The 72,089-nt window shown below is 32.1% G+C and overlaps 3 protein-coding genes and 1 long non-coding RNA gene across 4 annotated transcripts; 1 reads left to right on the plus strand and 3 right to left on the minus strand.

The window, feature by feature from the left end:
- Nucleotides 1–3,187: 3,187 nt before the first annotated feature.
- On the minus strand, nt 3,188–4,345 carry LOC107617242 (uncharacterized). The gene is made up of 4 exons (XM_021111589.2): nt 4,124–4,345; nt 3,907–4,041; nt 3,507–3,631; nt 3,188–3,296 (listed from the first exon to the last, which is right to left on the minus strand). Exons 1-4 carry the CDS (start codon nt 4,343–4,345, stop codon nt 3,188–3,190), a joined length of 591 nt encoding a protein of 196 aa, XP_020967248.1.
- An 11,417-nt stretch (nt 4,346–15,762) lies between these two features.
- Nucleotides 15,763–18,002, plus strand: LOC107615161 (uncharacterized). Its single transcript, XM_088500650.1, has 4 exons — nt 15,763–15,957; nt 16,701–16,853; nt 16,941–17,168; nt 17,604–18,002. Exons 1-4 carry the CDS (start codon nt 15,763–15,765, stop codon nt 18,000–18,002), a joined length of 975 nt encoding a protein of 324 aa, XP_088356776.1.
- Nucleotides 18,003–28,760: 10,758 nt separating this feature from the next.
- On the minus strand, nt 28,761–29,595 carry LOC107616787 (ethylene-responsive transcription factor 13). Its single transcript, XM_016318707.3, has one exon. The coding sequence runs from the start codon at nt 29,545–29,547 to the stop codon at nt 28,783–28,785; it is 765 nt and encodes a 254-aa protein (XP_016174193.1). The 5' UTR covers nt 29,548–29,595; the 3' UTR covers nt 28,761–28,782.
- A 19,091-nt stretch (nt 29,596–48,686) lies between these two features.
- On the minus strand, nt 48,687–71,444 carry LOC148543987 (uncharacterized). Its single transcript, XR_015900195.1, has 3 exons — nt 71,276–71,444; nt 49,695–50,170; nt 48,687–48,977 (listed from the first exon to the last, which is right to left on the minus strand). It is a non-coding gene; the product is annotated as an uncharacterized LOC148543987 (long non-coding RNA).
- Nucleotides 71,445–72,089: the final 645 nt, after the last annotated feature.

The raw sequence follows: 72,089 nt of genomic DNA on the forward strand, positions 1-72,089 counted from the left end.
AATTTAACTTGCCCGTTAATGAGAATATATATGGACTTACCCAAATATAAACAGTAACCAATTTATACAATGTGTACGCTACGAGTATGTATCAAGTAACAGACATCTTATAGGGGTGAGGATACTTCTTGCTTCAGGAGGGTTGGTAACCTCGTCACTTGATTAGATAGTGTGAGGAGATACAGGAACACTAAAGTCACTTCGTGTACAAGATGTATCTTTGATGCCAAAGCACAACAATTGCCTTATTTTAGTGTAGGTGAACTCTAATAGTCCTTATAATTTGGTGTTTAATTTTTATTTAATTTATTTTTTATGTTAAATTTTAAATATTTAATAATAATTTATTTTTATATTTTTAAAATTAAATAATAATTTTTAATAAATTAGACAAATATTTTTAGATACCATAATAACTACTTTTGATATATAAGTACTGTTGCTTTATTTATAATATAGAGATAGATGGTTGGGGCATTATAGTCTTTTCTTTCATATTTGTTTTGGTCCCGCGTGTATCAATTGGGTTATCTATTGCTCCTTATAAGTAAGATTTATTTATTTTTATTAAATAAATCATGACACATGAAGTAACTGTTTCGAGGTATTACTTAAAATCGGATCGGATTTAAGCCTAAACGCGAGGTACAAGTACTTTAGATTGAGGATTCTGACTTGTTCGTTAGAACGGTGGTTGTTCTGACATTCACGTCTAGTCATTCCTTGAGGATGATTTTAAATAATCATGATTAGGGGTTGAGGATACTTTTTGCTTTATGAGGGTTGGTAATCTCGTCACTTGATTAGATAGGGTGAAGGGATACAGGAACACTAAAATTACTTCGTGTACAAGATGTATCTTTGATGCCAAAGCACAACAATTGCCTTATTTTGGTGTAGGTAAGCTCTAATGGTGCTCTTAATTTGGTATTTAATTTTTATTTAATTTATTTTTATGTTAAATTTTAAATATTTAATAATTATTTATTTTCATATTTTTAAAATTAAATAATATTTTTTAATAATTTTTAGTAAATTAGACAAATACTTTTAGACACTATAATAATTATCTTTGGTGTATAGGTATTATTACTTTATTTACAACATAGAGATAGTTGTGGCATTATAGTCTTTTACTTTCATATTTGTTTTGGTCCCGCGTGTATCAATTGGGTTATCAAAAGATGAGATGTATTATATTGCTCCTTATGAGTAAGATTTATTTATTTTTAGGAAAAGTATAGGTTATCAATATAATATTTGCCAATTTATTACCAATAATAATTAATTATTATATTTTAATTACAATTAGCATTTAATTGACTTAAATTAAATAAAAATTTGAATAATAAGGATTCGTAACCGCCTAAAGGAGATTTGCGACGTGAATTAGGGAATGTATCACACAGCCCTTCGTTTCTCTCATTTTTGGTGCCCTTCATCTCACCCAACTCCAGTAAGGTCTCCTTCCTTGATTTTCTCCCGTCACTGGAGATTCACATTCACCGTTCGACGCTGACCGCCCCTCTCCCTCAAGCCGATTTCGTGCCACCGCAATTTTCGTAAAAGAGAAAGGCACCGTTATCGCAACCCACCCTATCATAGGTGTCATCATTGTCGTAGATGTACACTGAGCCATAGCGCTCCACCTCCGTTCAGCCATAGCCTTCCAACTCCATAGGAGCAAGGTGAACAGCCCTCACATACCACCGGCAACGTGAACAACCACTCTCATTGACAAATAGCATTTGAAATCCGTAGGAGAAAGATGTATGTGTCTCCGTTGAAGGCGAGTGGACCACATTACGTCGATGGATCCATCAATTTGTGAAGAAGTATCGTACGACACTTCATATGATGTAAGTGATCATTCTAATTCCACTGACGTCAATGTCCTGTCTCTGAGTGAAGATGACACTCAACGTGTGGATAAGGTAAATTGTGTGTTAGTGGTATATCTGGTTATGTTTATTTTCAACTTGTTTCTTATTTTATTGTTGAGTTATTAACAGTGATACTTTTTGTTGGTAGGATTGTAATTTTGTTTGTTTAATTAGAATTGGTGTTGATATTACTTCTTTCTTTTATGCTAGAATGATGCTAAATTTTCTACATTTGATGTGTTTTTTTATTCTTTTTCTTCACCATGTTGACTTGATATTTGCAACTTTGATTAAATTTTGTTTTGTAGATATGAACATGGATGGTGTTGTTTTATACCAGTTTAGTTTTGGTTGTTTTCGTCCCCGAAGTAACGGATGAATGGGTCGGGTGGGGGACGGTGTGGGAGTTTTGAAGAGCTGCATCATCCCAAGTGAGAATGAGGGACGCTGTGGACTGGGTATGCGGTAGGAAGAACCTTTTGGAATAATTGTTCGGATCAGATCGATGCTAATGGGGCTCGAGCCGTAATGCCGTTCGATATCTGCCCATAGATTTTCGCTATCCAGATCCTGCTGAGATAAGATGTCAAGATGCCTGTTTCAAAAATAACTATGGGAGATGGTCAAACTTTATAAATTTTAAGGAGGCGATAACAAAAACCTTGCATATTATTACCGAAAATAAAGTTATTTGGTATTCACTTGCCTGTCAAAAAATTCAGTAGAATATTCCTCAACTCCTGAATACTCAACCAATGCTGTTGATGGAGTTTTCGGTTCAGGATCATCCATCTCGGTTGGTTGATTTGTTGTTTCTGGCAGGTTGGTTGTGACGGTTTCTCCTTCTGTTCTGTGATGCTGAGGTATTTTTCTTTGTTGAGTTTTGATGTGGAGTCTATTGCCAATAGGTTGGTCATCATCGTCATCCTCTTCGGATGCTACTGAATGAGCATTTGTGCGCATTGACGCGCTACTAACTCCCCCCTCATGTCGGATCCCTGAAACTGCAACATCAAACTAGTGGTACACAAAAACTTCAAAGTGCTTTCACATCACACAATGAACGCAAGATAAACTAATACAACATATCATATAGGTTTTTTAAAACATAGTATCACCAGTAACTTGTTTAAACATAGGTTAACATTGCTCGTGTTCTAACTTGGAAACATGCAACTTACAAATTCTTAAAACGCAACATTTTACTCACTTTTGGGTTCTCTGTTTTGTTTGTCTCACCAGTCGTGCTAGTCCCCCTTCTGTCATACGAGGTTGAGGTGTCCTTGTCCAATCTTATTTTTGGCTCAGTCTCTTTGCAATGGGCTCGTCATCATTGTCGTCACCATCCGATGCAACTGCATGTGCATCCGTGTGCATTGATCCGTTTCTAACACCCTCTCTACGATCAGATACCTGAAATCACAACACCAAACTATTCATTCCCAACAATCACATAGTACCTTCAAATCACACTAACAACACAACTTAAATTATACAACATCTCTTTAAGGAATATTAAACATGGTATTAGCAGCAAAAGGTTAAACATAAACTGTACTGTTTTCTCGATCTATGTTTAAAACATGTAAATAAAAGATTCATTAAATGGTAATCTTAACTCACTTTTGTGCACCCACAGGCCTTATTGTGTGGTCCACGTCTTCTCTTTCAGGACTTGTGTCTATTGTGTCCTCTCTTGCCGCACCTTCCATGACCCTACCATCGTTCCCGCCAGGGTCGCTGCAATCCTGTTTAGGTTATTAACTGGTCAAAAGACACATACAGTTAAAGACACATCTAGCCCGAACACATCAAAATATGGCTATAACAGAAGACACACCTGTTACCGAAAATTTAGAGTAATTAACAATTCAATGCACAACCATAAATGTCAGGACTTCAAAAAAGCCACGTGCAGCTAATTACAATAGAAAACGAACTTCGAATTATAAATAGATCATAAAAACACATGAACAAGTCTTGGGAAAACAAAAAAGGTTCTGCGTGATATAAGAAACAATACTGCGTCAATGAACACCTCGGGTTGAACAGTTGCTGCCATAGCGCTAAGCTCCTCAGTTGTCCATGCAGAAAGCCGCGGCTCACGTTCTTGACAATTCTCGAGTTCACCATGCTTTAGCTTTTGGAAGTACAACACCTGGACATATTGCAGACACAACTTAGTTTTTGGGATGCAAGGGTTAGTCAGATTACATTGCATTTTGAATTCAAAAGGTTACCAGCAAGGCGAACATGCAACTCTCACAAGACTTGTTCTTTTTACGTTGGTACTTCCTAATTGGCAGTTCTAACGATTTGAAAATATGCAACGGCCAATGGTATCTCCTCGGATCAGATACATTAAGTATTGTATCGATATGCCATGGCAAGATGACGTGTTGCACGGTCAGACACAGAAACATCTTCAGCACGAGCAGGATGAAATGCTTCCTGAACTCCATCCTGTCATCTTCAGTATCTATAGCACACTGGTTGAAAAAATGCCTCAGCTGAATAGTTTTTAACCGGTGAAATCTTCTTTTTACTGAGACATGGGCAGCATTCCCGCCATCGAACAGTGGGAAGTCGTCAGCTGCAATATGGATGTGTATAAAATAGTGTAAAATGATCAGCGAAATAGGTAGAATAAAGAAAAATCCACGGAGACTGAAACTATTTTAACCAATTGAATGCTGTGGAACAGATAAAGGTATACTAACCACCGGGCCGGATTCCGAAAACACGCTAGAACAGCTCGGGCCCAATGCGGATGATTCCTTGATCTACACTCAGGGTGCTCGTTTCAGTGTCGTAGGCCTTGGCCAACATCACCATTATGCCTTGTTTAACAGGCCACTTTGGGACTAGCTTCAGGAAACCAAAACCCATTGCTTCTATCTCATCTAACTTTGCTTGGGCCTGGTTTATTTTCAGATCTTTGAACAAATCCGCGATGTATCATGGTGAGCACCTTCTCTCTAATAATTTCTATCAACATAAAACAAGATCTTCAAAAACAAACAAAATGCTAAATTAGAATGAAACACAAGTTTCTGAATGATGTAATACTGGCTTTCCCATGTCTTGAAGGTGATTTCTTGCAACAGTCCAAAAATTATGTCCAGGTATGAAATTGTCTTTTATTCCCCAAACTCAACTAAGTCAGCAGTACAAGAGCATGATGAAATAAAGTTAAGCACTAGATATAAAATAAAATACAATTCAGCCACAAAAAACACCATGTTTCAGCTTTTGTTATTTTCGGGATTAACTAGGTCTCAAGTACAATGATAAGAAGACATAAAGTAATTCAAAAACCACCTATATTAGTCAAAGAATTACTGTAATGCTAAAGGCAGAAGTAATATATAGGCGTGCACATTAATATTACCAGAATTAGAATTACAACCATAGAAATTATGTTATTACAGTTTAGATAAAAGAGAACTACAATACAACACTTCACTAGATAATAGCAATTATACCACAATGTAAACATAATTAATAGAAAACATATATCCTGAGGATGAAATCTCAAGCGCTTATTGAAAAATAAGGAAATGTGTTTTTAAAGGTAATTTTTTTGAATAATTATTCAGTGAATTATTATTTGATGCATGAAGCATTCATTAATCAGAAGATTACTTTTATACTTCTTTTTTTCTCTTAATTTTTACTTTTAAAAAATTAAGACATTAAAAAGAAATTTATAAACTGAATTTATTGACATGCCAAGCTGCTCAAAAAAGCAAAAAGATTTAGTACTACGTACTGCTGTTGTGTATGTTCTAATAAAATTTAGCACAAGACACAATAACCTATGCAAATTTTTCAGACTTCAAACCCGTATTTATTATATCTAGATCTAGCTTATTGAAAAGAAATGCTAAATAATGGTAGAAAGTAAACTAAACAAATAAGTAACTGAGATATGCCTTTAGTTCAAGTTAAGTTGTAATTTTAAAAAGGGTTGTGAAATGGCTCAAACTGGATCATTCATCTATGTATATCTTTTTAGCTATTTACCCATCTAACAAATCATCACACTCCATCACTCTGAAGACACATCTGAGTTAAAGTTTCCTAGCTGCGACTAAATCTAATACTTTCCCTTTTTCCTTTTCCTTTCAACTCAGCAGAACAAAACATCACCCTTAATTTACAGTGCAATAACTACCAGAAATTGTCAAAACTCAATTACACTTTGTCCACAATCACATCATTTTCAACCCAGACATATAGACACATACGAGTGATGAAATAATAATTAAATTAAATATATTACTAAATTATTCAAAAGAATATTAAAACCAAAAGATGGGAAAAGGCAATAAAAAGGTTGAGAACGACAACAATATTATATAGGAGGGGGACCACAACTATGTATCTGTATGGTTATTGGTTTCACATTGATGTATCAGTGGTGGAATCATACGAAGAAAATTTAGTGGAGATTGTGGTGTTGATGTGAAAGCCAATTTATTTAACTTCTAAACCAAATCAAATTTCAGAGGCTTGCTCCAAACTACATAACACAGTCAAAATGTAGCAAAAAGACACCATCTCAACATAAGAGCTCTTAAATAATTCATAACAGCATAAGAATCATGATAACAACATTTTTGTCAAATAATTGATAACAACATAAGAAACCATCTTAGTGCAGGGAATCATGTCAACAAAAAAGCTCTTAATTCAGCATTTCTCATTTACTAAAACATATAACAGACTCAAAACCATGTTGAATCAATCTCAACCCCAATGTAATGCTCACAAATGAAACCCAGGACCAGCAATTAGTATAAATCTTGAAGACCCACTTACCTCTTACTGCTGTGTCGGTGCCGGATGGAAGACACGCTGCGAGGCGGGCTCGTACGCGAGATAGGTAGTGGCGCTGGGTGGGGGATGCAGAGGCCAAACAGTTGCGGGGTTGATAGTGACTCCATGAGGCCGGAAGAGTTCAGCCGCGGCGTGTTCAGGCGGAGCTAGGATGCTGCGTCGGGTTGAAGGCCGGACGACTGGATGTGTCTTCAAAGCACTTCCGACGGCGACATGTAGCAGCGACGGCGACGCTTCGGCGACTGTGGGAATGTACTTGTGAGTGGCGCTGTCTGGTGTTCCGGCGGTGTTGACTCCCGTTAATGGCGGCGACCGGCGAAGACAGCAAGGCGGATGGTTATGCGGCGCTGAAAGTGGAGATGGGGGTGGGGGAGTGTTTCAACGGTAAGAACATGTGGGTAAAGGATAAATTAGGGTTAGAGTAGTAAACTAGTGACATTAGAGGGGATGTGACTTTTTGAATTAAATAGACTTTGGGATCTAGCCCAATAAAAGTTGACAGAATTTGACAGAATTTCTGTTAGTAAAGTAGCGGAATTGTTTTTTTTTATTAAATTGATGATGACACATGACAATTATTTTAAGACATGTCGTCAATTAATTAAAAAAAAATCAAAATTTTATTCATTTTTATATTTTTAATGACTAATTTAATATTTTTTATTTTTTGAGAATCAAATTGATAAATATATAAACTTTTAAAATTATTTATACCATTAATTAAGTTTATTTTAATAGTAAATAAACTATCGTAAAAAAAACTCAAAATATATCACATGTTATTATTTAACTGGAATTAAACCATTTTTTATGCTCAAATATATGAAGACCTCACCCGAAACACCGATTTAGCTAATGGCCTTTTATTTAACTTGTATTTGAAAATGATAAATTATGAATATATATATTTTAATAATCAATTATTTGTATAATCATCCCTTTTAACATAAAAATGCTCTTTTTGATATTAACATGTGATATTTCACAGGTATAATTACTAGGTTTTTTTTAACTTTGTGAAGATATTTTATAGTGTATTTACTCTTATTGTCTTGCATCAATTTTATCGAAGTTAAAGTTAATGATTAATTACACTAGTCTAGCTAGAGAATAGAGATTATCCTTTTCAATTGATGTGTGGTTCTAAACCCTTAACAAAGTTTCTCTATAAGCGGAATTAAATATTTGAGAGAGAAGACTACTAGTTGGCGGAAATTGATGAGGGGGAAAGAGACTCGTGTTACATTATTGAAGAGGCAAAACCTACAAAGGTTGGTAACTTTGATCTTCATCATGTGCTTCAAATTGTTGCTTTTACACTTTAACCTTATATGAGTGGATATCGTGATGCTTACAAGTTATAATCACAACGCTTCCAAGGATAATCGTAACCAGAAGCTTAAGATATTTATTAGCCACTTGACAAGACTTAAATTAAATTTCCTTTACTTTATTATTCATTATTGTTCTTAAAATAATTATAATTAAAACTTGTATGTGTCATTCGTTAGTCTTTTACCCTTTGTATCCTTATATGTTAAGATAGACGACTGACTTTATGTGTATTTAATTAACTCTAAATTGTATACGATGCTAATCCCACATATATATATATTTTAATTTTACGTAGTATCTTTCTGTTGACAAACTAAAAGTTAATCCATCCTAAATTTAAGCTATATTTTAAAATTTGTTATTAATTAATAAATGGTTGCATATACAAGACAGAATTTAAACTCTCAATATTTACCTAAACGAACTAAAAAACTAATCATTAAATCAGTCCAACTTAATTAATGCTAACCCTATATATATACCAAGTATTTCCCTCAACCATAATTTTGTATATGAAATAAAGGTAATTACGATTTGCAAGTGAATATTCATATGAAAAAAGCTCTCATGCTATTATTTAATTTAGAAATTGGTTACAATTACATACCTTTTCAATTAGGAAAAATCTTCAACTTTTTTCCTTAATGGTTCTTAAACTAACATATTTGAACGGGTATATATTACTTAAGACTATAGCCACCCATGATTAGTATATATTAACTTTTATTGATATAAATTATTGCTTTCATTTTAAATTAATTATTCGAAAATTAAAAAAATCAGAAAAATTAATAAATAAATCTTGATAATACTTAAAATTGTATGAGTAGGCAAGATTATCTTTAATAAAGGAGTATATGTAATTAATGATTATTTAACTATCACAATTATTATTCTAAAATTATATTAAAAAAGTGAAATTTTTTTTTTGTCAAGTGAATTGAATAATCTCTAATATTAGACATTATACATATACATTACACACTTACACACACTATATAGGTACATACTATAAATTTTTAAATAACATCCACCTTTAATTGAAACTTGAACGCGAATACAGCTTGCAAAAGGCATATAAATATACCATCTGTGCTAGACCTACATTGCAAGTGAAAGGCTTAACACTAGAGTCGCTAGAGAATATTTTGAAATTTCGGGCACCTAATTTGATGGGTATCCTGGTAAATTTATTTTCGAACACCCCCAACTACAACAACGTAATAAGGCTTATGATTATGATCCATTTTTGAATATTTAACCACTATAAAGTCTCCCTGTCCAAGAAAAAAAAAAAACACGCTAGAGCCTCGATCCAAAAAACATATATGGGTTTTTTATTTTTTATTTTTTTATATTAGAATCACAACTTATTTATGCTACAAAAGTCATAACTCATTTATTTATTGTTAAAAGTAATTTTTCTTTTAAAATTGGTTTGATTCTCTCAAGTTTGAATTTTACTTTAAAGAGTAAAGTGTGATCTTCTATCATTGAATAGTTTCTCTTTTATATTTATTATTAGTTCCACCTATAAAATTAATGGTGAGAGGTCACACTTTATTCTATAAAGTGAAATTCAAACTTTAAAGGATCAAAATCCTTCAAAATTACCTATCTTTAATTCTTTCGATTAATTGTTTTTTATTTATTTTCACCAAACCACACTCAAATCAATTAGTTTTTCATGCATGTGTGTGACATAAGAGAAATGGCTCTTAAAATGTTTACAGGTAAATCCAAAAATGTTTCTCACCATCACTAATATAATTTTTACAAAAGAAGATTTTAAGCCTATACTAATAGATGAAAACTCACATGCAATTATTTTCATACGAATTTAATATTTAAAAATTGTTATATAATTTAATAAGTTTGACTAAATCATTATTTAATTTTTTTTTTTCACAAAGGATCTCGGTTCAGCCGGCTGAAGACCATGTAAGGTTCTTTGCTCGGCAGCCCACGCAGCCTCGTGGGCTTCTCTACCAAACTTATTTTTGTTGGTGAATGCAGTCTGAAAATGTTCATCAATAATAAATCATGTTAGCACTTGAAAAACCATTCTAACGAACGAATCTTCTAAATTATAATTAAAAAAACAACCATCATATGTGTATATAAGAAATCAGTCACCAAATCAACTACTCATATGGAACAAAACAGGTATGACGAGTTGATTTGGTGGAATATGAATGAGTTTATATGAATTTGTGTTGGAATACTCACATGTTGGTCGACCACCAGATTCCATGCTCTTCCGCTTAATGCGTAACGAACAACAAACTTTAAAGGATCAAGAAATCTGTAAGTGACAGTGGCAGATATAATAGATGCAATCTGTTGAGTAGAGTATAGTGAAAATTAAATGAAATGTTGCCTTAGAAGTTTCAATGCTTTTAGAACTAGAAGGTTTGAATAAATAATCCATGAAGGGTGAAAAAAAAAAAGAGAAATGCTTTTCTATATCTCTAACACGTCTTCTTTAAAGTATGGGTGATTTTTTTATAAGATTTTTTTTTTCTTTTTATTTGCCTTATACTTACTTTTTACTGAAATTCTTTTTAAGAATTGAGTTCTAAACATTTCAGTTATAAAAATGTAAGCTTAAACTGATAGAAAAAAATATATAAATTGTTATAGTATCATTTTCTTGAGAGGAGGACAGAGTAATGACAAAGCGGAAGGACGATCATTGTAGACTAAAATATTAAAAAATAAAGTTTAAAATTTCAACTATACTACTCTACAAAATAACTATCAAATCAATTATTTATATAAAATATATGTTAAAAATATTAAATACAAAAAAATACTAAATATGATAAATTCTAGTTATTCTTTTGTCTTGCTAGTATTTGAGTAGAGAAGCATGGTGCCTATTAGAGCAGAACATTTGTTTTGATCATAACTCTTGTCGTTCATTACGAAGATTCTGAATCTTGCACATAACAAATCAGACATTAGACAGAAAATTCATGCAATTATTGACAAGTTTGCAGAACGTGGACTTGGCTCTTTGGCTGTTGCTCGCCAGGTTTTTCACCTTTCCATGAACCTGTTACCAATGATATATGAATTGACCAGTAATCCAACCATTACAGAAATATATGAATTGTTCTGAACTTAATGTGACAAAAATTCAGCACTTATATATATATGCTTCCTTTTCCTTTGCAGATATATGCTGTTTCGATCACCTATTCGTCTTGTTGTATATGTCTTCAGCTTAAACTCTAATATTTTGCGATGAATGAGATCATCAAGCTTCTTCTCATTTTTTAATTTCAGCTTGGTTTCATGTTACTACTGGCTTGCATATGGGAATTCGACTTCCCTCCGTTCATGGTTCTTGTCATCGCCATTCTCAATGGTAATGTTAACTACTTTCTCCGTCCACAATTATAAGTTGAAAAATTTTACTTTTTATCACTATTAGTCAATACTTTGAGTCAACACTCTATTTTTATACTATTAAGATTTAGAAATCAGAATTTTAACCATATTACATATATATAGAAAATATATATTAAAATACAAAATACACATTAAAAATAACTTAAACAAGGTGTATATTCTTACACAAATACATGATAGTTATTTTGACTACTAATTTTTTTATGTGTATGTAGTACTTTTGTTGGAATTTAGTATAAAAATATTTTTGTTGACCGAGACAAGACATGATAAATTTTGTTAATCATCTAGTATTGTTGGTATAAATTTACTTTTAAAAAAATAGGCAGAAATTAAGAAAATCATTAACTTAAAGAATAATTTTTAGTGATTAAACAAATTTGATCTTAAACCTATAAATTCTTAGTAAGTGTGCTATAATTAATGAATAAGGGATAAGTGGAAAAGAAAGAATAAAACATCCTTAATCTAATCAAATGATTTATATTGTTATACAAAGTTTTAGATAAAACATCCTTAGTTTTATGATCATTACAAGAAAAATATTTTCTTCCTTGTTCCGTAATATGTGAGGATCCTTATAGGTACCATCATGACAATATCCAAAGACAGGGTTAAGCCTTCTCCAAACCCAGATAGTTGAAAGCTTAGTGAAATTTTCGCTATCGGAATTGTTTTTGGTAGCTACTAAACTATAATGACTGTCGTCTTCGTGTTGGCTTAAGAAACAAGCTTTTTTCCAGTAAGGTACATAATTATAATTAAAAAATAGCGAAAACTTCAATTTAGTGAAGCAAAAATGTTTAGTAACAAAAAAAAAAAAATAAAAAAAAAATCGAATATAGACTCTTAAATATAATTATAAAAATCGAATCGAACTGGTCGAAAGACCAAAAAACCAGTGAATTGAATTCTAAGCCAATTTGGTTTACTCCTTATACCATTCAAGAATGATCAACCGTCAATGGCGCTTCAAGTGTCCATTTGTGACTAGGGTGTGTTATAGCCAAGGTTGAAACAAGGAACCTTATGGTTGCAACACCTCTCAATTGCCAGTTAGCTTCTTATTATTATACATGACAAAATTTAATTATATGGTAAACATTCAATTAAATAATTTTATATATATCTAATTTAATTTAATTTTGTATTCTTTATTTTTTAAATTAATTATATTTTAATTATATATCATTATTAATATAAATATAAATTTTATTAAATTTATTAATCTGCTTGATCTATTTCAATTTTAGTATTGTGATTAAAGATATCTATTTTGATGCTAATGTTAAAATTTACTAATATTATAGTTAGATGATAAGCTTTGTGAATTAATTAGGTAATATACTAATATAATTGTTATTCTTATCGAGTCAAATTAAGATATTATTATAGTAGTACTGGCAAATTTTATGTTTAATTTGAGACTTGATTCTTCATAAAATATTAATGAAAATATGTATTTTAAATTTTAATTTTAAATTTTTGACTATTTTATATTTTTTATTTACACGACCGATTCTACTAGTTCAAAAATAATTTATCGATTGAACTAATAGACTAATAAATCAGTAGTTTAACCAGTTCGATTACTGGTTTGGTTTTGACACATATGCTCTTAAAGTGAGATTAAAAAAAAACATGTAAAAAAAATATTTTATGGTAAAAAATACTTGAAAATATTAATTAAAAGAGTAAACTTAATATGCACTTTACACTTCGATGTCACACGAGTCATATATAGACCACAAATTGAACTAACAAAAAACTAAAAAAAATTTCTAGATGGCCAACACGTTTTCCTTATGTTTGCCTTAGAATTGAACCGATACTAGTCAATTCTCCCTCCTTTTTTTTTTTTTTACACAAAGGGTGTGTGTGGTTGGAGGGAATACAAGTGTATTCCCAGGAATGTTGAGATGGGAATATCTTATTCCCATGTTTGGTTCAAGAGTTAAAAAATTATTCCTGGGTATATTTTATTCCCTGGAATCAAAATCCCACCCATTTCATTCCCATATCCTCCCTAGGTATCTCTAATTCCAATGGGAATGGAATGTTAATAATAAAGTAAAAAGACCAAAAACACCCTTGTTAATTTCACTCCAACCCTTCTCTTCAGATTTTTTTCAATTCATTTCAAACAAAACGAAACCCTAGCAGAGACCCCTCCTCCATGAAAACCAATCCCTAGCGAGGCTTTTCTTCAAATTCACGGAGGTTCCACCGGCGTCGGCGCCGCCTCGCCGCCGATTTCGATTTGCACAACCACTGCGCTCCTTATTCTAGAAGAAAATCGTTCGCGTTCGTGTCATCATCACAGCTCACGGTTCCTATTCGTGCTTCCTGTCCGTGTTCATCGTCTCGAGTGGTGCTTCCTGTTCGTGTCGTCTCCTTCATTTCTCTCCCTCCTCGCGGCTCAGCAATAGCCATCAAAGAGAGTTTAATTTGTCTTCTGCAACCTTGTTCATCTTTTTCAAGCACAAAATCTTCTTCTTCAGGTAAGGATCTTTTATTTGTTATTTATTTATTTTTCCTGAACTATGTTTGTGCTATAATTTATTGGCATGAAGGTTTGTGCTAGGTTTAAAATATTTTGTCAAATAGTTGATTCATTGCTGTTAATTTTATTGCTGATTGGTTTGTGATACTGAATAAAATATATGGTTCTTTGAAATGCAATGTCATTAAGGAAGCATAACAAGAGGTTCTTTGATGATTACTACAACACTCAAAGCCCTTTGAAAAATGAAAGCAATTCTTTTTTGAAATTGGAAAAGGCTTTTTTTAACCTTTTGATCAATGTATATATAAGACAAAGACTATGGTGGATTGAATCAAAGGTTGAATGCTGAGGTTATAAAATAGAGTTGTGTTTATTTTTTTCTCTGTTGATTCTGTTTTCAGTCATATGCTGTAACTTAGAATTGTTATTATTTTTTGGTCTGCATTATGAAATTTTGAGTTTGATTCTTGTGGCATAAGGATTCATAAAGACTGTGGAGTAAACACGCTAGTCCCTTTGCTTTGTATTCTCATAGCTTGTTCATAGAATAGAGTAGGATGTGGAAGAGCATGAATTGCTCCAGAGAAAGACTGAAAAAGTAGTAGTTACAAGCTAACATGTTAGAAACAAATAATAATTATATAACCTCTTATCAAGGACTAGTAATCATTCAAGTGTAACTGTGAGAGTAAATAATAATAATAATAATAATGATAATAATAATAATAATAATAATAATAATACCATCCAAAGAAAGGATTGTGTCTTGGCCCCTCCCAGTTTCGTAATCTTAATTAATTATAATATTACATAAGTGTGATCATGACTTTGTACCCTGTAGCTTTCTCCTTTCATATCCAACAATTCTTATTTTTGGTTTGGTTTTATTTTCAACTCCTCACTAGTTACTAGATTTGTTCCTTTAGAATTTTCAATAAAGGCATATACATAGATAGATAGATAGATAGATAGATAGAAGGGTGAAAGTGAAAGCAGGTAGAGAGGCTAATTAACAAGATAGATATATGGCTGATGCATTTGATGAGGAGTGTGATTATCTATTCAAAGCTGTTCTGATTGGAGACTCAGGGGTTGGGAAATCAAATCTGCTATCAAGGTTTTTGAGTCTGTATTATAAAATTTTGGGTTTGATTCTTGTGGTATAAGGATTCATAAGGACTGTGGAGTAAACACGCTAGTCCCTTTACTTTGTATTCTCATAGCTTGTTCATAGAACAGAGCAGGATGTGGAGGAGCTTTCTTTGCTTTAAACTCTTGTGTTAAATTTTTATGCTGTTTGACTAATATTGTGATTCATTCTTCATCTATTTAGAAGAGAAAAAGAGAAAGCAGGAACAAATAAAAGAAGGGCAGGAGTAGAAACTTTATCTTTATACAACTAGCTCTAGTCCACTTCCAATTAAACTCATTTATATATCACCAACACACACCCATAGGGCCAGAATGAATAAGCTACTAGAAGTGATTGAGTAACTTTGGGAGTAAAAAAGTTTGATTTGAATTGAGGAAGTAAAATGACTATGCAACAATGCAGCAACAGCAAGTGAAGTACGTATGATAATGAACCAAAAAAAGCAAATAAGCATGCATTCATTCAATTTTTCTTTCCATGTATTTTCAATACTATCTAACTTTCTATATTGACTCCTAACATTCTTCATAATATATATTATATATGATTTCTTGCTTGTGTGATTTCTTGCGTCAAGATGATGAAAAATTGTCTTGTGTTATTTTCTGCTTATTAGTCTATAGAAAATGGAAGAGAATACTCGACCTAATTCAAAGCAAACTAAGCGTCAATGGACGCCACACGAAGATGCAAAATTAGTTGAGTGTTTGGTGGAGCTTGCAACTACTTCTTGGAAGTGTGACAATGGCACGTTTAAATCCGGTTATGGAAAACATTTGGAAAAAATGCTGCATGAAAAAATCCCTGGATGTGATCTTAAGGTACAATTTTTTTACATAATACTTGTTTTATTTGTTTACAATTCTATATTTGTGTTATAATTGTATAGCTTACAAAATATTTATGCTTCTATATTGGGATGTTTTACTACTGTGCTCTCATTGATCTGTTCTCTGGGTTGGGTTGTAGTCCAGCCCAAAACCGTGACAAAAAAAATGGCATTTTCAATTGGAACTATTGAACTAAGTCCTTCAACATAAAATTTGTTCATAGACAAGGCTTGAATTTAAAACTATTTAATGAAAATTAATTACATTTCATTTGAGCTAATCATGTTAGTGCTTCAGTATTTTATATTTTTTACTTGGAACAGATTAAAATAGATAAAATAAATAAAATAAAAATTTCCTTGTTATTTAATTAAAAGTATATTTCCAGTTCTCTTGTTAATTTTTTTCTTCTTGAAAATCTGAATGGTGAACCAAGCAACCAGGCCAGACTGTATTCTCTACCTCGTTATCAGTAAGTGGTTAGAACAGTTTGATTAAACTGTCAAAAAAAAAAAAAAAACCAAAGGAAAGAGAAAAGTTTAAGACTTTAAGTCATGGTAGACTATTTTATGATTATTTCAGATCCTGTATGCGAAAACTAAATGATTATTACTGCTCCATACATTCACTATATTTAGTTATGCTTGGATGAATTGTGGTGTCATTGTATTAAAATTCAGTTTATTGAATTTAATCTGAGTAGTAATAATTTTAAATTGTTTTGCTATGTTTAGGCTAATCCACACATTGAATCAAGGGTGAAATTGCTAAAAAGACAATATTTTGCAATAGTTGAGATGATGGGCACAGCTGGGAGTGGATTTGGTTGGAATGACAAAGATAAAATGATTGTGGTGGAGCGACAAATTTTCAATGAATGGAAGAGTGTAAATTCTAAATAACTTTCTTAATACAAGTTTATTTATCTTAAGTTTTTTAATATTAATTGCTTATTTATTTTCTTTTAATTTCAGTCACATCCTAATGCTAATGGCCTCTATAATAAACCATTTCCACATTTTGAGAAGTTGGGAATAGCATTTGGTAGAGATAGGGCTCAAGGAGGCAATGCAGAAAATGTAACTCAAGCAGTTGCTACAATGGAGGCTGAGCGCGAAGCAACCTTGAGTGATCGGCAAGTGAATGAAAACACCCAAGTAAATTTGGAAGAAACCGAAATGGAATATGAAGCTGATTCTCAAGTACGTAAGCAATTGACTCTAATTCATGTACATAAATTCACTTATTGTTGATCCTACTGCTGTGTATTTTCTTGGATTTTGGAGTGATTCTTCATTAGTTCATTTACTTTAATCTGTGTCTGTGACTAGCCTTAACTATTCCCATCATGTTGAGCAGTTAGATAGAAATACTGATCTTCATTTCTGTGGAGTATAATAACAAAGAAAAAAAGGATATGAATGTAATTATGCAAACAGAATGAGAATCAGGGTAGTTAATATTCTATTAGGTTCTGTTTAGTTAGTTAATGTTGTTAGTCTTGCTGGCCAAGGCAGAGATAATGCTTGTATATACAAGTGTAGAGCATGTATAATCAGTTAGGCTACTTGTTCTTCATTTCTATCAATATTGAATAATCTTCTGATGTTCCTGCTGGTGTTGCTTTCAATTTTTAGGAGCCTCCAACTCCTGGTGTTCCTGTTGCTCCCGGTGCTTCTGCTGCTCCTAGTTCTTCTGCTGCTCCTAGTGCTTCATATATAGAAAGGAATAAAAGAAAAAGAGGGAGCAAAAGTGAGGAAGTGATTGACATAGTAGTAGAATCAATGAGAGATATGAAAGGTGCTTATCAAGAACACACAGCCGTTTTAGTTGATATGGTTTCTTGTTTTAAGCATGAGAAAGAAGGAGCTGAGCGCAGAATGAAGCTAATGGAACTGTTGAGAGATGTTCCTGGTTTGAGCGGTGATGATAGAATGAAGGCTGGCCTTAGCATTCTAAGGGACAATAGTCTGATCGACATGGTGTTCCAACTTCAACCGGGGGAACTTTTGCCATTTTTGAAGAAATTGCTTTAAATATTGCTATTTTTGAATTTTTATTGAATATTATAGTGACTTGATAGGAAGACATTTGTGCCAATTGTTGCTGTTGTTTTGTGAGGAATATAAGTAGCTAAAACCCTAGTTCCTGATGCCATTATATCAGGTTTTAAGATCCATGAAAAATTAGTTAAAGTTCCTCTTGAACTAGAATGTGTAGCAACTGGTGATGGCTTGATTCCAAGAAATGTTTGTTGACAATTGATGGTGGATTTTGGAATTTTGTTGCTTTGTATATAATTGATCATAGATTTTGCATCTTTGGAAGTAATTACAATGCTAGGAGAATAGAGATGCCGCCATTCAGTTAGTTGAGGATCATCTGAGATGAACACTGCTCCTTTTACATTGTCATAGTCACTAATTTAATTATGATAATATTGATTTTAATTAAACATTTGTTATTAAGGGTATTATAGTAAATTTATTAGTAGAGATAAAATTTAGAGTCGATAATAATTTAACTAAAGATATTTGTTATTAGGAATATTTTAGTAAATTTAAAAAAATTTAGAATCAATAATAATTTAACTAAAGATATTTGATATAAGATATTTGATATTAGGGGTATTTTAGTAAATTTAAAAAAATTTAGAGTCAATAATAATTTTAACTAAACATATTTGTTATTAGGGGTATTTTAGTAAAAAATTTAGAGTCAATAATAATTTAATTAAACATATTTGTTATTAGGGGTATTTTAGTAAATTTAAAAAAATTAAAATCAATAATAATTTTAACTAAACATATTTGTTATTAGGGGTATTTTAATAAATTTAAAAAAATTTAGAATTAATAATAATTTTAACTAAGATATTTTTTATTAGGGGTATTTTAGTAAATTTAAAAAATATTTAATTTTTAGTCATTAATATTTTAATTTGAATGATTAAGGGTAATTTTGACATATTACATAATATGACCAAGATATTTAAACTCAACCAAACAAAAATTTAGTCATTCCTAGGATTATTACATAATATTCCAATGTATTAAATTTTACAACCAAATATGGGAATCATATATTCCAAGTAATCACATTCCTAGGAATATAATGCCTAGGAATAAGATTACTTGGTAATAAAATTTAATCTTTGAACCACACACATCCAAAGTGTCGCTTTTCTAACATTTTCTATTTTGCAATGGGACAATGTGACTAACACATGTAATTGTTGCAAATGATTTGGCTGCAAGAGTTGTTTAAATAGCAAAATTAGATTAAAAAATAATTTAATAAAGGTCTAACCTGCTCTGGAGCACCTTTGCTACCCCTTGCATCATGCCAGCTTTATCAATGTATGTAAGTGCTGTTCTTTTATCAGTTGGATTGAATGGAAGGAAATGAACTTCCTTTATTCCAGCCCTTGCCTTCAAAAATAAACCATTAGTATGTCAATATGGAACACTAATTAAGCTAAGTTAATTGGTAATCATCGCTCTATACTAAAACCAATCTCATTTCATCAACCATTTCAAATGAAAAATGAAATTTAGAAACTCTAAAAGCACTCTACCAAAATTGCTCTCAACAACAAATTGAGCTGCTAACAAAACTATATAGTATAAACACCGGCTAGCTATTAAGCAAAGCTTAATAAAACTGATCTTATAAGTATATATATAGAAACCTGCTGAGACAAGCGATGTGAACCAATGGCCATTGTAACAGAAAGCACAGTTGGCATTGCAATAGGGATCCCACCAATAAGCAGAACAAGGAGATTATCAATACCAACTCGGTATTTCCTTTTCTGGATCCCATATATCACATTTATCTCAATAAGCATCCCAATCGCAATGGAACAGATGCACAAGTTCCCAATAGAAGTTAGAACCTGTCAAATAGTAATGCAACGCCGCTAAGCAGTATGATCTTGAGACGAGTTAATACTAAAATTTGTCTTTAGAGTTATATTCACGCCTTAATCTGGTCTCCAAAATTTAGATTCACTCAATTTCGTGACTAATGTTGGTCCCTATTCTCTAACTTTATTTTTGTCATAGAATTTTTAAAGGCGTGTTAAAATGAATCGATTACTACCGTAATAAACTCTCTTATAGTTATTTGATGTGACAATTAAAACTTTTTTTTTTATCTAATTTTCTTCTTGCAAAGTCTTTAAAACCTATGTCTTAATTTCACTTAAGGTTTTTAAAAATTTAAAGAGCAAATTGAGTTAAAAATTCCAATTATTATATCAGATAGCTGTTAAAGAATTTAGCGTAACAACCGTCAGTATATTTTAACATGTTAGTTCTATGACAAAAATAAAATCAAAGACTTTGTTAGGTAAATAATGATTTTTATGAACAATGTAAACAATGGATCTAAATTAACCCAATAAAGTAAAAATACACTACACCTTTAAATTATCTACTTAAATTTTAATATTAGGATAACCATCCGCATACTTAATAAATTAAACATTCGATATATTCATTATTCACGTTGATTAGTATTTTCATTGTTTACCTATATTTTTCCTAAAATCAAACACTAATGTGGTGGGTCATAGATACCATGTAGGAAGGTCAAATTGATGAATACTAAACAATGAAAATTGAATAGTATCACCAAACCATGAAAAGTATAGGAATGTTTAGTATCAAAACATTTTATGGTCATAGTATCAAATAATGGTCTACCTATACATAATGGTTTAGTATAGAATGGTCTACCTATACATATTGAATGGTTTAGTATCAAAACATTATGGTCTACCTATACATTATGGTCATAGATACCATTCTATTATTCTATATATTAATCACCAAACCATTCTATACATTTATGATCATAGATATCATGTAGGAAGGTCAAATTGAATAAATCAAAATTTTGGAAATCACAATGAAACATGAGTGAAACTTTGGAGATCAATGAGTATTAACATATAATGTATAGAATGGTTTGGTGATTATTTAAAAAAAAATAACAAATAGATCTTTAATATTTTAATTCAAATATAAATAAGTTATTAACTAATTAAAAATACAAAAATGTCTCTCATCTTTTAAAATGCATAACATTTAAGTACTTCTATTTAAAATATACCAGGACAAATAAATTTTTCGAAAAAATTTAGATATCTTATATTTTAGACTTGTATTTTAGAAGGTGGATAACGTTTTTATATTTTCAATTAGTGTTGAACTTATTTGTAGTTAAAAAAAATTAGGAAGCTATTTATGGTTTTATGTTGTTTCAGTATATGAATGGAACCTTCTGGAAATGGGCAACATGTGTGGTGCTTTGAACAAGATGAGTCACAGGAAGTGATTCTCCAGTTAGAGCAGACTAAACAAACAAAGACTCAGAAGAAACTAGAAATCTGAATGAATGTAAAACAAACAAGTAAAAGAAAAGAAAACCTTTGCTTTTGGGGCCGGTCTTGCCATAAGTGCTGCAGCTGCATTACCAGCATTGTTTTCTTCTTTGAAACTGATGCTGGAGTTTATAATTAGCAAAATAATTATGCCAACTAAGTATTGGTAATCTCCACTTTTACCCTGCAGAGTGCAATGCTTATGAATTCAATTCAACAAAATTTCATGTTCCGTGCTGAAATATTTTGAACTTGAACTTGCTGCAATAACTAAACTGTTGCAACGAGGCTGAATTTTTAAGAAATGAAGTAACATCGTGTGTAATAATACACTACGATATGATGACAATTTTGTGTGTTTTCTTTAAATATAGATGTTAGTTTTTTTTTTTTTTTTTTTTAATTTTAGTTAATAAATGTGAACCCTCATATTTGATTAGTAAAATTGTTAAAGAAATTTGATCCACCAATTTTATGATGACAAAAATTTTGAATTTTAGTGGAATATAAATAAAACTCTTTGATTTACAGAAATTTAATTTTAAGGGTTAGAGGATCTTCAATAGGGTATTTTTAGAGTATTACTTTTAATATTTTTAAGAAGTGAATTGATTTATATTAGAATTAAAATTCGCATTGAAATTGATTGATGAAATGATTAGTGATACAATATCACCTTAATAGAAAATCAATAAAATTTTGTCATTTGTATAATTATATTAATAAAATAATTAAAAAACATAAAAGTCTAATTAAATTGAAACAAAACATTGGAGGGACAAATTTCACTTTTAATTTTAAATTACTATTTATGATAAATGATTCCACAAATGTCCAAAATAAAATTAAAATTAAAACTAACATTAAAGATGCTCTTAGATTTGTATACGATCGTACCTCAAAATTTGACAGTTTAATTTATTGATATCCGATTCCATATTATAGTGTTTACATTAAATCCCAATGGTACTAAAAAATATCATTGTTGTCCCAATATTAAAATTAAAAAGTGCTTTTCTGAATTTTTGTTGTGCAAAAAGCGAATTTAAAAAAAAAAACTTGTTATTACATGATCTTTTTTAATAGAAAAATTAAAAATAAAAATTTATATACAATTGTCTGGTGTGAAATTGATAATTGAAGAAGATTATTAGATAATAATTTAAAATGAAAAATATTAGAAAGTCATCAAAATTTATTATTTTTGACCATCATTTTTAGTCATTAATCCAATTCTTTTAGTCTAATAATTCAACAATATATTTACTCTACACTTTTAAATATTAATGACTAACTAGTAACCAAAAATAATAAATTCGGATAACATTCTAACATTTTTTTTAAAATATGATTCGTGTTTATTAATTATTATAATAATAAAATGATAAATCTTAAATAAATATGTAAAAAATAGTCATTTTATCATTTCTCTTTATAACAAGATATTATCCTTTGTCGTACCCAAAATAAAATGTCTTACTCTTGCATTGAACCAAAAAATTAAAAGAAAACTAATTTTATATTAAAACTAAAAAGATCCATGAAAAGGAAAAATATTAAAACTAATCTTAGAAAATAATGTAAGATTTACCCCTCCATGTGCCACAGCAATGGCCATGACGATAGCAGCAGCTTCCATAACCCATGATAAAAGATTCCACATAAAACTCAAAAACTTGAGTATTTTACTTTTCTAGATGGTCATTAAAAAATTGTTATCACTGAAAATCTTTAGCAACAACCTAACATTGAGACAAGGAAAGAATAACAATGAGTTTAGCCCTAAACCTTCTTCTCTTCAAGTTTATTGTATCCAAACAATTCTAGTCTGTCTTCTCTTGTACATGCTTGGATTTTAGCCCTTTTATTGTGCACTTGAGATTATCAAAAACCTCCTCAAGAGGAATGTTCTCTTACATAACAAAAATTGCAAGTTTAATAGACAGAGCATTAAAATTAAATTGCTCATTCATTTGAGATTATTCTGTTTAAATTGGATTTTAGCCCTTCTATTGTGTATTTGAAATTACTCTATTTTAAAATTATGATCATAAATTATTCTGTTTTTTGAGATTTATTTTCTTAAAGCATAATTACATCCTAAAATTATGATAATCACCAAATAAGTCTAAAAATAAGAATTTCAAGAAATCTAAATCATAAAATTGACATTATAAGCTAGATATGTTTTTAGTCCAACCAACACAAATCAAAATAGGGTTGCGATTCAAGTGAAACAAATGGCAATGAGCCCTTAGAAGGAAATTGAAATGTAGAATCCGATAATTAAGTTCATCACGTGAATGAAAATAAATCTACAATAATGGTACCTAAAATGTTATAGGAAGATCTTGGCAATTGTTTTGTGGATTTTGCAAGGTTTTTACTTTAGCTAATTTAGTTTTCATGTCTTATTTGGTGTGGGAGTTTAGGAAGATCCAAATAAGAGGCCATTACCAGATTATGTGCAGAAAGTGCAGAGGCATGTGAATGCAAACATAAGCGTTGTTCTTGTGGATTGGTTAGTAGAGGATGCCAAGGAATACAAGCTTGTTTCTAACACTCTTTACTTCTCAGTTTCGTACATTGACAGATAATTGTCTTTGACTGCCTTATCAAGTCAAAAGCTGCTACAGTTGCTTGGTGTTTTGGCAATGCTTATTGCGTCGTGAGTTTTCTTCACCATTGAGTTTTTGATTGTTTATTTTTGGGTTGGTGAATTGCAGGTTTGTAATGAATTGAGCCAGACCTAGTTGGAGTCAGGTAAGCATTCTTATCTTAAAGGTTTGCTTGTATAGGCGTATGATCATTACACTTTTCATGTGAAAACTCAAATGGAGTTTCTGGTCATATTCTACTACTCATTCCTGGTGAAACTGCATGTTTTTCATGTACACCTCCTTTGGTATGTCTATTCTTTATTTCAAGTTTAATTAATCTCATAATATGCAAAGTTCCAGGAGCTAACTTTTTTGGTCTATTATACCACTATTTTCTTAAATTAGTGTGGACTATGCAACTAAATTGTTGTCACATACAACTACATGTGCTTACTTCAAATGTGAAAATTTTATGAAATTTGTATCAAAAACATGAAAGCATACAATTATGTTTTTTCCTCTTAGGTTGTTGCATCTGAGGTAGATGAACGTACACTCAAGCATGAAGGGATTTGTGCTGCATCTTTACCAACAACTATGGTATAATATAATCCTCTATCTCTCATGTTTGCTTTTGTTGTGTGTAGTTAAAGATTAACAAGTTTTTATGGAAATTCATCTTATTATAATTAAATTCATCTTTCACCATGGTGCCTTTATCGTGCGTGAAAAGACTGAGCTGTTCTAAGTAAACACTTATATGGCATTTTCTACTAACCTTGTTGATAGATTTCTCACCTTTCTACCTAAGACTATTTTCAACTTTTTATTTGGCTTCTTTATCATAGTTCATATTAGGATTGCGTACTAATTCCTTTGTAATTTATATTTATTTCAGTCAGTTCAAGATGGACTCTGACTATGATATTATATTAATGACTTTGCTGCTCCTGCTATGATCCGTGAAAGCCGTCACTTTGTTCGGCAGCTAGCTTTCGATAATAGCTAGAAACACTCATTAAACCTCCATTTATTTACTTCAAGATCAAAGCAACCAGGATGCTGACATAAATTAATCACGGATGTATTTTTGGTGCTTTCATTGATTTGTCAAAATATTATTTTGGTGAACTAATGATAAGAACTCAATTGATCTTTATAATTTATGTATGATAGACAAGTAGTAGACTGAGAAATGTGATGAAAGTTGATGTATGTTGGATTGATTGATTTAAAAAATAAAATATATATATATTATATATATATATATATTAACACTAAGTATTTCTAGGAGTTAAAGACTAGTTAAGATTAGTTGTAACTAACTCTAAACTAACTTCAGAGTTGTGATGTCAATTTATTCTTTGCCTTGACATATTTGTTTTTTTTTATCCTCAGTCTTGATAACAATAACTTCTAATAATCAGATAATTACTTAGCAACACTTGGAAACAACAAACTTACACAAAAATTCAAACTACAAGCAACAAATATAAATTAGAAAATTCAACATCTAAAATCAGAAAATTCAACAACAGAAAAACTAAATAAAGAATCCAAACTAAATTGAATATACAGCAAAAAAATCAACAAATAAATTAAACAATTCAACAAAATCAATAAATAAATTATTTTATCTTCAACAGAATTATTCAATTCAACTATTAACAAAATTAGCAAGGCTTAATAAGACAGTATTAACAAAATTCCTAAACCTAACAAAGCAGCAACTCAGAAATAAATTGAACAAGCATAATTGTTCCATCTTCAATAGAATCATTCAATTCAACTATTAACAAAATTTCTAAACCCAGCAACGCAACAACTCAAAAATAAATTGAACAAGTAGAATTGTTCCATCTTTAATAGAATCATTTAATTCAACTATTAACGAAATCCTTAAACTCAACAAGACAGCAACTCAGAAATAAATTGAACAAGCAGAATTATTCCATATTCAACAGAATCATTCAATTCAACTATTAATAAAATTCCTAAACCAAACAAGGCAGCAATTCAAAAATAAATGGAACAAGCAGAATTGTTCCATATTCAACAGAATCATTCAATTTAACTATTAACAAAATTCCTAAATCTAGCAATGTAGCAACTCGGAAATAAATTGAACAACCAGAAATAAATTAAACCAATAGTGCTTATCGGCTGCAAGGGAGGAAGAGAAGTCATGGCGACGGAGGAATGGTAAGAGACAACGACAGATGACGGGAAGTGGGCTCGAACAGAGAGCGACAAGAGGGACGTTATGCTCGGACAAACACACAGAGAGAGAGAGAGAGAGAGAGAGAGAGAGAGAGAGAGAGAGAGAGAGAGAGAGAGACCTTACACAGACAACGACAGCACCCACGGTCTATCCCCCGGCAGTGATAACTCCCTCTAATGGAGGTTTGACACAAGACAAGCACGTATGCGTGACCATACTCTTTTTAGTCCACCCCAAAAATTGTGACCATAAACTCTTTTTAGGTCACTCTTTTTTGAAAAATCGTGACCATAAACCTTTTTAGGTCACCTCTAAAACTGTGACCATAAGTGGCTTTTGGTCACTCTCCAAAACCATGATTATAGATCCTTTTAGGTTACCCTTTCGTAAAATTGTGACTATAGACCCTTTTAAGTTGCCCTCCAAAACTATAACCGTAGATACCTTTAGGTCATTCCCTAAAACAGTGACTATAGACCCTTTAGGTCACCCACCAAAACTGTGACTATAAACCCTTTTAGGTCACCCTTTTTTGAAAAACACACGACGAGCTCAAAGAGACCATCCACAGGCGAGCTCAAAGAGACCTTCCACAGGCGACGATGGCACCCACGGTCTATCCCCCAGCAGTGATAACTCCCTCTAATGGAGATTTGACACAGGACATGCATGTATGTGTGACCATAGACTCTTTTTAGGGCACTCCTTAAAAACTGTGACTATAAACTCTCTTTAGGTCACCTTTTATGGAAAAACCGTGACCATAAACATTTTTAGGTCACCTCCAAAACTGTGACCATAGGTGCCTTTAGGTCACTCTTCAAAATCGTTATCATAGACCCCTTTTAGGTTACCTTTTCGTAAAATCGTGACTATAGACCCTTTTAGGTCACCCTCCAAAACTATGACCGTAGATACCTTTAGGCCATTTCCTAAAACAGTGACCATAGACCCTTTAGGTCACCTACCAAAACTGTGATTATAAATTAATTTAGGTTACCCTTTTTTAAAAAATCGTAACTATAAACTCTTTTAGGTCATTCTCCAAAATTGTGACCATAGACTTCTTTAGGTCACATCTCAAAACCGTGACTATAGACCTTTTTAGGTCACTTTTTTTTTGAAAAACAATGACCATATACCTTTTTAGGTCACCCTCTAAAACCATGACCATATATTCCTTTAAGTTACTCTAAAACCGTAACCATAAATTTTTTTAGGCCACCATTTTTTTAAAAATTGTGACTAGATTTTTTTTGTTATGGTAAAAAACTGTGATCATAGATTCTTTATGGTCACAATTTTTTACCGTGATAAAAAAAAAAACTATAACCATAGGAGTGGCAATGGAGCAGGTAGGGGCGGGTTTTTGCTCTACCGTACCTGACCCCGCCCCGCCTTACAATAACCCGCATAAAACCCGCCCCGCTCCTACCCGCGGGTAGTAAATGGTTGAACTCTAACCCGCCCCGCGAATACCCGCCCCTCCCCTATCCGCCCCAATAATTATTAAAATCTAATAAATAAAATTAAATTTCAAAATTTATATAACAATCATCACATACATAACATAAATTAAAGTAAAATTTTAAATATGATACAATATTATCAATCATTTTACTAATTATTTTATATATTATATATTATATATTAAAATTATATATTATATATATATATACGTAAACCCGGCCCCGCCCCATCCTGCCCAAGAACTTGTCATGCTAAAAATCCGCTCCGGTGCGGGACGAATAATTAGCTGCTCCGAACGGATAGGAAAAGGGTGAATATCCGCGAATTCGAGTAGTGTTGTCTTCCCTATATAACTATAGACCCAAAATATTATAGTACAAGTAAGTATTTTTAACAATAAATTCGACTTTTTGGATAGGAAGTTGGAGTAGTAGCTGAGAGCCAAACAAATCAATGCAATCTCCGTTGAAGAGTTGATAAAACTTAAAGTGTTGGGTTATAATTTGCTTTATTATTTCTATATCTTGAGTCAAATTCTCCGATTGTTCGTGTAATTTTTCTTGATTTTGTATTTTGTTCTCCTAAAATAAATAAATTTGCATTCTAAGGATACAATAAAATGATTTATTGTAGCAAAACCCAAAGCATCATCATGCTAACAACAAAAACAAGAGAAACAATGAGAAATTCATCATCCAAGTTGGGGGAAAAAAGATAAAGAAAAAAATTACATGGTGCAGTGAGATTTAGGTACTTATACTATCGGATAGTGGTATGTATATCTTGTGACACCAATTTTACCATTCATTTTGGTATGATTTCTGTAGAATAATATTATTATCAACCGATTATTTTCCCCAACTATAGATTGAATTCACCCAACTTTACAAACAACACATTTATTATTTCTATTCTCAGCATTCACATCCAGAAGAAGTAATGCAATCATGCAAATATATATGATAATATGATATAATATATTTGGTATAAATTTATGTGTAATTATTTTTTTATAAAGTTAATAGTTAAAAATTATTAGATAATGATTTAATTAAATTTATCAAATTATCTAATAATTCTTAAATATCAACTTTACGTAATATCATTACACATAAATTTTATCAATATATTTTTTATTATTGTTGCCACCAAGATTCACCGACGGAAAATTGCCACATACTTTTATTAGTGGGCTCTAAAGCCGTGGCCGCCACTGCACCCCGACCAACAATTTTGCTCCGCTTCTCTGCATTGTTACAATAATCAAAAGAGTAAGACGGGCATGGCAAGGGTGTCTCCGGTGAGCGCCGTTTCAGTGTAACTCTCGCCGGCTCACCAACTTCGTCCGACCCAATCAAGTGAGGAAAATTCAGCTTGGCTTTTGAGCCACGCATCTTGAACGCGGCTCGATCATAAGCCAAAGCCGCATCCTCAGCCGTCTCATAAGTCCCAAGCCACACTCTCACACCGTTCCTCTTCGGATCTCTTATCTCAGCCGCGTACTTTCCCCACGGCCGCCTCCGAACCCCTCTATACCCTCTACCTCCCTTAGCCAGCGCGTGAACCTCACGCGCTTCCACAATGCCATTGCCCTTGCCCTCATTTTCCAATTTCACCGCCGCGCTACCAACGCCGCCATTCTCTCTGGCGGGGCACCACCCGGTGGTGGCAGCCTCCTGCAATGCACCGTAGATGACCATGTCGTCCGTGTCGTCCTCCTTGAGTGGCAGCTCCGCCCAGTTCTCCGCCAAAAAAATGTTCTTAAAGCTCGGGCTCCGGGGAAGCAATGACGCTCCCACCGCATCAGGAACGCCGTGAAAGGTCGACTTTGCGGTCGTTTCAACGTGATCGTGGACATTCACATTGGTTCCCAAAGCATGCGTGGTCATCATTCCGTACATATCAGATTTGACGTTTGAGTATGCTTTAGTAGTTGTTCAAGTTTTGTTTAATTTTCCTCCTTCATACGTGGATGTTGATTTATATAAAGGAATTAAAGAGAGTGAAACAGAGAAAATAGGTCCTATTTTAGTCCAATTTGGAGCACTTTATTTTTTTTTTCCTTATAGTTCGTTCGGGGAAGATTCTTAAATCTCCATGTGAAGGGTTTGAGTCACGTGTTGAATTGATTTTTTTATTTTAAAACGTAGAAATGTAGCATAAAGTTTGTGGGTTAGTTGGTTCGTCCTTGCTTTTGTTTATTTTAATGATTTCAACGATATCGTTTTAGGTCTCAAATAGAATAGACGAAGACATTACTTTGAAGAGAATGAAGGTCTCCGAATAGGGTCCATGGGCCATAATAAGGCCAACAAAAATATTACATGTATAAAAAAATTTAATTATTATATAAATATATATTATTTAATTTATTTTTTATATATATTTTAAATTTTAATATATATTTTATATAGACTTTGTTAGGTAAACAATAATTTTTGTAAATAATATGAATAATGAGTTTTAAAATTGACCCAATAAAATAAAAACATATTATACTATAAATTATCCACCTAAATTTTAATATTAGGATAATTATCTGTACACCTAATGAATTGAATATCTGATATATTCATTGTTCACATGATTTAATATTTTTATTATTTATTTATATATTTTTATTTTATATTGATAATTATTTTAGTGACCGAGTTTTAGCGTGTAATTAACATCGATATATATATAAAGCTAGTGTTCAAAGAGGCAAATAGTGCGCTTACGTTTATAAGTTTATTTACTCGTGCGAACTTGTTAGTTGAAAGTTAGTAGTTTAATATTATGTTGATTTGTGCCTTGTTAGTTGAAAGTTATTAGTTTAATATTATGTTGATTTGTGCCTTTGTTGACGCTATGAACTTTTATTAGCAATCAGCCAATTACAGTGAAATTCGGTTTTTCTTATGACTTTTTTCTAAACATGTTATCCTTTCTCTTTCTCTTTCACATTCACATCATTTTATTGAATATAATATATATTATTAGAATGTCTTTATTATATTATATTAGTTTCTCTTATTGTTGGGAAAATCTTTGACCAACTTATTAATATTATTGTTCAACATAAAAGGAATCAAATTTATTTCATATTTTAAAAAAAAAACCATTTAAAATAGGACAATTTGATGTAAAATAATAAAATAAAAAATTAATTACTATTTGTTCTTGCGTAGTAAGCCGGGCTTGATGTATAACTCGTCTCATTTAAGGATTGAGTTTGCTTTTGTTTAAAGTAGAAGAGGTATATGTCGCCTTCAAGAAAAATGGCAGCGACGGGCACCTATAAAGGCACTCCAACGCTCAAGTTAGTAAGAGTAAAAGATGAGTATAATGTTACTCAAAGTGAGTAATATACCTTTTACATAGTTGGAGTTTGGTATTTATAAAATATTACCTCTTCAGAGAAGTTGAGATATTTACTGATCTTTCAGTCATCATTTGAGTTTGTTTTTGAGTGGGTTGTTATCAGCGAAATTCTCTTTAACTGAAGATAAGTCATGTTCAATATTGGGTTTGGATTTCGATTTATAAGTATAGTTGGACCGAATTATAACTACCGGATCACAGTTCCCAAACTTAATCTGTGGTATTTTTCAATACGACGGGTTGAACTTGAGTTTTTGTGGTGCTATAAATCGGAATGGTGATAGTAAATATAGTTTGGAATAGTAATTGTAATCATAGTTCGGAATAATAATTGTAATTCGAAATAGTAATAATAATAATAGTAGCCTTAAAGCTCAACTTATTGTATGTTGAAAAATGATAGTCATACTTAAAAATGACTTTAGGTGAATAAAAAAAAATAGAAATGATTAGGAATAATGGTTAAATAATGAGGATAAGCCCCCAAATTTGATTTGATGGCATGGGAATAAAATATTTCTTTGAGAAAGGTGTTAGTATGTAGCGGCTTGTTTTTGACTGATTTCATCATATAGATGCAAATTTGATTGGAGTTATGCCGACATATAAGTGTCAGGTTGTTTGAATTGGATCCGACTTATAATTTCCGGTTTGATTTGGATAAATGGGATGAATGAATTTGACTTCAACTGTGGGTATGAATTGTAGACAAAATTTTATTTTTGAAATTGGAACGTTGGAAAAATTGTTTAAAAAATAGAAAAGATAAGGTAAAAAAGGTAAATAAATAGATATGTATTAATTATTTGTAACTGTTACGATTACTAAGGTCATAATGACCAGTTGTAGTTTTGATGGTAGTGGGGATTGAATGGGTGGCTCATATATGATTTGGGGATGAAGAGTTGCGATCGTGGTTGTTGGTTATTTTACCCGTGGCATAGGTTGTGAAAGACGTGGGTTAGGACTTTTTTTTTTTAAAAGGTATTTGTGTGGAACTTAAAGTCATTTGGTGGTTGTGTTAGATTCGGAGATTTTCAAGATGAATAAAAAATATTAGTTTATTTTGTTTTCTTTGTCTTGTCTTATCTATAGTATGTGTTGGTTTGATCACTTTTGGGTTGAGGGATGGAAATGGTAAAAGAGAGTGAGATTGGGGAAAAAGATGATGAGGATATTGTAGTTGAAGAAAAGTTTGTATAGGATTTGAATGACCCGTTTGGTACTAAGTTTTAGTTTTTGATGACGATGATAGTGTGTTCCAGTTAGGAACAGATTGTCGGATTAGGTTGGGTGTGGATGTAAAGATTGAGTTTCGGCCATGCATGGCTTTTAAGCGTGTGTTTCATAAAGGGAAGGGGTTTGAACATTTCTTTATGTATACCTGTGTTTTGGTTGAGTTGGGTGTTAAGTTTTCTTACACCGAGTTTGAACACGGTGTGCTTATTCAGTTGAGATGTACTTCGTCCCAATTACACCCGAATGCATGGGTGTTTGTTCGAGAGTTTGAGATTTTGTTGGAGCTCTTAGAGGTGGAGTCCTCATTGGAGGTGTTCTTTGCTTTGTTTCAGTCCAAAGAGGTGAAAAGAGAAATTTGGGTAATCTTTAGTGGAAGTCCTAGCCGAGCGATTTTTTGTGCATTTAAGTCCTCTTTCAAGGGATTCAAGGAGATGTTTGTGAAGGTTGATTCGACGAAGGAATCTTATCCTTTCTATATGGACAAATTTTTGGTGGAGAAATTTTCGTTATATTGGAGTCCACAATCAAGGCAGATTTTGGAAATGGATTATATATGGATTATATGGGAAAAAAAAGGAGGAAATGATTGTGGAGTTTCTGATTGAACGAGTGTCACCTCATAGGTTGTTATCTGTGGCTGATCTATTGGAGTATGAGTGATAAACCTCTATTTTATGATTCATCTTGTGCTCAATTAAGTGTTTTTATCAATTCTTCACCCACTTATTCATATGAATTGCATGGTTTTACTATTCCTTCCTTATTTTATGATATATGTGAAAACATGTTTCCTATGCCTTAAAAATAATTATTTTAATTATCCTTTATTACCATTCGATGCCGTGATCTGTGTGTTAAGTATTTTCAGGCTTCATAGGGCAGGAATGACTTAGAGGACAGAAAGGAAACATACAAAAATGGAAGGAAATCATAAAAATGGAGTTTTGAAGAAAAAGGCAGCGACGCGCACGCGTGGACGACGCGGACGCGTGTCTAGCACGAAATGGCAGTGACGCGTATGCGTGGACGACGCGGACGCGTGCCTAGAGCAGAACACAATTGACGCGTACACGTGACAAGGAAAACTCCAAATGACGCGAACGCGTGACGTACGCCACGTGCAGAAAATTGCAGAAGTCGCCCCCAGCGATTTTTAGACCCTTTTTCGGCCCAAATCCAAGCCCAGAGATACAGAATAGAAGCCAGAGAATGGGGGAATCAAGGGAGACAATGGATACAACATTCATTATTCATAATTTTAGGTTTTAGATGTAGTTCTCTAGAGAGAGAGGCTCTCTCCTCTCTCTTAGGTTTTAAAATTAGGATTCATCTTAGTTTATGGTTATTTCTTCATTCCAGGTTTAATGTTCCTATACTTTATGTTCTCTTCTACTTTATTCATTCTATTACTTTAGTTGATTACTTGATGTTGTCAATTTGGTTTATTGATTCCTATGTTTAATTTGATTTTCTATTTAATATAAATTAAGGTATTTCAGATTTATGATTGTTTCCTTCTGTTTATGATATAAATAATTTATATTTTTCTCCTTTTGGCTTTGGTTGAGTAATTGGTGACACTTGAGTTATCAAACTCCTTTGTGATTGATAATTGGAATTTGCTGATTGGTTTGGATCCCTCTAAAGCTAGTCTTTCCTTAGGAGTTGACTAAGACTTGAGGAATCAAATTGATTAGTCCATTTGACTTTCTTTTATTTAGTAAGGGTTAACTAAGTGGGAGCAGTGAACAATTCTCATCACCAGTGATAAGGATAACTAGGACAAGATTTCCAGTTCTCAAACCTTGCCAAGAGCTTTATTAGTTATTAATTTAATTTCTTGCAATTTATTTTCCTTGTTCCTTATTTCAAAAACCCCAAAAAGATATAATCTCATAACCAATAATAAATCATACTTCCCTGCAATTCCTTGAGAAGACGACCCGATGTTTAAATACTTCGGTTATAAATTTTATTGGGTTTTGTTACTTGTGACAACCAAACTTTTGTACGAAAGGATTCTTTGCTGGTTTAGAAACTATACCTACAACGTGATTACTTTTATTAAATTCTTTATCGACAGAAAATCTAGTTCGTCAATGAGTTAGATAGAGAGGCTATATCTGATTATATAGGTAATTTTGCTTTTTGGTAAGGTTATATATGACATTTGAATTGACATTAAAGTTTTGTGTGTTGTGTTGGTTGGGAAAAAAGCACCAAAAATGAATACGAGCAGTTTGAAAGCCTATTTTAAGGTAAGAATGTAGAGAGAGAAAGATCAACTAATAACATTAAGATCGAGGGTGGTTTCTAATACCCAAAACTTTTGAAAATTTGATTAAGAGTTAATTTCAATTTAAGTTATTCGTTAAAGATTTTAATTTCAGAAATTATTTTATTAAAGATAATTAAATCAAGTTTTAATAATTAAATTAAAATTTTTATCTAATTTTATAATTATTGAGTATTTTTCTATTTACAATTTAAAGTTTTAGAAACTTGAAAATAATAAAGTTTTGACTATTTAAATTTAAATAATTAGAATTTTAGTTTAATTTTATGAATTGAAAGCAAAATAATTTATTTATCTCTAATTTTAAATTAGAGTACTCAATTGAAAAATAATCTGCAAATTGACAAATAAATAGTATTTTTTTAAAGATAAGTAAATGGTATAATATTTAGCTTTCAATTACTACCCTAATCCCAATTTTATTGAAAATACCTATACTATCCTTTTTCCCAAATATTAAAATCCTAATTTACCTTAACCTAAACCTAATTGATACACAGTCATACCTTTCCCCCTCTCCTAGCCGCCACCAGCCCCTCACCCTCACCTCACCAACGGCACTGACACACACAAACACAACCTACGCACACACACCCAGAACAGAGAAGATAGGAGGGAAGAGAGAGGCGGCGCCTACGAACTAAGGCGCCGTTGTCGCCATTGTCGCCGAGAGAAAGAGGTAGAAGACGCGCGGCAGAGGAGAGGAAGAGGGGAGGCCGTCGCGTCTCGTTCCGTCGTCGTCCTCATCGCGAACCTTTACCGTCACTGCCAGCTTCCACCACCGCCGAGCTTGCCATTGTCAAGGACTCCATCACCACCGTTGAAGCTCCCGATTATCGTGCTTGTCGTCGCCTCTACCCAGTGTCGCCGCCGTTGGAATCGCGAACTGAGGAGGAAGGAGGAGCCGATTCTGTCACCACCGCTGCACCGTGTGATGCATGAGTATCTTTTCTATAGTTGGATGCTACTTTAATGCACATTGTAGTTTTCTTAATTTCAGGAAAGATTCAGGCGAGTTTGACAGAGTCATGCAGAAGAAAAAAGAGGAAATTGGATGCTGTCAAGCTGGCGCTAAACACCGCTACTTGGCGTTTGGCGCCAGGCACCTCGTACTTCATGCAAGTTTTCTATTAAGCTAGCGCTAAACGCCACAACTCGACGCTTAGCGCCAGGTACCTCATAAAGCGCGCGCAGAACCACACGCTAGTGGCACTAAACGCCAATCCTGGCGTTTAGCGCCAGGAGACCAGTAACCTCAACAAAGTTTTCTGCCTCAGCGGCGCTAAACGCCGAGCCTGGCATTTAGTGCCAGTAGCGCGGTTTAGAACTCCAAGAAAGCTTTGTTAGCTTTAGTTTTTTTTAGTTTTCTTTACTTATTTCTTTTGTTTAAAACAAAATACAATCTTTTAGGTTTTTGGATAATTATTATTTTATTTAATTTTCAAATCAATTAGGTTAGATACAAAATGGAAAAAGAGTTAGCCCTTCGAAGAGGGAGACATCTTACGAGGAGAAAGAGAAAGACGATGGAGCTTGCCCTGAGCCACTGCCGTGGTGGTTGTTGCCGAGCCTATGGCTACCGGAAAATGATGCTGTCATCGCTGGGATCCACTGCCGATAAGGGTGTTCTTGTTTCTAGTTTTTGTTCTTTTGAATTCCTAAAATATTGTTGTCATTGCTTGGTTGTTACAGTTGCTGTCACTGGAGCTTCTGGTCGCCACCGTTACTGGAGGTAACTATCCGAGCCGCTCCTTACCAATGCCACTACTGTTTTGTTGAAGTGGTCACTTGATGGTTATATTGGTTTCTGAATTGTGTTGGAATCACTGAGAATTTTGATTTATTGATTTATTTTTGTTAAATTGGTGGTTGCTGAAATGATTTGAGATTTGTAAATATTTTGATTTTGATTTATTAAGAAAAGAATGAATTATGTTTTGAGTTTGAATTATTGAGAAAAGAATTTTGTTTTGAGTTTTATTTATTAAGAAAAGTATTATATTTTGAGTTTGATTTATTAAAAAAGAGTTATGTTTCGAGTTTGATTTATTTAAAAAAAGTATTATGTTTTAAGTTCGATTTATTAAGGAAAGAATTATACTATTTTGAGTTTGATTTATTTAGAAAATAATTATGTTTCGGTTTTGATTTATTTAAGAAAAGAATTATGTTTTGAGGTTGATTTAAATACGAAAAGACTTATGTTTTGAGTTTGATTAAAGAATTACATTTGGAGGAGTTTTAGTGAATTTAAAAGTAATTGAATTTTGATTGAATAATTCTATTTTGCCACATTTTGGAAAAAGTTAAAGTATTCAAATTTTGATTTAGCAAAACAGAACGATTTTCAAGCCTTTAGGAATGTTTTAAATTTAAGAATGGAACTGAAATTTGTTTTGAGAAAACTTGACTAACTCAAAAATGAGTTTATTTGCATGTTTTCAAATTAAAGAGTTATGATTTAAGGATTTCAATGAATTTAAAGTAATGAGCTCTATGATTTTGTTAATTCGAGAAACTGGTTTTATGATTTGGGAAAGTTTGCAAGTTTGGTTAAAAAGATGAGATTAGTGGTCGCTCCCCTAAAGTCTTGAGTCTTTGCTATGAAATTTTAATTATAAATCCTTATTTAAAGTGATTAATTCAAGAATAAATGACCTTTGAGTCTTTTGAAAGAGATTTAACGTTGAACTGGTTTAGAGTGAAGTTGTTTTAAATATTTTGGAAAATTGTTACAAAAATATTTTAGTTCTCTTACTAAGATGGACAAGATTGAGGTTGAGGATTCCCTCTCTTGCTACGGTAGACAAGATTGAGGTTGAGAATTCTCTCTCTTGCTGCTGTGGACAAGATTGAGATTGAGGATTTCCTCTCTTGTCGCATCGAAAAGTCAGACAGAAGGTTGAGGATTTCTTTCAGTTCAATTCTATATTAATAATTCAATTTTGGTTATGATTATGAGAAATTGTGATAAAAATGAGTATAAAGGCTCACGTTTCGATTATGATTATGAATTGAGTTTGATTATGATTTTGAGCCTGATTAATAGTGAATATTACTGAAACTATTGGTAAGTCGCTATGCGCTTGGCAAGAACGGTTGGTTAATCCTGCTTGTCAAAGTTGCGGTGCTGGGTAGGGCCTGAGGCAGTCTCCTGCCTACGTTCATATCTAAGGTTTGAGGCAGTCTCCCGCCGCATCCTTTCGTGTCACAAGAGTGTGCTCGGACACTCTATCCTAAGGCACATATTTATGTACGTGACAGAAAGGCGACGTCCCAAGGGGATGCGTCAGCTTGGCAGTTGAACCGACAAGTGATATCTCGGCCAATTAGGACAGACATTTGGTGCGGATTTTAGAATACCACAAACTAACTGGCAAGTGCACCAAGTCGTACCAAGTAATACCTCGGGTAAGTGAGGGTCGATCCCACGAGGATTGATGGACTAAGCAACAATGGTTGAATGATTCACTTAGTCAAACAAGCAGAAAAGAGTGTTTTGGTATTCAAATTGCATTAAATAGTAAATCAGGAATTTAGAAAGTAAGCAGTAAATTTGGTGTGAAAGCTATATGAGAAAACAATTAAGGTTTCAGAAGTATTTATGTTTACGGATTAATATTTCTAACCAACTATTTATGGTTCCAATTCATGGCAAACCCTAATTGACTAAATTCTAATTTCTTAGTAATTTAGTCTCCTCTAACCTAATCAACCCCCAATTCCTTGGTCACTTAATGTAGATTAAAGGGTTAAGTCCAATTTTAGTTTATTAGTCACAAAAATCCTAATTATCCAAATATAAGAGGATTATATGTCACGTATCCCGTTAAGTGCAGGTAATTGGTGATTTAAAGCTATTATTCAAGTGAGCTAAATTTTCCAAGAATCAACAAGAATTCATAAGAGTAATTTTCTAATACACTCAAATTCATAAGATGAAGAACGAAAGTAATCCCTAAATTTAAATCAAAACAATAATTAAAATAGAGTGACAATAGTATTAATCCATAGAATAAACAGAGCTCCTAACCTTAACAACGGAGGTTTAGTTGCTCATGGTTCAGAGAAAAACTAGGGTTACAAAAATGTGTAGACTGTAGAATGAGGTAGAAGAGAAGAGAGAGGACCCGAAGTGCTAAATCTTTTCCCTTTTATATGTAACATAATTTGATTTGAAAATAAAATAGAATAATAACTACTAAAGCTCAAAAGATTGTGTTTGGGAAAAAAATAACTAAAACAAAATAAAATAAAATAAATATGACTCAAATTTAACTAATGAAGCCCTTTCGTTAAAATTTGATCCGCGCTACTACCATTAATTGCCAGAATCGGTGTTTAGCGCCCTTTGAGGCAGTAAGCTTCCAATTATTGCTATCTTCCTGGCGCTAAATGTCAGGCTCGGCGTTTAACTCCCCATGAGGCAGTGAGCTCGCACACATTACGAGGCACTTGGCGTTAAACATCCATGTTCGCGTTTAGTGCGAGCTTGATAGAATGGCTGCACGTATTTCAAAGCGCTTGGGCGCTAAACACCAGATGCGATGTTTAGCACTAGCTCAACAAAATCAAAATTCTTCTCTTTTCTTCTGCACGGACTCTGTCAAACTGCTCCAAACTTCACCTGAAATAATCAAAACAATAGAAACGACAAAAATAGCATCCAAATAGGTTTCAAACACTAAAATCTCAATAAAACTCAATAAATTCATATCTAAAATAAGAAGAAAACAAAGAAAAGATGCTCACGCATCACAACACCAAACTTGAATTGTTGCTTGTCTTCAAGCAACTAAAAACAATATAGAACTGAGAAGTGAAATTGCCTAATAAATGAGTTTTCAGTTAAGCTCCTGTCCATTCACTGAGTGGAGTTGATGACACTGTGATCCTGAATAGTTTTGGCATCTCAGTATCATTTAAAGCTCAAAAAATGTCAATGTCTTTCAGAGCTAGAACTCGGAAAATATTATGAATTCTCTTCCTTTTTAACCTTTGAGTAATCCTTGAACACAGCTTGTTCTGATCTTTTCTTTGGTGCTTTGCACCTTGAGCCTAGCCGTGACTTCTAAATGTTTTGTCTCAAGTTTTACTTGACACAAAAATACTACAAGCACTTAACTGGGAAACTCTTTGAGTTCTGATTTTTCTTTTCATTTTTTCCAATCAGTGGTGCCCAGAGCCTTTGGCATACACTTTAATTGCACTTGGTCTCGACTCTTAGTGCTCTGTCTCAAGAATTCCTTAACACATTCACACCACAAGCATATGGCTAGAAAAATAACTCTTTGAGCTTTTAATCACATTTGACCTTCCTAGCCATTGATGCTCAGAGTCTTGGACCTTACTTTTTATATTCTTTTTCTCTTCGCTGTTTTTTTTTTCAATGATTAATTTCTTGTTTAATTTAGAGAATTTATAATACTTCTCTAAACTCCTGTACCTCATGAATTAGCAACCTTAACTCCAAGATCAAATATGCACTATTCTCTTCATGCATTCAAAATTATAGATAAATACCACCATATCACAATAAATAGATAATTCAGAATATAGACTCAATTTCTCATGCAATACATCACCTCTTTTTTTTCTCTTTTTAATTTCAAGCTCAGTGAGCGGTACATGAGTCATCCTTTTCAAACTAAAATTAAATCACTAAAATAATTAACTAAAACTAGAAAAGCTAAAAATGCTAAAAATCATGCAAAGGACTCAAAGCAAATAACAGAAACTAGAAAATAATAAAATAAGAGCAGAAATAGGAAAATAGCATAAAGAGAACTCAACCATCTCAGTCGTCGTCGTGGTCGTCTCCTCCGTGAAGATGATTCACCTCATTTTGGTGCCATTGATAATAAGATAAGCAAAGAGTTCGCTCGACAATACCAAACTTAAAAGTTTGCTTGTCCCCAAGCAAAGAAAAACTGAAATGGGGAGGGACATAAAAAGCGCATGGATGAGTAAAAACAAAAATAATGCAAAAGAAGATAGGAGTGATATAAGGGAAAGAGTTTTTTTTTTTTTTGCAGAATAAATATATTTTTTTTTGAATTTATGGCCTGGCACTAAACACCCAAGTCCGCATTTAGCTCCAATAGGATAGAGGAGAATTCTAATTTTGCGAAACCCTTGGCGTTAAACGCCGCGGCGTTTAGTCCCCATGAGACAATGATGAATCCTTGGAATGCGTGTACCTTGGCACTAAACGCTCAGGTCTGCATTTAGCACCACACTTCCAGTAGCCTTCCCTTGGTTTTCATGCTCTTCGGTGCTAAACACCTAGACTGGCGTTTAGCGATAGTGCACTCGAAGCTAATTCTTCCCAGGGTGGTCTATTTTCCCTTCTGATTGCTCCTTTTCCTATTTTCAGTACTTTATATTACCAAAACACATGTAAAAAAAAGGAAAACTGTAAAGAACTATAGTAAATAAAATGGAACCAAAATAAATGTAAAATCAAAGGATACAAACGGTTGGGTTACCTCCCAACAAGTGCTTCTTTAACGTCACTAGCTTGATAGTTGATTGTTGTTATGGTGGAGGTTGGTCATAATGCTTCAACTCCTCACCTCTCACTGTGAATCGTCTCCCTATGTCCTCATGGATTAGCTCAATATGCTCAAGAGAGTGGATCTTGTTTACTATATAGGGCAAGATTGGATTAAAAGTCAACACAACCTTCAACCCTCGGGAGAAGCCTTTAGTGGGGATCTTTTTGTTTCTCCATCTCCTTGGAACTTTCTTCTTGGGAACCTTCTCCTTGGTATATGATGCACACCCAACACCAAACTTAGGTGTGATGTCAAAAAAAATTGTATTGATTCCCACCAAAGGAGGCTTGAGCTACAAACTCTGTTCTACATCATTAGGGGGTTCTTGGAGGTTTGGATCAATAAGCTCAGTTTGCATATACCTCTCCTATTCACCTGATGAATGCATATTTTTGAAGACATAAAAGACCAGTTGCTCATCATGCATTCTAAGCACTAATTCACCCTCTTCTACATCAATTAGAGCTCTCCTAGTGGCTAGGAATGGTCTTCCTAGGATTATAGAGGCATTTTCATCCTGCCCCATATCAAGAATTACAAAATCTGTTAGGAGGAAGAACTTTCCGACTTTGACCAAGACATTCTCCACTATTTCTTGTGCATGTTTTAGAGATTTGTCTGCCATTTGTAATGCTATCCTTGTTGGTTGCACCTCTTTGATTTGCAAATTCTTCATCATAAACAAGGGTATTAAATTGATGCTTGCTCCTAGATCTTACAAGACTTTTTCAAAGGTTGTGCTTCTAATGGTACATGGTATTTGAAAGCTTCCTGGATCTTGTATCTTTCTTGGTAATTTTCTCTAAATGATGGCACTACATTCTTTGGTCATGATCAATGTCTCATCTCCTTTTAAAGTTCTCTTCTTGGATAGCAACTCCTTCATGAACTTAACATAGAGAGGCATTTGCTCCAAAACCTCGGCAAAAGGAATATTGATTTGTAACTTTCTGAAGACTTCCAAGAACTTTGAAAACTGCTTGTCCTTTGTCTCCTTTTGAAGCCTCTGAGGATATAGCATCTTAGACTTGTACTTAGGTGCTTTAGGCAACGTCGAATATTTCTCAAGATCAACTGGAAAGGGATTATCCGGATGTCTTGGAGGGGCGTGCTCTTTCTTGCTCTTATCCTCCTTCGGAGCTTCTTTGTCAACCGGCTCCTCACCAACCTTTGCTTCTGAACATGTTACTGGTCCACTTACCAACGTGATAATCTTGCACTCCTCTCTTGAATTTGAAATTGTGTTACTAGAAAAGATATTTGTGGACCTTTGATCAATCTCAATAACTTTTGTGGCTAGTTAACCTATTTGAACCTCCAAGTTCCTAATTGCAGCTATGGTTTCCTGCATGAAACTAAGCGTACTCTTGGAGAGCTCTGCAACTATAGATTCCAAGTTAGAAGATTTATGAGAACTGGATGGTGGATTGTTGTTGTCGCTCTAATTGAAATTATTCTTGTGGCCCTGATTGTTATTGAAGCTCTGGTGCCTCTGTGGTTGATTTTTCTATCTAAAATTTGGGTGATTCCTCCGTCTCGGATTATAAGTCTTGGAAAAAGGATCATTATTGGGGAGTCCGAAAGAATTGCCCACATAATTCACCTGTTCAGAGAAAAATTGACCATAATCATAACTCTCACCTTGAGGGAAGCCACCACTCATGTCATAGAATGTATCTTGAGTATTAACGGCTGAGACTTGCATCCCACTCAAATGCTGGATAATGGCATTGATTTGTTGAGACATGGTCTTGTTCTGAGAAAGAATGGCATCCAAAGCATCTAACTCCATGACTCCTTTCCTCACAGAGGTCCCCTCAGAAGAATACAAGTATTGGTTGTTAGCAACCATTTCAATCAACTCCATAGCCTCTTCAGAGGTCTTTTTCATGTGGAGGAATCCGCCTGCAGAATTATCCAGAGATATTTTGGCGGTCTTAGTGACTCCATCATAAAAGATCTGTAACTGAATCCAGTCTGAGAACATGTCAGGGGGACATTTCCTGAGTATCAACTTGTATTCCAAGCTTCATAGAGAGACTCACCATCTCTCTGCTTGAAAGTAAGAAAATCAGTCCTCAGCTTAGTCAGCTTCTAAAGTGAAAAGAATTTGGTCAGAAATCTATTGACCAATTTATCCCAAGTATCCAAGCTCTCCTTAGGCTATGTATTAAGCCATTTCTTGGCTCTGTCCCGTACAGCAAATGGAAAGAAGAGCAACTTATAAACATCAGGCTTAACGCCATTGGTTTTGCAGAAAATTTGAGATGAACAACTTTGGATTTTCCTGCGGGAGTCCGTGGAACTAGCAATTTTGTTGCACCAAAGTGATAAGCTAAGGTTTCACCTCAAAGTTGTTAGCAGCCACAGGAGGTACAACAATACTATTCCCATAGAAATTGGGATTATGAGCAGTGTATGAACCAAGCGTCCTTCTGGGTTGCTCCGAATAACAGGAGGATTGAAAACATGAGGATTAACAACATTGTTGTTGTTGGGATCCATAATGAACTCTTCAACTTCCTTTTCAAAATTATCCTTGAGATTCTCATAGGCTTTGTAAGCTCTAGCCTGTTGTAAACACCTTCTCAAGGTCCTTTCAATCTCAGGATCAAAGTCTAGAAGAGGTTCTTTGTTCCTATTCCTGCTCATAAACAAATAGAAAATAAGAGAAAGTGGAAATCTCTACATCAGAGTGAAGAGAATTTCCGATGAGGTAACTTGAGTAATTGAAATAAAATAAAATAACTGAATAAATTAAACAGAAATTTCAAAAATTAATAAAGCAAAATAAGCTACCAATTCCGAAAATAATGAAAAGAAGATAATCAGGAAAAATAAATTCAAACAACCAAGGGGACACTAAACTTAATTTTCGAAATATAAGAAAAATTTTAAATAAAATAAAGCTAAATTTTTCGAAAAATTAATGGAGAAAATTAAACAAAATTAAAGTAAAGAACGTCTAATCTAAGTAATCAAACAACAGGTAGTTGTCAATCACAGTCAATTCCCGACAACGACGCTAAAAACTTGGTGCGAATTTTAGAATACCACAAACTAACCGACAAGTACACCGGGTCGTACCAAGTAATACCTCAGGTGAGTGAGGATGGATCCCACGAGGATTGATGGACCAAGAAACAATGGTTCAATGATTCACTTAGTCGACAAGCAAAAAAGATTGTATTGGGGTTCAAATTGCATTAAACAGTAAATCAGAAATTTAGAAAGCAAGCAGTAAATTTGGTGTGAAAGCTATATGAGAAAACAGTTAAGGTTTCAGAGGTATTTATTTTTCTGGATTAATACTTCTTACTAACTATTTTAATCATGCAAGATCCAATTCATGGCAAACCCTAATTGACTAAACCCTAATTCCTTAGTAATTTAGTCTCCTCTAACCTAATCAACCGCCAATTCCTTAGCCACTTAATGTAGATTAAAGGGTTAAGTCCAATTCTAGTTTATTATCACAAAATCCTTAATTACCCATATAAGTGGATTATATGTAATGTATCCCGTTAAGTCCAGGTAATTTGTGATTTAGGAGGAATTGCTTTCAAGTTATTATTCAAGTGAGTTAACTTTTCCAAGACAACAAGAATTCGTATAGAACAAAAGTTATTTTTCAATACACTAAAATTCATAAGATGAATAACAAAAGTAATCCTTGAATTTAAATCAAAACAATAATTAAAATAGAGTGACAATAGTATTAATTCATAGAATAAACAGAGCTCCTAACCTTAACAATGGAGGTTTAGTTGCTCATGGCTCAGAGAAAAACTAGGGTTCCAAAAATGTGTCTAGTATAGAATGAGGTAGAAGAGAAGAGAGAGGGTCCGAAGGGCTAAATCCTTTCTCTTTTATATCTAACCTAATTTGATTTGAAAATAAAATAGAGTAATAAATACTAAAGTCCAAAAGATTGTGTTTGGGAATAAAAATAAATAAAACAAAATAAAATAAAATAAATATGACTCAAATCTAGCTAATGAAGCCCTTTCGTTAAAATTGGATCCGCGTTACTGGCGCTAAACGCCAGAGTCGGCGTTTAGCGCCCCTTGAGGCAGTAAGCTTCCAATCGTTGCTGTCTTCCTAGCGCTAAACACCAGGCTTGGTATTTAGCGTCCCACAAGGCAGTGAGCTTGCACACGTTACGAGACACTTGGCGCTAAACGCTCAGGTCTGTGTTTAGCGCCAGCTTGACAGAATGGCTGCACGTATTTCAAAGCGCTTGGGCTCTAAACGCCAGATTCAACGTTTAGCGCCAGCTTAACATAATCAAAATTCTTCTCTTTTCTTCTGTACAGACTCTATCAAACTACTCCAAACGTCTCCTGAAATAATCAAAACAATAGAACGACTCAAAGTAGCATCCAAATAGGCTTCAAACACTAAAATCTCAATAAAACTCAATAAATTCATATCTAAAATGAGAAGGAAACAAAGAAAAGATGCTCACGTATCAACATTCATCATATGCATCTATATGACATTGTTTGGGTGTGCATATTATTTTTGGTTTGCCTATGTGAATATTTATATTTAACTGTTAATTGCCATACTTGCTGTAATTGCTCTTGATTGTGCTTGAACCTCATTACTTGTGTTTGTGTCTGATTGGTTGGATTATGGTGAATTGGGTGTTGATTGAGTTGTTTGGGTCGTAGGCCATGATTGATTATGTGATGAGCCGGAGACCGTGATTGGTTTATGTTTGAGGTTTAGTAAAGTATGAAAAATCAAACTGGTTCAGCATAGACTTAATGAACCTATGCTTGGAACAGGTCGGTCATTCATACAGTTTAGGTAACTTCATTTATGTTTAAGGTCTAGTAAAGTATGAAAAATCAAACTAGTTCAGCAAAGACTTAATGAACCTATACTTGGAACAAGTTGGTCATTCACACAGCCTAGGTAACTTTTAAGATGTTTATAAAAAACATACGAGTTTTGGATTTTTGGATAACTAACTATTGGTTCTCAAAAAGGTTTAGACTTTGGATAATTAACTGTTGGTTTTCAAAAGATTCATAAGATGAACGATAATCTCTATGGTTGAAATCAATTCTTTTATTTATACGTATCCTCTTATGACAATTCCTAAACCCTCTACTGAGAACCTGCGAGGATAATGTTCTCACCCCCTACATATTTCTCTTTTCAGGACGGACGAGAAAGCTTATGAAGTTCCTGCTAAGTTCTTAGCTATGCTATTTCTGTTTGTATACATATGTTATAGATTCTCCTCGCCTTTATTATCATATTCTTGTAAGAGGGATAGGAGTCGTGATTGTATTGATATGTATGTATATAATATTTGTAATTTAGTTGTGTAAGAAGTTTTGTATGTATGTATATGCATGTTTGTTTTCAAGAAAAAGAATTTTTGGTTTTTCAAAGAAAACAGTGATATGGTATTGAGAGTTAAAGGCTCCTATTTTATTAATAAGTATATTTAAAGTCGTCGTAATACTCCTCGCTATTAGAGTGGCGTAGTCAGAAGCGTGACATTCTGGTAGTAAAGGTGTTATAGGTACTGAGGTAGATCAACCTCGGAGAAAAACGGTTAGTGTCAAGAAAAGGAAAGCTGAGATGGAAGGTATAAAGTAGGATGTAATAGATCTTACAGGATGTGGGCAAGTGATAAAGAGCTCGCTTTGGAGGAGGTTGAATCTTTTACTTCGAATCAGAAAGAGCTGCATAATTTCAAAGGGACTGAGGATATGAGCTCATTATGGTGTGAGCATTATCCATTCGCTTTGCTGTCTAAGGAGCATGCCCAGTCTCCTGTTGACGTAAAATTTGTGAATGATGTTGGTGATGTGGTGTTGGATCAGTATCTACAGGTAACTTAGTGAATTGGATTATATTTGAATGATTGTAGGATGTATATGCTAATGTGTCTGTATTTATTGTATAGGTGATAGGGGCTCGACTTATGTGTCGGACCCATGAATTGAAACATAGGAATGCTTCAGTGGATATGGAGGAGCTGAACAAGCTTGTGCAAGATAAAGTTGAAAAGGAAAAAGAGTTGTAGAATGCTTGCAAGGAGCTTGTTTTGAAGGATGAGCAGCTGAAGAAAATGAAAGATAAAGTCGGACTGTTGGAAGGAAAAGAGGTGTTGTTTGAAACAAAGAAAATTGAACTGGAAGGTAGGATTGCTGAACTGTGCTTAAAAAGGAAAACAATGGAGAAAAGTAAAGGGACTTATGGTCTTGAAATGTTTGCTGAAGAATTTGAAAGAGCTTCTGATCAAGCCAAGTTTATAGCATCCACATTTGATTTCGCTATGGTGGACCCATGCAAGGTTGTTCTTAATAGAAAACTTATTGATGATGATGAGGATGTGGAGCAGGAAGGTGAGGATGATAATATGGCTGCCCCTTAATGATTTGCTTGTTGTAGGGGTTAGATTTGTTTTGTTTCAATGACGTCTATAATTTAATATTTTTGTGTTGTTGAACTTTTTAAAGTGGATTTATTTTTGTTAGTAACTGTTTGTGCTTATGATAAACTAGTATCCAACTTTGTTGGGTGAACTCGTTTGCTTTATATATGCTATACTTTTGCTTTGATATGTCTATGGATTCATTGTACGAGTATTATAAGATTGATAGAAGTAGCATGATTTATTCTACACATCTGTTGATGTTTCGGAATAGTTTGATAAAAGAATTATTTTTGGCTTGCAAGGAGTAGAAATATTGATGAGGAATATAGAGAAGCAAACGTTGACTAGGTTTAGCGAATATCTATAGACAATTATAGAAATTGCAAAGGATTGACGTGTGTGGTTTTTGGAATTATAAAATTGAATAAGTATGACTAGTAGTTATTGATGAGAATCATTGTTGATAGGTCAAATAGGTAGTGTAGGTTGCTGCCATGTTTGGCAAATTGGTGTACCGACATAATAGGTTGGTTTGGGATTGAGTATAGCGTAGATGATGCCGATATGCATGAGATTTGTAACGACTTATAGATCGGTTTGTTTGAAATGATCCTGACTCATAATTGTCGGGTTGTTTGGAATGATTCCATGTTATAGATGTCGGTGTGTTTGAAATGATAGATAGCTTAGTAGCTAGTGCGTTTGAAAATCGAAGTATAACTCGATTTTGATTAGTTGATTAAGCCGCTTGTTGCGGTTTGAATATTATTATTAATCGATCACTGAATCAGTAGTCGTTTTTTAGATATTTTGTTTGGATTGTTGGAATATTTGTTTGCGAATAATATCTTAAATTTCTTATCAGATAATAAATGAGTAAAAGTTGCGATTTGCTTAAAAGCCGAATTATAATTCAGTAAGGCGAACTTAATTTGAATAATGGATTTAGATAACCCTTTAGATAAGTCTGAGCGGTTGACTCGGTGCCAATGAATTTATAATTTGGTTTTGAAATTTGACTATCCGAATTGTAAGTTTGTTTTGGGTATGGAAAGAATTTGTGATATATAACTTGATAACGTGAGCGCTTTATGGGGGAGTATATCTCCATCGAAGATTTGTATATGATTCTGAAGATTTGTGGCAGAGCGGTTTTTGTTATCATGTGTGAGATGACTCATAGATCAATTAGGAATAATGATAGATGAGAATGATAGGAAAAATTGAAAGTAAAAGAATAAAGATATTTCATTAATGAAGAAATAACACATCATTGGATTGTCATCTTATAAGCTAAGTTGTGATGCACCTGTTAGGCTAGTCTTTGTATATTGATTTTGGTGTCTAGCGGTTGTTAGAAAGTGCGAATTGTCTGAGTTATAACCTGCATGGCGGTACTGTTGCTGGGGTTGTTTTGGTGAGATGATTTATAGCACTGTCTGACTTTCTTTTGATCGGCGTGATTGTATTATCCTGTATACAAAACTTTGAGCAAAAATGTATGATAGAAAAAATAGTACCAAATATACTTAGAGAAGGTTAATCGAAATTGAAATACACATTGATTATACACAACGAAATATAGCGTGTTCAAGGTTGGTATATGAAATGGTAAGATACATTAAGGTAAAATGATTCAAGTATATAGGTTAGTGTATACCATATAATAGGCCATGTCGTATTGAAGATTAAAATAAAAGAATTATATAAGCAGGTTAGGTTATGCTTACGAATTGTTTTACCGTAGTGTAGGACTTGTCAATTTGATATGTTGAGGTTATTTGCCTCTCAATTGTCTTTCAAGTTAATTTTGGATTTTTTATTTTTTATTGTAGACTCATATTTTGAATTTATCGATTAAAACTAAAACCGAATCCCCTTATCCTAGGAACAAAATAATTGAAGAAAATGAAAAAACAACTTGAATAAAATAGCTTGGATTAAATACTGAGTAATCAAAGCGTGGTTTGAAAGCAAAATAATAATTATAGCAAGGGCAATGTAGACAAGAATGTGAAAAATTCGTTATAAGTTGGCTTAGATTCATATATGATTCAACTCTTGGTTATATATATCAGAAATATTAAAATCAATTTATTTGATCAAATACTTGCATAATTGTGTTAATTCAGAATTTCTAATAAAAATATGGAACTGAAAAATACTTTATATGTAGTTAAAATTGCGTACCATTAAATAATATTACTAGAGCATTTGGCAAAATTTGTTTCCTCTGTTGATGGGTTTGGAGTGACTATTACCAGGGTCATTATTTTTGAGGTGTGGTCATCACCGCTGTCACCATTACCAGAACTTCTCTGGTCCTCCTTATCACCTTGTTTGTTTTGGTTCAAAAGCTCGGTTAACCTTCGAAACTCTGCCTTCAATGATTCCTTGATCACTAATAGTTCGACTATAGTAGGGAGTTGAGGAGGTGAATTGTTTTGCTTTTTTGTCATTGATTAAACTTGTAAAAGAGGGAGGTAATCGGACAGAAAAAATGATAGTGGGGGTTAAATAAACTTAGCCCCACAATAGACGCCAAATGTTCCTGCGTAATAAGTCGGGCTTGATTTATAACTCGTCCTGTTCAAGGTTTGAGCTTGCCTTCGCTTGAAGTGGAAGAGGTATATGTTGGCTTCAAGAGAAACGGTGGCGGCAGACACCTACAAAAGCACTCCAACGCTTAAGTTAGTAAGTGTAGAAGATGAGTATAATGTTACTCAAAATGAGTAGTGTACCTTTTATATAGTTAGGGTTTGGTATTTATAGAATATTACTTCTTGAAAGAGGTTGAGCTTTTTTGTTGATTTTTTTGTCATCATTTGAGTTTGTTTTTTAGTAGGTTGTTATCAACAAGATTCTCTCTAAGTGAAGATAAGTCATGTTTGATATTGAATTTAGATTTCGATTTATAAATATAATTGGACCGAGTTATAACTATCAGATCACTATTAAATTTATAATTTTTATCATATATAAATTTTATAATCTTTATTTAAGTGTAATTTATCATGAAAAAACTATAAATTTTATAGGAAGAGGCCAAATAAAAACAAAATATAATCTATAAAATTAAATTTTAGATCATTAATTATATTTTATTTTATATAAAAGTTAAGGCTAAAAAATATAATCATTAATTACATTTTATTTTATATAAAAGTTAAGACTAAAAAATATACTTTAAAAATTTTAGTATTTTAAAATGTGTTTGACAATATTTGATGGAACTAAAATCATTAATAATCATATTATATGTTGCTCAATATGTTATTTAATTAATAGGTTGTTCAATAATATTTTGAATATTATTTATTGAATTTGAAATAAAAGAATTAGAACTTATTAGTTCTTTGGATATTCTCTTTTTTTGTCTTAAAAAATGAGTCCATCATTTTTAGTGTTTGATGTTACTCTTAACCTAATCGTAGGAAAATATTTGTGTGTGTACATATATATTAACTTCAAAAAATAATTGTAAAAACATTTAAATAAAAAATAACAGGACAATTATGCAGGAAACATATAAATACAAAACATAAATAAAAAAAAATTAAGTCTCAATTAGAATATTAAACCAATATTTTTACTATTATTTATGCCTTAAATTTTTTATTTATGTTATTTTCAAATTATATACACTAGTACTATAGACCAAAATTACCATACCAATTCATGTGAATTCCTATAATATAATACATTACAAAGGAATTTCATAACATACTACACAGTACACACTAACACACATATACATATATACATATTAAAAATTTTGAGAGACTATGACCATATTAGGCTCTCTTAGTTCTACCACGACCGAGTGATTAAACTCTTTGTTTTTCATTTTACTAACTTTTTCATTTTACAAGAGTTTAATCCTTTAAATAAATGCAATTTATATTTTTTTTTTGCTAAGTATATAATATAAAATAATAATAACTATATGCTAATTAAATTATTAGTAACTTGAAATTATGAGAGCTTCTCTCGGCTAGCCCAAGGCTCGTATAAATTTGGAGGTTATGAATTAACATATCTTTTCTATTGATTCGCAAACATTATTATGACTTATGAGAGGCAAGCTATGAAGTATGGATACTTCGTTGAGTTGTTGTGTCTGTGTGTCGAACACATTTTAGACACGACATTTATCGACACTCGTCTGATATGCGTGTCTGTTGTGTCCAACCGTGTCTTAATAAAAAAGAAAAAATTCTTCTCCGGACATGTCTGAACACACCTAAATACCATCACGTGTCAGCGTATCCAATCTTATTCTTAACATATATTCTTAAAATAAATTTAGATATAGTATATATTATTATTTATTAAAATAAAAAATATTTTAAATACTTGATATAATTAAAATAAGACATTAAAAATAATTAAAAAAATTTATTTATATTTTAATATCAATAAAATATCAAAATATCATTACGATTTATCTAAAAAATACTTTATATTTTATATGTATGCGTGTCCCCGTGTCATGTAAAATTTAAAAATTCGTGTGGCGGCGTGTCCCGTGTCGTGTCGTATCCCGTGTCCGTGTCAGTGTTCGTGCATCATAGAAAACGAGAGCTAAACTTAATGCTTAAAAATAAAACAAAACAAAAAAAATACAGAAATATTGTGTGTGACCTTTTTTTTAATTACTTTTTATAAATTATAATAAACAGATCAGAAATACAGTCTCATCTTCCTTCACTTCTTTGATTTTCCCTTTTCTTGAACATCACTTTTAACTCCTCACCTCATCACAGCTACTTTGAACAAAATGGCAGGGAGATCTTGTGCACTCACTCATCAACCACTAAATACGCAAGTATTTTATTTATTGTTTATTATTATTGATAGTTAGTTATTGTTATTATTTAATTTTTTTAAGCTGAAAGTAGTAAAAAATCAGTTTATAATTTATTAATATTATTTTATTGTTGATTAGTACAAAATAGAATAGTTGTTAGTTGATTAGGACTAGTTAAAGAATATGATTTATTGTTGTAGCTGTAGTAATAGTACCAGTCTTAGTGTTAGTTAAGTGTTGTTAGTATATATTATTAAGGGTAAAGTATATTTTTTGTTTCTCAAGTTTGATAAAAGTTTTAAAAATATTTCTAAGTTTTATTTTGTTTTAATTTTGTCCCAAAAGTTTTCGAGTTGCATCAAATATACCTCTGACGGCTAATTTTTCAAAAAATTTAAGACCAATTCAACAACAATTTCATAAGAACAACCCTCAATACAAGCAAATCAAGCATAATTTTCATGCATTATTGTTAGATTGGTCTTAATTTTTTTTGAAAATTTAGCCGTCGAGGGTATATTTGATGCAAATCAAAAACTTTTGGGACAAAATTGAAACAAAATAAAACTTAGGGGTACTTTTGAAACTTTTGCCAAACTTTAGAAACAAAAAATATACTTTACCCTATTATTAATTAATTATTAGTACATTTTTTTAGTAAATTTAGTTTTATTTTAATTTTTTTTCAAAATCAGAATTATTTCTTTAATAGTTGTTAGTATATATTTTTTAGTGATTTAGCTTTTATCTTAAAACTTTATTAAAATATATTAGTTTTGATTATTATTAATGATTAGTATTTATTTTTTAGAATTTTTTTTATTTTATATAAAATGTTAGAAATTTCAATTATTATTAATTTATATTTTTAGTTATTTTAGTTTTATTTGAAATGTTTAACAGTAAAAATGAACTATTATTAATGGTTAGTACATATTTTTGGGTTTTGTCTTGTATTTTAATTATTTATTAAAAAACAAAATTAATATTAATTAATTTTATCATATATTTTTACTAATTTTAGTTTTATTTGAAATATTCATTAAAAAAATAAAAACAGAATTATTATTATTAATGTTTAGGATATATTTTTAGTAAATTATCTTTTATTTTAAATATTTAATTAAAAAATAACAGTATTATTAATTATTAGCATATGTTATTAACTAAGTTTAATTATTATTAATTATTATTATTAGCAATGATCATTGCATATTTTTAGTAATTTTAGTTGTTTTTGTATATTTATTATGAGAAACAAAATTATTATTAATTTTTAATATATGTTTTTAAATATTGATTATAAAAGATTAATCACTAGTAAATAGAATATAGTTATCTTTAATTGTTCGTATTTTTTTTTATTATAGAGTTTAGGAAAGGCAAAGATGGAAAAATGTGATATCATAAGTACAGAAAATTATATTATAAAATATCTATTGTCGTATCTCCTTATCATCCAATAATATTATTTTTTTATAAGATTAATTCTGATAAACCAATCACATTTTGTTCCGTATTATATATACACAATTAGCATAGATTGATTTTGATTCAATGCCTCTCTAAATTATATACTCTTTAATTAACTGTCGCAGTCAAAGTTTCTCTAGAGTAATTCTATTTCGACAACAAATTTATTATTTATGACAATGGTAAAAACCGCACCAATAACAACACAAAATAAATCTAAATACTATTCTAATAATAATAATAATAATAATAATAATAATAATAAGAGAAAATTTTACTCTCTTTCTTTGTGAGATGCTAAAATAACACTCTCCTCTCTTTTATTTTATAAATGTATATTCTCCTCTCTTCTAACTTTTAAAATACCTCCTCTTTAATCCATTTTAAATTTTTTGTGTTAACTAATATTAACTTTATCCATTTTTTAAGAAAAAATAAATTATTTTTTTAAAAAATACCCGTTAACAAAAATTTTATTTTTTATTATTAAATTTTACTTACCAAAATACTCTTTAATAAATTATTCATTTATTAATTAAATTATATTTTTTAAAAAATTTAATAATTATATTATTTTTTTCTAAAATATCCTTAATAATTTTTTAATTATTAAATTATAATTTTACCAAAATTTTTATTAAAATTTTTTTTATATTTTACTATTAATTTTTTTGATATCTATATATATTATTTTAACATTAAATAAAAAATTTTATTAAGATTATTTTTTAATATCAATATATATTAATTGTTATACATATTAATAGTAGTAAGATTTTTTTATTTAATATTAAAATAATATATATTGATATCGAAAAATTAATAATAAAATATAAAAATAATTGTTAACAAAAATTTTGGTAAAATCACAATTTAATAATTAAAAAATTATTGAAAGATAGGTATTTTAGAAAAAATAATTAATTATTAATTTTTTTAAAAGTATTTTGGTAAAAATACCATTTAGTCAATAAAAAATAATTTATTAAAGGGTATTTTGGTAAGCAAAATTTAATGATAAAAAATAAATTTTTTTTAATGGGTGTTTTTTTCTAAAAAATAATTTATTTTTTCTTAAAAAATAGATAAAGTTAATATTAGTTAACACAAAAAATTTAAAATGGATTAAAGATGAGATTTTTTAAAAGTTAAAAGGGAGATGAATATACATTTATAAAATAGAGAAAATGAAAGTGTCATTTTAGCATCTCGCAGAAGAAATGAATAAAATTTTCTCTAATAATAATAATAATAATAATAATAATAATAATAATAATAGTAGTAGTAGTAACAATACTAAAATAATAATTACAATAATAATAACAAAAAAATTACATGCATTAACATATTTAGAAAATTCTGGTGCAAGTATGATATCAAAATTCAAACTATGCATAAAAGATGATTTTGCTAGTACGTTTGAAACTTCTGTCATATCACCTTCGTTCCTTATACCATTTTTCTACATTTTTAATTAGACCAATAATTTGATCATTGTTTTTAAACTCTTCATCATTTTTAGTAGTATTATAACATGTTCAATTTACATTGGGCTCCGAAAAATTAATATTAACTAATTTTTTAAACTCAACATATAATTCGATAAGTGAGATTTGTGCTTTAGTTTAATGGTAGGTCAAAAACATTCCTTACAAATACTAGTTTCATGCATTAACCACATGTATTATTTGAAATTAAACGAAACCACCAAATACTAACACACACTACTTATACAAAATATTTGTCACTCTTTTTAACACTTAATAATTTACACTTTAAAAAAATATACTTTTAAGTCTTTTATATATTATTGAAAGAAAAATAATAATACTACAGATTCTCACATAAAAATTTATACTCTCATGTATGTATACGAGATAAAATTTAACCATTATAATATATTTTTAAATTAATATAATCCTCTGCACTCACTCAAATTTTTCGCTCTTATGACCTCCCTCAAAATGAAGAACAACTTCACTTCTACTCTTCTCAATGCGTTTCAGTACAATACTGTTACTCTTTTTATAGTTAGTGTTATGTTTTTCTATTTATACCAGCACAAAATATCACTGACCGTTTTACAAAATATCATTGACGTTTTGACTTTTTCTATCACATTAGTGACATTTTGACTAATTTTTATTTTAAAATTCGTTTAATTAACAAAATGGTAATGCCGTTTTCAGATTTTAAAATTTTTGAAAAACTATTTTTTATTCAAAACGGTACTAACGTTTTGTATTTTTAAAAAGTAAAATTTTTTTTATAACAGTGTAAAATTCACATGCAGAAAAAATAATGAAGAATATCACATTTTTTAACAATATCAAAAAATTGAACAAAAAATATTGGCCATTAAATTAACTATACAAAATATTTGTTAAAATAATAAATTATATATTAAAAATAAATTAAATAACACGTATATTTATATACTAATATATAATAACTTATTTAATAATAATTTTTTATGGATACATAATATTTTTTATTTTTTATTTTTATTTTTATATCATATTTAACTATTAAATTTCGAGTATTTATTGAAAAGAGATTTAGTAGAGATCATAATAATAGTTGAAAAAGTATGTTGTGATTAATGAAAATTTTATATATATTTTTTTAAAAAATTGTAGATATAATTTGATCTCATATATATAATATACATTTAAATGATTTTTTTTTGTAAATATAATATATGATAGAATTTAATAGTATTGTTTGATTTATGTAATTGACTCTATTTAATAGAATAAGGCTTTATTTTTATTTTTGTTATTGTTGTTGTTGTTATTATATATAACATACATTCAAAAAACATGTATATAACAAAATGAAAAGTTACCCTGGCGGTAGGGCTGGAAGTGAGCCGAGCTGAGCCGATCTAGACAAAGCTCAAGCTCGGCTCACAAAAATTGAGCTTGGCTCACGGCTCGACTCATTAACAATCGAGCCTATTTCTTAAGCTCAAGCTCGACTCACCAAAAGCTCACGAGCTGGCTCGAGCTCACGAGCTGGCTCAAATAATAGAAACATAAATATATAATCTATAATTCTATATCAATAAATTATAACTTATATATTTTAAAAAAATTTAAAAGATCAATTTTATATATTGTTATCTATCAATAAATTATAAATTTTTTATTTATGTCATACGTCAAAATTATATCTAAAAAATAATTAAATATAAAATTTTAAATAATTAAGATCATTAATATATATAATTATATATTACTATTTCATATATATATATATATAATATTAAAAGTATAGATTAAATGCATATAGGATATGTGTATTAATTAATTAAATAATATATATATAATCGAGTTAGCTCACGAGCTAATGAACTGAGCTTATCCAAGCTCAAGCTCGGCTCATTTAATTTATGAGCTCAATTCCAAGCTCAAGCTTGGCTCACTGGCTCCCGAGCTTAGCTTATCGATCTATTAACGAGTCGAGCTCGAGCTAGCTCATGAGTTGGCTTGACTTACTTCCAGCCCTACCTGGCGGTAAGCTTGGCTTTGATAACAGTGTATTTTAATATTCAAATGGCCCTTTTTCATGTATTATTGTATAATAGATCTATTTTATATACTATTAAGACATAAAATAATTATATATTTAAAAAATTCAATGTGAAGTTAAAATTTGGATAAAATAAGCTTTTGAAACATGCATTAAATATATTTTATGATTACACAATAATGTAGTTCATGAGAATGGAAATGAATCAATATATTAATTATCTAATGTTTAATTCAAACAAGATACAATATATTCAAATAAAATTAAATATGTTGGGAGATTTATTTTATGTGTTGAATACATATACAATTAAGCTTATTATGCAGCAATATATATATATATAAGAAATGGTAATTTAATCCTCTAATTTTCGGAGGGTACAAGAGTAATTGCATTTTCGTCTTTCTTGTGTGTTGCCTCTCCTCCTCTTTTATGTCTTCTTTATCACCCCTTTTTTTTTCTTTCTTTCTTTCTTTAACTTTAAAAATTAGATTTAGCTCATTTGTATCTTATTAAAGACATATTTTAAAAATATAATAATAAAATTTTTTAATATTTTTAATATATTTAATATATTAAAAATATAAAATATTTATTTTTTAACAAATTTTATAAAATATTTTTTATAATACTTTTAACATATGTTTTTAGGATACAAATTAATAAAATTCTAAAATTTTATAAAAAGAATAAAAAAAAAAGAAAAGTGTATAAGAGAGATAAGCTTTTGTATTTTTAAGATAAACTTAAAAAATTTAGAAAAAAAACAAAAAAGAAATTAAAATGAAACGGAATTTTTTCCATGATAAACACAAAAACTTTATTTTACAATAAACACAAAAGAATTTAATAATACTCATTGCCATAAAAAAATTTCGATATAACTACTTATTTCAGTGAGCAACTAAAATGTTACATGACCAATTTGTCTCTAATTTGCTGCTAAATTTAGCATGACCAAAATTTTTTGAGTCGCTAAAATTTAGTAGTCCAACGCGCTTGTAGCTTGTTTTGTTGTCTCAGAATCACATGCATAAATTGTTATTTGATTATGTTATGTGTACATTAAAATTAGTTGTAGCACCCCGTTAGATTTTTCTATGCTCTGTTAGAGTTTCACTGTGGCCTCTATGGTTTCGTTTTTTTTTTGCCCTTTCTTCGTCAATTTCTTTTCCATCCCCTTCTACTTTCTTCTCCTAATTTTTTTTTTGTATCTAATTCACTCCTACTTAGTTTTCTAATTTTCGTTCCCCTTCTAATTCATTCCTACGCTGGTTTTCTCTTCTAATTCACTCTATTTTCTAATTCACTTATCTTATATCTCTCTTTTTCTCTCTGAAATCATCAATTACCCACTCTGCCTTCTAATTTTCTCTACACCATGAGCAACAAATCAAAGACTCAAATTTTTCATATAATTGACAATGATCAGGAGGATGATTTGATCGTTTTAGCTAATGAAAATGTTTTTGAAGGAATTCAAGCCTGTACACGGAGTCTGTGTGAAAGGATCTTTTTAGATCAGATCTTTTCAATAGGTACTATTGAAGGAGCTTTCTATGCAATATAGAATAAATCAGAAGGATTTAGAGTAGTCGAAAAATTCAAGAACCAGTTTCAATTTTTCTTTGAGAATAACTCTGATGTGACTCAAATTGAGATGGGTTCCCCTTGGTTATTCAAGAGTTTTGTCCTTCACATTTGTAGATGAAAGCAGTCAGTAAACATGGAGGATAATCACATCTCTTCTTTTTCTGTATGGGCATAACTTTGGGGATTGCCCGAACAATACAAAACACTTGAGGTTGGCCGAAAATTAGATGGGAGACTTGGACAAATTGAAGATGTTGCTCTGTTTGAAGTGAGAGGCAAAGATACATGCATAGTGAAGGCTAAAGTGGAACTGAACGGTGATAAAAGAGTGAGACCCTAAAATTGCTTGATCCTAATAAGATGCTAGAAATTGGAGTTCGCTATGAACGTATAGGAGTGTTTTGTACTTATTGTGTGAAATTGGGGCATGAACCTAAGAACTGCCAATCTTTTATTGATGATTCTGCCCAAAATAATATCAAGGAAGATAGAGTTGGTGAATGGCTTAAAGCAGATCAGGTCGGAAGGCGTTTAACTGAAAAGAGAGCCTCCTTCAATCTTAATCAACCTCGGGATGGTTCTGTTCCAGCTAAACCGAAGAAGAAATCTCCACCTACTTGACTTTTTGATAGTTTCTCAAAATTGAATGTACAAGATGACTAGAAAAAACAGAATAATAAAAAAATTGCTGCCAATTCGAGTTCTAAAGCTGAAAATGAGGGTGAATCAGATAACACTGGTACGACTACTAGTACTAATTCTTCTTCTATTGCTTTATTGGAGATATCATATCCCTTGAATAATGTCCAACAGAATAACAGTGTCATGTCCAAGTTTAGAAAGGAGAATAAAAAATTAAACCTGAAACAACTTGCCAAAAAGTTCGTGATATGTTTCAAATGGAGGAGTGGAGGTAACGTTACTGAAGATATTTCAAAAAAGATTTGTCTCAATGATATTGTCTCTGATGCTATGACGATGGAGGGTGCCGACCTTCAAGTGGCACCCAACGGAATATGAAATCGCTCTCGTGGAATTGTCGGGGTTTAGGGAGACCCCTGACAATCCACAATCTTAAAGGGATTTGTAAATCCTACTCCCCCGAGGTTTGTTTTATCTGTGAAACAAAAAATCAATCTCGACAGTTGAAGAAAAACTAATGATTTATTGTAGATAGGATGGATTATCTGGGGGTTTGGCAATGGCATGGAGGAATGGTTGCACTATCCAAATTTTACAGCATAGTAGATTCTTCATTGTGGTATCAGTTTTGACAGCTGATTCTAATGATCCCTATGGTGTTCTAGGTGTTTATCTCAGTTCAAATGATCAACACAGAATGGCTCAGTTTGCTGAATTAACTTCAGTCACCCAACAGTTCTATGGTAAGGTTGTGTTAATGGGTGATTTTAATGCCATTTCTAATCAATTAGAGAAAGTAGGTGGGGGTGTTAAATCTCCCTCTTCTATTAAAACTTTTAATAGTTTTATTAATGATAATTCCCTGATTGATATTGGTATGGTTGGAAGACCATTCACTTGGTCGAATAGGCGGTATGGTGATGAATTAATACAGGAGAGACTGGACCGATTTCTAGTAGGAGTTGATTGGTAGTAACTCTATCCTAATGCATCGGTTCTTAGACTATCAGAATCAGGGTTGGATCATTCCTGTATTCTCTTAGACTCTAATCCAATAACTGAGAGATCTAAACGGTGATTCAAAAAATAAAGCGTTGTCAGCATAAGATTGCTAGATGGCAGCAAGAAAATAGATCTAATTCGAAGGTGGAGATTGATTCACTACAGTTTGAATTAGAGAAACTTCGTTTAGCAGGAATTCATGGAGGCGACATTATTTCAGAACTAGTGGACAAACTTGAGAAAGCATTGCAAAATGAGGAATCTTATAGGAAAGCCAAGTCTAGAATCAAATGGCTCAAATCTGGTGATCAGAATACAGCTTTCTTCTATCAGAAATTTAGAAATCGAACCCGAAGGAATAAAATTCGGCAACTAACTGGCAGTGATGGTGAAGTGGCTACTTCAAATGCTGGTATTGCTTCTGTGGCTGAATCTTATTTCAAAGACATCTTCTCCTCCACTTGTCATGAGAACCCTGAACTTTTGTTTACTGATTTTGAACCTAAGGTTATAGCTCACATGAACTGTAGGCTTCAAAGACTAGTGACTATGGAAGAAATGAAATGTGCAACATTTAGCATTCATCCACAAAGTGCTCCAGGAGATGATGATATAACTGAAAAAATTGGAGTCTTACCTTCTTGGGGATGGAGGAGCAGACTAGAAGGTCAAAATTTTGTTGAAAAAGGTCTTAACTAGGCTGTGGGTACTGAAGAAAATATTCGAACCTTTGAGGACCCTTGGCTGTTTCTTCCATATCCTTTAATGATTTCTGACATGCCAAATAGACATGTTATTTCTGAGTTGGTTCCAAGAGTTAAAAACTTAATTACTGAAAATAGGAATTGGAATCAGAATCTCATTCAAAAATTATTTTCCCAAGACGTTGCAGACAGAATTTTGTCAGTCAAAATTCAGCAGAGTAGGAACAAATTGTAATGGAATTTGAACAAATCCAAGTAATATGATACAGTTTCAGGTTACAGAATTAGCTATTTATTTCACCATCCGCCTCTGGAACTTTGTCCTAATTATATGCAGCAGAAAAGGACATGGATTGATCTATGGAAGTTGAACTTGCCTCACAAAATTAAGCTATTTATCTGGAAAGCTCTCCATGGTCGGCTTCCAGTGCTTGTTCAAATTCATCACCACATCCCATCTATATCGCCAATATGCCCCTACTGTCATGAAGCAACAGAAACAATCACTCATTGTTTGATCGATTGCTCTAGAATTAAAGAAGTATAGTCTCAGACTTATCTTCGTGACTGTCTTTCCCCTCAGAGCCCTAACAATTTTTGGACATGGTGGGCTGCATCAACATAGATGCTTAACCCGTTGAAGAATGCTGACCGTAATCCTTTATTGCTAGCCATCATTTGATGGAACTGCTAGAAAGCTTGCAACCAGTTAGTTTTTGAAGGTTCTACTTCAACGCCGTCTGCCATTTTAGAAAGCTCTGTCAAGTTGCTCTGTAAAATCCAAAGAACTCCCAGTTTTGATCGTCATCTCAATGAGGCAAACTCTTAGTTTTATTCAATTTGACTTATTATTCTTTCTTTTCTAAGATTTTTCTTCGTTTTTCGACCATGTACCATTGGATGAATACCTTCAGTGTATTGTTTTGGAGAATCTCCACCTTTTATTATGCTGTTCTGCTACATCTTTGTATTTCATTTTTCACTAATTAATAAAATACAACCTAATACCTTTGAAAAAAAAAGAAATATACATATACATCTATTATAATATATTATTAATTTTACAACAAAAAAATATGCCACATGTCACTCCCTTATTATAATTGAAATTAAATTTTTCCTCCAAAATTAAAGAGTTTTCCCTCCTCTCTCTCCCTTTCTCTATCTCTCTCATTCCTTCACCCACTCTATTTTTTTTATATATCATTATCAATGAATAATTACAAATTTGACCATCAAAATATGTAACATGATATTTTCTAATTATATTTAAATTAAATTAAAATTAAAATTAAAATATTAAAACTAAAATTAAAATATAACTATATTATATGTTATATATTACTAACTAATTTAATAACCAAAATATGTCACATGACACTCTCTTATTAAAATTGAGAGAAAATATTTTCCTCCAAAATTAATAAACTCCCCTCCTATATTCTCTTATCTACCTCTCTCCTTTTTTCTATTTCTCTCGGACAGCCATCAAAGCCCAATGTCTCACCGACTTTGTCGTAGAATACACAGGCGATCAGAGCGAGACCTCCACGACTTGGGAGCTCTATGTAGATGGATCCTCTATCAAGGTTGAAAGTGGAGCCGGTATAATATTGGTCAATGAAAAAGGTACTCAGATAAAGGTATCCTTGAAATTTGAGTTCCACGCTTCCAACAACCAGGCCGAATATGAAGCTTTGATCGCAGGGCTAAAACTTGCTAAAGAAGTCGGTGCTAACAAGGTAATAATCTTCAGTGACTCTCAAGTAGTAACTTCTCAAATTAATGGAGAGTACCAGGCAAAAGATCCCAACATTGAAAAGGTACTTAAAAAAAACGCTAGAGCATCTCAAGCAATTCCTGGAAACCGAGGTTAGGCACACTTGGGAGCTCAACAGCCGAGCTGATGCTCTCTCCAAGCTAGAAAGTACCAAGTCAGGAGGAAATAATAGAATCTTGATATAGAAAACTCTCTAGGAGCCCACAGTTATGAAGACAGACAGCAAATTAGATGTCCTACACGTCTCAGGTTTAAACCTGGGATGGATGACTCCTCTAGTCAAATATCTGAAATTCGACCTCCTTATTGAGGAACAAAAGGAAGCCCAAAAACTCAGAAGGGAAGCCCAGAACTATACTTGGGTGCGAAGTGTCCTTTACAGAAGGGGGATATCCACACCATTGCTAAAGTGCGTCCTAACCTCTAAGACGGAAGAAGTCTTGGAAGAAGTACATAATGAAATTTGTGGAAATCACCTCGGAGCGAGGTCCTTAGCCAGGAAGGTAATACGAGCTGGGTTTTTCTGGCCGACTTTGTAAAAGGATGCTACCGACTTCGTTAAAAAGTACCAACCTTGCCAAATGCATGCCAATTTCCACGTTGCTCTTCCCGAAGAGCTTATCACTGTGACCTCCCCCTGGCCCTTTGCGAAATAGGGATTAGACCTACTCGGACCTGTCTCCCAAGCTCCAGGACAGGTTAAATATCTGATTGTAGGAGTGGATTACTTCACTAAATGGATAGAGGCAGAACCACTGGCCACTATCATAGCACAGAGAAGTTGGAAATTCCTTTACAGGAATATAATTACTAGGTTCGGAGTCCCCCACTCTATCACCACAGATAATAGCACTCAATTCATAGATTCCACATTTAGAAATCTGGTGTCCAGCATGAAGATCAAACATCAATTCACATCAGTAGAGCATCCTCAAGCCAATGGACAAGCTGAAGCTGCCAATAAAGTTATATTGGTAGGACTAAAATAGAGGCTGCAAGATACAAAAGGAGCTTGGGCCGAAGAGCTCCCTCAAGTACTATGGGCTTATAGAACAACACCTCACTCTACGACTAGAGAAACACCCTTCCAACTTGCATAAGGAATAGAAGCCATGATCCCAATAGAGATCAATGAGCAGAGTCCAAGGGTGAGATTCTATGACGACGTTGACAACATCCAAGCCCAAAAAGAAGAGCTCGAGCTACTCCCAGAGGTTCGAGAACAAGCGCAAATAAGACAAGCAGCGCTAAAGTAAAGAATGGCAATAAGGTATAACCAAAAAGTCATTCAAAGAAGTTTCGCTACAAACGACTTAGTTCTCATTCGAAATGACATCGGAGTAAACAAGTCGGGAGAAGGGAAGTTCGCTGCAAACTGGAAAGGACCTTTCAAGATAACTGAAGTCTTGGGAAAGGGTTACTATGAAGTGTCTGACTTAAACGGAGCCAAGTTCCCAAGGTCGTGGCATGCTTGCAATTTGAAAAGATATTATAGCTAGAAGCGTACTCCGTTCTCTGATGTAGTCTTTTTTCTGACTTCATTATTTTTTTTCTGAGGAGGGTTTTCCTGAAGGGGTTTTAACGAGGAATCAAAGCAGGGGCTAGGGGCACAAAAATTATTCCCTTAGTAGCCAAAGTGTCTTTGTAAAGTTACATTTCATTAATGATAATACCTCTCTTTCTTAAAATTTCCATTATTATTACTACGATACACACTGACTTAAGCTCAAAAAGCACAAAAATCTGTTGCCCGACCTAGGTGGCCGACAAGATAAAGCGACGAGGTACAAGTCGATGTAAAGAGGTTATAAAAAGACGATCATAACAACTCGATCATGAAAAGGCAAATGGCTTACGAGTCGGAAAGCCCCCGAGCAGAGCAAAATGCATCGCAAAAATAACCTAAGTTATGAAAAAGATTCAAAGGAAAAACAAATTGAACATTTATGCCCAATTAATAGAAAACGGAAAGTCCTTGGAAGGTAGCTACATAAAAGTTTTCATAAAAAATTTGTGAAACAAAAAGTCCTTAGAAGCTATTTGGCCTAAAGGTTTGCAAAAGGCTTTCATAAAAGTCTTACAAAACTAAGGGATATTAAGAAGAAGCATTGCTCCCACCAAAAGGCTTTGCAAAATAGCAAAATATCTATCACACCAGCATTCACAAATATAAGAAACAACTACTTTGTTAAGAGTCCCATGAAAAGGACTAAACATCCAGAAAAAGCAGTTGTTAAAGATCCTTTTAAAAGGATCAAGAGTCAGAAAACATAAGTAAAAAATATTCAGAACATACATAAAAAATGTTCATAAAAAAGTTTCCACAGATCGGACCTTAACAGGAAATATTACTTAGGGCCTAAGAGAGGATTAGGGTCATCAACAGGAGAAGGGGTCAGGTCAACCACGAGAGTCGAAGGAGTCGGAGGAACCTCTTCGGTACTAGAAGTCGGAGCAACCTCGGGAAGAGCAGAAGAGCTTGGTAGTAATCCCTCGACTGATCCGACCTCATGAGAAGGAGATTCCTCCAGGCGTTGTCCGGCCGTCTTCAACTCGGAATCGGTAGGAGGGCGAGGAGGAAATACAATTTCACCATTAATGACAACTTTGTCAGGGTGAAGAGGTGACAGGTCCAAGTCGGGAGCTAAAACTCAGACTTGTTCCTTCAACACCTCGAACACTGCCTCAGTGCCTTCAGCAACAGATTCCTCCAAATCCTGGTACCCCTCCCTGAGCCGCTCTAGTTCTTCCCTCAGCTCTATTTTATCTGAAAATAAACGAACGTAGTTCTGCTCGGCCTTCTTCTTTAAGCCTTCAGCCATAGCACAAGAGGCCATCAGCTGCACAAGAGGCCATTAGCTGCCTCTCCCTCTCACGAGATTTGGAGAGCTCATCTTTCAGCCGGTCCCTCTCCTCCGTCAACCTTTTCTCATCCTCTCAGAACATAGCCAATTGGCCTTGAAGAGACTCCAAAAAATGCTGAGTAGCACCCAAAGGAGTCTTCTCCAATTTCTTGAGGAGAGAGGTACAAACCCCAGCAGTACGAATTACCCCGCCCCCCGAATCAAGACCTGAAGGTGAGTTCAGATGGAAGCATCATCCATAGCAATAGAGCTATGGGGAAGAATGTGCCTCTCACTGAACTTCACCCCGTCAAAGCTAGTGTCGCTAACATTAGAAACTCTAGCCTCCAAGGTCTTACGCTTTTTTGAAATAGGATCCGAGGAGGGAAGAATTGGAGGGGTAGGGACAAAAGGAGGAGGAGGGGTAGGAAGATTTACTGACTTGGCCAAACCAGAAGAGGTCGTCCCCGCATCCGACTTCTGTGGAGAAGGAGTAGCCGATGTCCCACCTTCCTGCAGCTGAGCAACTCAGGCTCGGGCGTTCCTCTTAGCCTCCTGCACTTTCTGGTACGCCTTAGAACTACCTTTCATCTTATCTGAAAAGAAAAATTAGAAAAGATTAGCATACAAGTTAGAAGAACAAATCGGAAGAAAAACAAAAGTACCTATAAAATCAAAAACAAAAGCTACCTAGCTCGGTCCGGACATAGCTCGAAGTTCCGAGAAGAAATTTTTTGGTGTCGAGGTTTGGAGCCCATCCCCAAGCCTCTCGAAAAAAGTCAACCACAGCTTCCTCTACTTCATTCAAATCTATCAAATTGTACTTCTCTACAGGGGTTGCCTTTGCCCGGTATAGTTGGAAGCGGGGCTCATTATTTTCATTTATAAAAAATGGGTGATGGCTTTCAACAGCTCGGACTTTAAAAAAGAAATTTTTGAAATCATGGAACGACTCGTCAAAAATGGAAAATACCTTCCGACCTTGAATAGCTCCAAAGGAGATCCACTGCTCTTTGTTTTGAGTACTAAAAGGTTTGGTCAAATGGGAAAGATAGAAAAAGCCTCTCAAAGAGATTGGAAAATTGAGTTCACGGCTAACAAGCTGGTAAATTTTGAGAAACCCCCAAGAATTGGGATGGAGCTGGGAAGGAGCCACCCTACAGTGAGACAACACCTCCATTTCAAAGGCAGAAAAAGGAAAAGTAACTCCTAGACGAGTAAACAAGCAGTCATACATGAAAATAAAGTGGGATTCCAACTCGGTCACCCTCCCATAGCAAACCCGATCCTCCGGGTCAGGGGCAATTATTTCGTATTTAGCTTCGTCCTGAATAGAATTACAGATTCTATGATGCTTACGAAGTTCTTCTACGAAAACACTATCAACAAAAGGGTTGGATACGAGAACAGAGGAATCTACCCATCGCAACAACTCTTCAGAAATCTGGGAAGACATTTTGGAAATAAAAGTTGAAAATATAAGAAGGAATACCTACATTGCATAAAGAAAAGAAACCATAAAAAATAAGTTTGAAACGAAGTAGTTCTCTTCAAATAAAGTAAAAGAACAGTCAACAACCACAAAAGAAACAATTTTTGTAAAGGAAAATCTCAAAGTTCTCTACTGTGAACAATGAAGGTTCAATTAAACCTACTCAGAATCTCCCTCTCAATCATTCAGTTCACTTAACAGAAACAAAGGAAATGCTGTAAAAGCCAAGAAAGGAAGAATATAGCGAGAAACTAACCTTTTTGGAGAAAAGGAAACTGTCAGCAGGAATGGGGCGAGCAAAACACCAAAGCACTAAGATGTGTGGATAAAAAAGAAAGCATGAGAGAATGTTCGAAGAGAAGACGAAAAAGAAGAAAGAGAAAGAGGGGGAAAGTATTTATAAGATACTAGGGGCACAATTGTAAAATAGTCCACTCATTGAAGAGGTGCGCCGTTACCAATGTAACCGCCCTCCACGTGTCGAAGTTGAAAAGCCAACGGACGCAACGGTTGGCAACCTGAGATCACATCGGTTTTCAATTCAAATCACAGCGGTTATACGACTTGAAAAGGAGCTGTCGATTTACGCATCTCCGACCTTATCTAATAATCGAATCCGACTCAGATAAAGAGATCGAACTCGAGTAGGGGCACTGTTCATACCCTGACCCAAAATATAAGCCAGACCCAATACAGTTAAAAGGCCCAATCCAGTAGGACGGCCTCGTCCACGTATCCGACCTCTTCTAAGAGGTCAGAACAGATTAAAATAGGCAGCTCACACTTAACTAAGTGAGTAACTGCCTCCCAAAATCTCTCACCCACTTCTAGAAGAGAGATCTCAACAACTCTAAGATAAAGGGACGGTTATCCACCATCAAAAGTGGAACTACTTCAGCGGTGGTTATTGGTTCTTCCCCTATAAATACACTGATACACTAAGGTAAATTGAAGTTCCATACATTTAAGCCTGCTAAGACCCTTCCTGACTTAAGCATCGGAGTATTTTGCAGGTTTCATCCCCCACCTTCCCACACATAAGTCGGACGACGGTCACAGAACGTGAGCAAAGTCGAAATCTGCTCCATTGAGGATTCGGGCCTCACATACAAGCTCAAAAGCAATCCAATTTTAGGTAACCCTCGGGACAATATATATTTTATAGGTTTAATTACTCTATTGGTTCCTATAGTTTTATCAAATTTGTAATTAAGTCTCTATACTTTTTTCTTTTCAATTGAGTCCTTACACTACTTTTAAGTTTGTAATTAGGTATTTTTTACGTCAAAGACGTTAAAATTAAATGAATATTTTTCTCAAAAAACATACCATCAAAGTTTTAATTAGGTTTTTAATTGTAGATATTTTTAATTTGCAAAAAAATATTTAGTTAACTCTAATATTTTTTACACTAGAAAAGACCTAATTAAAAATTAAAAGTAGTGTAAGAACTCAATTGAAAAAAAAAATATAGGAACCTAATTACAGTAAAACTATAGAGATCAATAGAGTAATTTTATATTTTAATATATATTATATTCTATATAAATAACTAATTTGTTAGTTAATTTTTGTTCTATATATAACATGGTTAATAATTAATACATACACTAATTTTATTTTATATATTGCAAACTAATTTTACCAATTACTGACTATATTTTTAATTTTGATGATCAGCTAGCTTTAATAGAATTATTGAGGGGTATCGTCAAATTATTTGATCAGCAATCATGGATACTCTTCTTCAGTTCTTTAATTTCCCCCTTAATTTGCAATCATTGGAAGTTGCATGAATTTGCTGATGAGATATATCATTGTTATTTTTTTTTCTCAACTGAGACCATATAGTTGTGTATATGGAATTGAATTTGGTGATAAAACAATACCAGTGTTGAATTTGATTTTAAACAATACCATTGTTAAATTTGAAAATTGTGAAGTTGAAAATGTTTTTTATTTCATCTTAAGCGTAAGAACTCGAGATATATAGCACCCCAATTATTTGGTCACTAAGATAATATTGAATAAAGATTTGGCTTAAGGTTCTATATTGGGATCCTTTACTACTGTGCTCTCATTTATTTTTAAGATGATGATAGGATAGAGATGAAAGGACAAAAAAAAAACTTAGTTTGAATTTGTAAAAATTATAATTTAGACAAAATTGGAAAATCAAAGATATGTTAAGAAGGATGCCTTCAGAACTAGATACCATGATCTATGAGTGCGACTATATTATATTATCATCATTGATTTAGATCCAAATGATATGATCGTCAATTTTTTTATGAATGCATAATTTTAATTCATAGATGCACTGTGGTGATCTTTATGTTGTTGGGTTGTTGTGTTACTACGAATTGGTTCATATATATAGTCTTAAAATTGCAAAGTTAAATTAAACAAAGAAACTTTATATTCAACTTATATATAAATTTTACCTTATTCATATTAAGTTTGGTTATTCAAAAACTGAATGATTATTACTATTCCTTCTTAAAAATCCAAAGTACAAAACAAACATAAGCAAGATGCAGAGATAATATAAATAAGGAAGAGGCAAAGAGTTTTAGTTATCATATAAAATTGGGACCAATACGAGAAACAGTTGTTTACCAAACAGCAGCCTAGCTAGATCTTATTGGGGCCTGAAATACGAATGAAAATTTCTTTTGGTGTTTTTTTTTTTTTTTCTTATCAGGAAGAAGAAGATGACTAAGGAGAAAAAAAAAAGCAAAAGTAAGAGCAATAAAAAAAAAAAAAAGAAGAAATGAGTCTGACGTTAGAGATATAATTATTTACATAATTTTTTTATTAATTAAAAATTAAAAAAAAAGTGATTTTATGATATAGTTTTAAAATTAGGTTCTGTTATCGAAAGGTACATTCAAATAAATTTAATAAAAAATTTTATTTAAAAAAATATATTAAAAATATAATTACTTATATGTTTTATTTTATCGACTTTAATTTTTAATAGGAGTGGTTTCAATGACAAGCCCGAGTACGGGAATCAGAGTACCCATTTGGTCGAGAAAATGAAGAATGTAAGAGAGAGGTGTCAGTGTATTTTTTTTTTAATTTTTGGAGATCTTTTTGGGATTTTTAGTTATTGAACAAATTTGGTATAGTAAAAAGAAAAAAATAAATCATGTAGAAGAATGTATTAATTAATGATTGAAATAAATGAAATATATATTGAGTTCTATTTAAGTGTGTACTGAATTGTGTTAATAAGGGTTTTCTTTAATAGCTAAGCTAAAAGGATTTTGATTTGGATAAAAAGAAAAATTTTTAGGATGTTAATGCATTAGGGAAATAACATTTTAATTTACCTTATTCATATAACAGATATTGATAAAACGGTATAAAAATTAAATATTAAAGACTATTAAAATTTATTAATAGATATTAATTTATTTTAGTTATTAATTTAATTTTTTTAATTTAATTTTTATAATTTAATAATCTAACAATATATTTTATTGTATATTTTGATATATTAATAATTAATTAATAATTAAAAATAATAAATTTTAATGACTCTTTAATATTTTTTATATAATATTTTACCAATACAAAAGAAAAAAGTATAAAATACTTAACAAAATATATTTTTTTAAAGAATAAATTATCATTTGTATCCATGAAAAATAGATGGACTGATAAATATACCTATATAAGAATAAAAAGACAATTATAACTATGGTTTTGTGTGCTAAAAATATTCAGATATTGGTTATACAATTGGTCTGTTAGAATATTTTTGGCACACAGAAATTATCTTTTGTAGTTACAATTGTCGTTTTATTTTTATATGAATACATTTATCGGTATTTATATTTTTTATGGGTATAAATGATAATTTTTTTTTTTTCAACAAAATAAAACTAACCTGTATTTCGTGAATAGATCTGATCTCATAACGCCCTGATAGTTTGATTTTGATGTGCATGGATTTTGATTTTCTATGTTATTTCGTCTCACAATAAAATTTTGACGTGACAGACAACAGTGACCCGTGCTAGTGTATCAAAAATCCCACCACAAGTTCCAGTCTATGACATGCAATATTTTAATCAACAAATACAAATACAAATCAACTTAATTATCTATATACAAATAATAATATCTACTAATTGGATAGACTACATGAATCAACAAGATCATTAAACTTTATCACTTATTATGTTTAAAATAAAATTATTTACATGTAAATAAATGAGCTTTTATATATATATATATATATTAAAAATATAATTATTTATATTGTCTTTTTTTATCAATTTAAATTTTTATAAAAAATAATAATTTTTTGACATAATATCAAAATTTTACGTTCGAAATATTTAAAATTTGATTTTTGATGAACTTTAAAGATAAAAAATAGTATAATACAAATAAAAAAACTTATACAAAAATCAAACAAATTTATAAAGAGATTCTAATTTAAAAAAATATTAAAAATATAATTATTCATGCTGTTTTTTTTATTATTTTTAGAAGGCATAATTTCATGGCAGATATATATAATAATATTCATATATATATAAACATTCAAACAAGAAAATTGCACAAAATAATTAAAAGAAAAATGTATAGCAGCACATCTATCTGATAAACTTATCTATCATTGTTCAAATCCAAATTATTAAATTAAACCAGAACAAATAGAGTGTGAATTATATGATACACTATTACGGATCACG

Source organism: Arachis ipaensis, chromosome B9 (assembly GCF_059453495.1).
Source record: "Arachis ipaensis isolate K30076 ecotype BB chromosome B9, ASM5945349v1, whole genome shotgun sequence".
Lineage (NCBI taxonomy): Eukaryota > Viridiplantae > Streptophyta > Magnoliopsida > Fabales > Fabaceae > Arachis > Arachis ipaensis.

Excerpts from the sequence above, each read along its gene's own strand:
- LOC107616787 (XM_016318707.3), bottom strand. The coding sequence starts at position 29,547 with ATGTACGGAATGATGACCACGCATGCTTTGGGAACCAATGTGAATGTC.
- LOC107615161 (XM_088500650.1), top strand. The coding sequence starts at position 15,763 with ATGGAAGAGAATACTCGACCTAATTCAAAGCAAACTAAGCGTCAATGG. Across the intron at positions 16,854-16,940 it reads TTTTCAATGAATGGAAGAGT|TCACATCCTAATGCTAATGG; the intron begins GTAAATTCTAAA and ends TTTTAATTTCAG. Across the intron at positions 17,169-17,603 it reads AATATGAAGCTGATTCTCAA|GAGCCTCCAACTCCTGGTGT; the intron begins GTACGTAAGCAA and ends TTCAATTTTTAG.
- LOC107617242 (XM_021111589.2), bottom strand. The coding sequence starts at position 4,345 with ATGGAGTTCAGGAAGCATTTCATCCTGCTCGTGCTGAAGATGTTTCTG. Across the intron at positions 4,042-4,123 it reads GTTGCATGTTCGCCTTGCTG|GTGTTGTACTTCCAAAAGCT; the intron begins GTAACCTTTTGA and ends CAATATGTCCAG. Across the intron at positions 3,632-3,906 it reads CCGAGGTGTTCATTGACGCA|GATTGCAGCGACCCTGGCGG; the intron begins GTATTGTTTCTT and ends TAACCTAAACAG.